A 72089-nucleotide genomic window follows, 5' to 3' on the forward strand; every position below is an offset into this window, starting at 1 on the left:
AAACAATCCAAACAACCCAAACAAAGCAAGACACCAGCACCTAGAATACCCAACCACTCCATTCACTCACCTGCAACTCGATTTCACACATATCAATAATGCAGGAAGACAGGAATATGCCCTGGTCATTGTCGACATGTTTTCTCGGTGGCCAGAAGCATATGCCACTAAATCAGAAGATGCAAAAACAGTAGCCCGCATACTCACGCGAGAAATCATTCCGCGCTGGGGATGCCCGCTTCAAATTAATAGTGATAAAGGTTCAGCCTTCACAGCCAAGGTCACAGCAGAACTAGTCAAAGCACTGCAAATAGAATGGAAGTTTCACATTCCATATCATCCACAGAGTTCCGGTATCGTGGAACGCATGAACCGTACTCTTAAAGATAGACTACGTAAAGCGACAGGAGGTACATTTGCAAAATGGAAACAAGTCCTTCCTATCGTATTGGCTGAAATTAGAATGACACCACAAAAGACTCTAGGCTACTCCCCCTTTGAAATACTAATGGGCAGACCTTTTCCCACGCCCTGGGCAAAGAAACCACTAGTTACAACTGAGGGAGATCTAGACATAATCAGAGAAGAGTACGTCAGATCCCTAATACAGAAACTTAATGAAGTTGAACAAAATGTTATCTTTAAGAATCCTTCTCATCCACAGATACCCACTCACCCATTCAGGGTTGGAGACAAGGTCGTAGTGAAAGTGTTGCCGAGAAACAAGCACCCCGGAGACTTCACCTACGGACCAGAGACAGAAGTGGTCGCAGTCACCAGGACGGCTGTCCTCACCGACGAAGGACCAACGTGGATCCATGCATCCAGAGTGAAGAAAATTCCACCTCCACCACACGTCAACACAGAGGTCGACACCGATCCCGAGACTGACACAGACGGGACGAGAGAGGTAATAACGAGGGCCAGTGGCTCTGACCTCCAACCTGGAGAAGACCTGCCGGCTGGAGGTGACGAGGAATCAGGGGTACAACATTCTGAAGCCAAGGACGACGCTACAGGATATGACTCCCCCCACCTTAGCCCTAGTGATTTTATTCGGGCTTGTTCTTTATAACTGTTTTGCTGAAGTTGATATTACTCAAAATGATGGACGCTTTACCTTCTGGTATAATTCTTCTAGCACGACTGTCGCTACTTTTATATTTTCTTATTGTGATATTGTATCTTGTTCAAACAATCAAGGCGGGAATCGAGGAGAACCACCGCTACCATGGCTGTGTAACATCCACCACACACCACACGCTGTAAGTCACGTATATATCTGTATCACTAGTACTTACTGGGGAGATTCTTGCAACTCATGGGGGGCTGTTGGGTGGAACACTAGAGCAGATACCACTGCCTTTGATATCAGCCAAGACTGGGGATATTACCCCGATGTTGGCATCCATAAATGGTCCAATGGTCGATCCTTACTAGCCCGTATGTCCCTACAAAAAAAGGGCACTTGCAATAGCCAATTTATCATTAACCTAGAAAACCCGGCCCCCGGCGATGCCGGACTATATGTCATGGGTAAATATCAATCAGGAGAAAGCGGGGGCCCAAGGGGAAGATTTCATTTAAAAGACATGTATGATAACCCAGAATACACCGCCCTCAAAACCACTGTAAAACCTAAAACACCATCATCATTCTTTAAACCACATGTCACTACTTTTAATGAAATGTTAGCCATTAACAACCCCACTTACGAAGACACTATATCCATAGAAACTGGATTATCTGACGTAAATTATTGGCTAGAATGGATGAAATATAATGCACGTAAAGTTAATCAAACTGATTGTTATGTGTGTGGAAAATCCAGACCCCACTTGGGTACGGTGCCCATACACATACCTTCAGACCAAGATAAATGTTTCTTTAGCCTGTATACTGATACTATTGTAGAAGAAACCAAATGTGAACAATGGAAGAAAGAATATCCCATAATGGTAAAGAATACCAATCCTGGTAGTACCATAACCATTTATCCTGGTAATTATACATGTTATTACTCAAACAGCACTGCACAAAACACTGTAGATCTGAAATTGTTTCCTGATGGGTATTGTGCTGAACGAAGACATATCAGTATACCCACCATGAAAAAATCATTAGGAGACATTTATTTTATTTGTGGAGACATGAGACTCAGGACAAAGCTGGACAATCCTTGGAAAGGAGAGTGTGCCCTGGCAAAGATCATTATGCCCATACACATTCTCCCAGCCGATTTGTCTGAGCCTCCTCCCACAAATAAACCTAACACAAACTCCAGAAACAAAAGAGAAGCTCCAAAGGAAAGCTTCGATCCACACATATACATAGACACTATTGGTGTTCCCCGGGGAGTTCCTAAAGAATTTAAGGCTCGTGATGAGGTCGCTGCCGGCTTCGAGTCCCTGTTTCCCCAGGTAACCATCAATAAAAATGTGAACTGGATAAATTACATATATTATAATCAACAGCGTTTTGTTAATGATACTAGAGATGCTTTAAAAGGTATTGCTGAACAGTTGGAAGCTACATCACAAATGACATTTCAGAATCGTATGGCTTTAGATATGATGCTTGCCGAGAAAGGAGGAACCTGCGTGTACATAGGTAAGGTTGATGGATGCTGTACTTATATCCCAGACAACACAGGTCCTAATGGGAAAACTACCCTAGCTATTAAACATCTAGAAGATTTATCCATCGAACTCAAGAAGAACTCAGGTGTCACGAACCCCTGGAGTAGTTGGTTTGGTTGGTTAGACGATTGGAAACACGCACTAACACAAATAGGCATATTTATCCTCATTGTAATTATTGTACTTATGATAGTAGGATATTGTGTTTTTCCCATATGCAAGAAGATTGGTTCCAAGTACCTGGATAATGTAACACCTGCTATGTACACTGATCTCGCCAAAAGCCCTCCCTCACCAGAAGATTATGGTGAATATGTCAAAGTTTACCGTACCAAACAAGATGCCATCTACAAGAATCAAATTGTCTAAAAAGGACATTGATTCTAAGAGGGGACTGAAGGGTTAATCAGCCATCTTGTTTCTGTGTCTTATAATTTCTGTGCCTGCTTATCTATGTTCTGGCTTGTTTCCAGTACTCGCTCGCTATCCCGTACTCTGTAACTTTCCTCAGAAACTGAACATTCTGTGAGTTCTCATAACTTTGCTACATACTCCCCTACAAGGCGACGTATAAGCCACCCCACAATAGACGCTGTTATTTTCCTACCTCTGCACCAAATATTAACCAATCATGTAATTGAACCAAGCGCCATATGTTGTGTATAAATATGTTGTTTTGTCATAATTAAATCAGAGTTAACCTTGTGTCTGTGGTCATCGTTACTGGTCATATCATATGAGGTTACACTCTCACGGAGCTCTAAGGGGTCTTCACACTGAGGTCAAATAAGGTAATTAATAGATCAGACAATCGATACATCGGCGTATGATCGATTCTCTTCAGTATGTATGTATGTATGTATGCATGAGGGTGAAGTGTATGTATGTATGTATGTATGTAGGAGGCAGTGTGTGTGTGTTTGTGTGTGTGTATGTATGTATGTATGTATGCATAAGGAAGTCAGTGTATGTATGTATGTATGTATGTATGTATGCATGCATGAGGTAGGTAGTGTATGGATGGTTGTATGTATGTATGTATGTATGTATGAGGGAGTCAGTGTATGTATGTATGTATGCATGCATTTGGAAGTCAGTGTATGTATGTATGTATGTATGTATGTATGAGGGAGGCAGTGTATGTATGTATGTATCTATGCATAAGGAAGTCAGTGTATGTATGTATGTATGTATGTATGCATGCATGCATGAGGTAGGTAGTGTATGGATGGTTGTATGTATGTATGTATGTATGAGGGAGGCAGTGTATGTATTTATGTATGCATAAGGAAGTCAGTGTGTGTGTGTGTGTGTATGTATGTATGTATGTATGTATGTATGTATGAGGTAGGCAGTGTATGGATGTGCTTTATGTATCAGGGAGGCAGTGTATGTATGTATGTATGTATGAGGTAGGCAGTGTATGTATGTATGCATTAGGAAGTCAGTGTATGTATGTATGTATGTATGTATGTATGAGGGAGGCAGTGTATGTATGTATGTATGAGGTAGGCAGTGTATGGATGTTCTGTATGTATCAGGGAGGCAGTGTATGTATGTATGTATGTATGTATGTATGTATGAGGTAGGCAGTGTATGTATGTATGTATGCATTAGGAAGTCAGTGTATGTATGTATGTATGTATGTATGTATGTATGTATGTATGTATGTATGTATGAGGGAGGCAGTGTATGTATGAGGTAGGCAGTATATGGATGTGCTGTATGTATCAGGGAGGCAGTGTATGTATGTATGAGGTAGTCCGTCTATGCCCGCCCCTCAGTCCTGCGTTCCATCCCAGTGCCTACCCCACTCCCTGCCCAATATCTGTCCCCACTCTACCTGCCCAGTATCTGCCCACCGACTCACTGGATATCCTCTCTCTCCCCCCTATGCCTGCCCAGCATCTGCCCCCCTCCTCTCCCTGCCAACCATCCATACCCCTTCTCCCTGTCCACCATCCGGCCTCTGTCTGCCCACCATCCATCTCCTCTCTCTGCCCACCATCCGTTCCCCCTCTCCCTGTCAATCATCCCTGCAAACCACCCCCTCTCTCTGCCCACCATTCATCCCCCCTCCCTCTTCCCAGCACCTGTCTTCCTCTCTCTGTCTAATGTCTGTCCCCGTCCATCCCCAGCATCTCTCCCCTCTCTCTGTCCAGCATCTGTACCACCTCCCTGCCCATCACCTGTCCCCCTCTTCCTGCCCGACATCTGTACCACCCTCTCTCTACCCAGCATCTGCCCCATGCGCACTCCTCAGCATCTATCTCCCCTCTCTCCACATCTGTCTCCCTCTCTCTGCCCAGCATATACCCATCTGTCCCCAGCTAGAACTGTATCCCATGCACACGGAATGATGAAAATGAATTTGTGGCTCCTGGGAACAGTATTTCCTTGGAGTCCACAACCCGTTGTATTAGACCATACACACTTTTCTAGGAACCTGCACGAAACTGCCCCTCCCCCCCCCATTTATTTATTTATTGTAGTGCCCCCACTGTCATTTTTTCTGGATCCCTGTGTGTGTGTATATGTATGTATGTGTATGTATGTATATATGTATGTATGTATATGTGTATATATATATATATATATATATATATATATATATATATATATATATATATATATAGTTAGTGGGGGGGGCGCCACCACTTTTTTGGCTTGGGGGAGCAAAATTTATAGTTACGCCACTGAGTGCAGAAGTAGAGGGTGCGCCACAAAGCTCCATTGGAAGAGCAGTGGTCACACTTGGACCCTACTGTGAACCAGCAGGTGCCCCTTTATGGCTTGGAGCCCGGATGCAGGAGTGTCCATTCCCTCTGGGAGTTACACCCCTGCCTTGGCTCAAGCACAATTACCTACTAAAATAATGCAGCAGTTTTTTTTTTTTAATGATGAACAAAAAATACAGAGAGGAGGCCCATGTGCAGCCATGGACATCGGGGGATGAGGTAAGTATGAAGGGGACGCGGTTTGCGAGACCCTCCCGGCCATTCCCGGAGGGTAGGCAAGTATGATAATAACTATGCCCTTGGGTACTGTACTAGCCTGTTAATGCTGAGGTTACATGAAAGATTGAGCTACAAGTGGTTGAAAGCTCTATGGCAGGCATGTCAAAACTATGGCCCTCCAGCTGTTGTGAAACAACTACAAGTCCCATCATGCCTTGCCACAGTTTTGCTTCTGGAAATTGCTAAAACTATGGCAAGGCATGCTGGGATGTGTAGTTTCACAACAGCTGGAGGGCCATAGTTAGGACATGCCTGCTCTATGGTATAATTACTGTAGGAGCATGATCCAGCGAACGGTGAGTAAGACATGAAGGTCTGACATGTAATAGTTCATCTGGAGTATCAATAATAAGCAATAGACAGAAACCCTCATTGACTTCTTTAGTGGCAGTTCTGCCCCCAGGTGCGAGTGTATAACCACTTGCCGAAAAAAGAGGAATCCGCTAATGTGCAACAAAATGGAAATCTTAGATTGGAAACTGTTTATATAAAAAAAAACCTGATTAGACAACCAATGACTAATATTATTTTTGTTCTCTCGTTAAAGTGTATATCAGTTTTATTTATTTTGATACCTTAAAAGGTGCTGAAACTTCCATCTTAACATCATTTTACTTTACAAGAAATTATTATTAAATGTAATTTACTCAAATATTAGCAATTAAAATCCCTATTTCATACAAACACAATAGCAAAACTATTAAAATGATACAGTAGTAATAAGTGATAGTCCTTATAAACGCTGCGTGATAGATTATAAAAACATCAACCTAATAGATTGTTGTTTCGCCTTGCATTGTTCTTACTATCTTAATCTCAAATATTTTAAATGAGATTGAGCTTCATTTCCAGTGTTCACAAACTGCAAAAGAATAATTCTAATTTGCTTTAGAACACAGGGAGATCATGTTTATGTAATGCCTGCGCTGTAATGTGTCCTCATACAGGGTGGGATGCACTAAAGTGAAAATGGGGTAAAATACCGTTTTAGACTAACGTCTTTTTTCAACCTTAGTTACTGTGGGCCTTACTCTAGTTCACTTTTTCTGACAAAATCCTTCTTAGATGGACAAAACCATGTGCACTGCAGGTGGGGCAGATGTTACTTGTGCAGAGAGAATTAGATTTGGGTGGGGTTTTACTTCAAAGTGAGATCTATATTGCAGTGTAAAAATAAAGCAGCCAGTATTTACCCTGCACAGAAACTAAATAACTCACCCAAATCTAATTCTCTCTGCACATTTTACATCTGCCCCCCTGCAGTGCACATGGTTTTGTCCATCTAAAAAGGATTTTGTCAGACAGAGTGAATTAGAATAAGGCCCTATGTTACTACTGTGGCAGACTAGGTACTTTGCCACCTGGAAACAACCCTAGGGACTTAATAGCAGCTTGTGCCACCAATAGAGTGGCGGGTGGAAGCTACACACAGGATCCCAGGGGTAGATGGGAAGTGTGCATGGACCGGGTTCCCATTCATTGGACCCAGACGAGGTCTTATAAGCTTCTTAGCCCAAGAAGCTGCTTCAATCAGCTAGCACCTGGCTGCTGGGTTTAAAGAAGAGTGTAATTAGTCAGGGCTCCTGATTGCAGTTAGTGTCCAGGTGATAGGTCTGCTTGGGACAGTGGGATCCAGAAGACTGGGCACTAGTGTCAGGACGCCAGGACCTGGGGGGGTTCCTGATTTGGTGAAACCGCCCTGTTTGTTAATTTATATCTTTGTTTTTGAGTACCCTGAATAAAAGGTATTTGTGTTTGCACAAGCCTGGAGTCGGTTGCTGGTGGAAGTTTTGTAGCAGAGCGCACTCTACCAAAAAACCTGTTACACTATGTTACGAAATTAAGGGGCTTGTCATTGAATAGCTCAAGGCTAAAGTCTGAGGCTGCTAGTCCTTTTCCTCCCGCTGTAGGTATTGAGGCTGATTCAATTTTGCCATGGGTGTTATAACTAGCCCAATTGTTCCTCATCTGTTTTTCAGGGTAGAGTACAAAATCCTAGCAGTCATCATCCTGAAAGTCACAATAATGGCAACGAGATCCCAGTGAATTAATGGTGAGTATTCTAGCCGTAACCCATCAACTTCGGCAGCCTAACCCTCCACCTGGTGCCTAACTCCACCCCTAATACTCACCCTTGGGATTCCTCCGTAGTTTGACCTTCGGGATTCCACACCACAGACATTATTGTGACCGCGGTGGTTCTGACTACACATCAAAATGTCATTCAGGAGGATTTATGAACAGAAATTGGTCTGGTGATGTCAGCCACCCGCCCACGGAAGCCAGGTAGCTGCCCCGTTTCTCATGGGGATGCCCAGCGGTTTTCTGGTCGCACCCAGCATTTTTATGGGTGTGTCCAGGAAATGCAGTAACCGAGCATTGAATGATTTCACTCCCCTTCGAAAAAAAAGTCAGTATGAACTACCTTTTATTTCTGTCTGTGTCCACCGAAGTGACGTCATGTGACGTCAACAGCCCACCCTGGCAGGCAACGGCCCACCCACCTTCCCGGGGAAATGCCTAGCATTTTCATGGTAATACTTATAAAGCCGGAGCAGTCCCTATGCTCCGGCCTCTGCCCGCTCCCCCCCCCCCTACCAGTACGAATGCCTCTGTGACTATGACAGTCGCTGAAGGCATTCGTACAGTCGCCCAGCACAGAGCTGCACCATCGATATTCACGGTGGGGACCAATCAGTATTGAATCACACCCATAGTGTGCATATGCAGCTTTCTTTTTCCTGTATGGAAACCCAGTCCTGCAGGAGCAGGTGAGTGATAAACAGTAATAAGCGGAAGCGCTTGGTACATACCACCTCAGAAGTTTATGTCTACATTCACGAGGTCTGCATAGTAACAGAACTTCCCTAAGCGGCTTACTGATTGCCAAACATACCCAAAGCGCATCTGACCAGATAGAGGTGCAATATGCTATTATACATTTTAATATGATTTTATTATTTGCATGCTATTAATTAAACAGGGGATATTTTATCTCTATATACTTTGATAAATATTTATATTCGTTTTTACATTTAGCAAATTTGCAAGTCATTTGTGTATATATTCCCCATAGATGCACTGGTTTATTTATTTATTTATTACCAATTTCTTATATAGCGCACACATATTCCACAGCTCTTTACAGAGACTATTTAAACATTCACATCAGTCCCTGCCCCAGTGGTGCTTACAATCTATATTCCCTACCATATGTACACGCACACACAGGCATTCTAGGGTTAATTTTTGTTGGAAGCCAATTGACTTACCTGTATATTTTTGGAATGTGGGAGGAAACCGGAGTACCCGGAGTAAACCCATGCAAACACGGGGAGAATATCCAAACTTTAACAAAGGTTAGGGCCAGGGGTGGATTGGGATAGAAAGCCGGGCCGGGAACGGGAGGGGGGGTGCTAACGCTACAGCCCGGGGGGCTGACGCTACAGCCCAGGGGGGGGGGGGGGGGTGTCTGCCGATACAGCCCGGGGGGTGCGGACTCTACTCACCAGGCACCGCCGTCGTCATCAGACAGCGACCAGCGGCAACTGCTGGTCACAAAGTGCAACATCGCCTAGAACAAATATGTCCATCGCATATGTGCTTTTAATATAGGCATATATGCGGCGGCCATATTTGTTTTTGGCATTGCTGCCATTTGTGACCATGCTGCGGCTGCTTGGTTCCGGCAGCCCTGGAACCAAGGTAGGCAGCCCAGCCAGAGGGACATCCCGGTTTCCCGTGGGCCAATCCGCCTCTGGTTAGGGCCATGGTGGGGATCTAACCCATGACCTCAGTGCTGTGAGGCAGTAATGCTAACAATTACAGTATTCGTGATGCCCTACTGGTTTTAACTTTTACCATGTTCTAATTGCGCCCCTGCAAAATCCTGGGTTTTTGGCAGGGCACAGATAATCTCATCTCATAGACCCCCTTTACTGCACCTTGGACCTGGGAAATTGCCGGGTCTGCCCCATTCACACTGGTTCCCAGGTCTGCCCTGCCAACAAGTGTGAGGAATCTAATAGCAGCTAATATTGGCTGTTGAAAGAGCAGCTTTGATTGTCCACCATTCTTCCTCCAGTTAAGATCATGCACCCTGGAGTACTGCTTATGAAGTGCTTTAAGTTTGTTCACAACCTGTTGCTGGGTTTTATGGATGCCACAGGGCAGACAGTATTTTTGATTTGTTGTAGTACAAATGCCAGTTACTTGCTTCTTTATATCCTCCTTCCCTCTCACAGCCAGCAGCTTCAGCACCTCCTCATCTCTCCAGTGAGCCATGTCTCTTCTCCTCTCTGCAGCATGAAATAGATGTCACATTTCACCTTATGTCATTCCCCAATCAGCTTGACGTGAAAAAACGTCCTGTGTGGAAAAACCCGGGTCGCGCCTGTTCACCAGGGCCGGATTAAAGGGGGGAAAGGGGGTCAGTACCACTAGCCCTCCTCTAGCTAGGGGCCCACTGTGGTTGACATGTATTTTTAAAATTTGGTGCTTAAGGTTTGGTGCATGGGAGTGGGGTAGTGCTGCAGCTTCACCTATCTGCCAATGTGACAATGATTAATGGTGCTGAGCATTGGGAGCCAAGGCACACTGACTGTACAAGTGTGCAGTACATTACTGGGAGTTGACTAAGTCTCATGACACTTTGCACAAGAGGTCAGAGGCTGAGAGGTTTGTGCTGAGCTCTGATTGGTGGAGCTCATTACATGCTTCGCAGGCCCATAGAGGACAGCAGCAGCAGCCTAGTCATGGGAGGGTTTTCAATCAGAGGCTGCACTGAGCATGTGAGGTCTCCTACAGTACTACAGAGTAAGGTGCAGAGGGACAAACACAGGCTCTTGTGTGTGTGTGTGTATATATATATATATATATATATATATATGTGTGTGTGTATATATCCCCCTGCAATTACCCATTGACCAAGTTTATACTTCCTTTACTCTGTACTTTGACAGTGTAATATTCTCCCATGCAGTTTGTTGCCAGTAATGACAAGTACAAGGGGACCCCCCTGTCTAAAGTACAACGACAGGGTCTGTCACCCACCGCCTGTATCCCCTCGGTATGCTGGGAGTGGATGTGTACGCATTCACCCACACGGTTACTCAGTCTAATGAATTTTCCTTCGCAGATAAAAGTAAGCCAGGACATACTTTTAAGATCAACGGTTTTTGTGAATTGGGGTGGGCGCTAACTCCTGCATTCTGTGGGGTCCGCTCAGCGTTCCAATGGGCGCGACCACTGTTTTTGTGGGAATGCCCATGAATTGCCAGGTGCCCACCCCAGACTGCCCCCTGCCTGTCAATCAGGCAGCGAGTGCCTGGAGAATGCAAAATTCACCAGAGGTATTTGATGCGGGGGTTTTGCACATGCGCATAAACAGAACCCCACCATCGGAGACAGGGCTGAACTTAGACCTGTACGAACAGGTCTGAATCAGCTCCTTAAGGTGCGTACACACAGGGGAGATATATTTCTCAATCTCTCCCTTTCATCAGCGACCAGAGATGGTCGCTGATGAAAAGAAACCTCTGCCGGGGAGAGCCACAGAGGTAATCAGCTGGTCGCAGGAGAAAGCTCCTGCGACCAGCGATCATAAGGGGGCTAAAAACGGGAGCGCGCACCCGGCGATTTATCACCGGGGCACACTCCCATCACTGTCAATATGGTCGCCAGCGACCATATTCCCAGCGATTTCCGCAAACATCGCTGCCGTGTGTACACAGCTTTAGATCACTTCACACAACTTATTGTCTTATAGCTTATAGTAGCACAGTATATTACTGCAATAAGTATAACTCTTCTACTTTATTACCGATCAGTTCCCTGAGGATTACAAATTATTGCTAACAACTCATTTAAGTGCTGAAATCCCCACCATGACTTTATACAATGTCAGATAAATGTCACAAGTGCAAAATTGCTGGATGCACGCGTTACTCTATGCGCAAGAGAAAAGCTGAATTTGTTGGTGTTTAATTAATCCCCAGGTGCTGAGTCGCTGCGTCAGTGCACATTAGCATGTTGTTATATTATTTCTATTTTGTGCAATGTCCAAGATATCTGTTGGATTTATTTATTTCACCAAATGGCATATATTAATAGCACAGACATCTGATAATAACCCATGCATAAATTTGTACTCTTTGAGCGCCAACATCTCTATGAAGGGTGTGCAAAATATCCGCTATAAATGCCAGCAGCGCTCACATTTGTTATATACATTCAAATACAAATTGTTACGTAAAAAGAATATTATATTTTCGATATAAGGGAACATTACAGGTCATTAGGATGGAATGTTTTCTTGGCAATTTTCACACAGATTTTGACAGTCACTTCGCAAAGGGTTAAGGGTTGCCTTTTGAAGATTTCTGTTACTGCCTGCGTGCTTTTAAAGGGGCAATCAATTAAAAGGCAAAACCAGACCTTGCCTTTTAAATGATTGCATCTTTGAAAAATATTGGCAAACTCAGTTGAACTCCCACAGAGCATGCTGCACTTACATAATTACATACTATTACATAAGCCTTCTGATGTGTTTGTTCCATTCTCCTCCTGCCACTACCTATGTCACATACAGTACTGCTCTTACTTATTGTATCGCACACGTGGACAGTTTACAATAACGTCCTACACATCTCCTGAAATACTCTGCAGTGCTATGGAGATTTGCATAATATGATTGATTTTAAGGTATTCTGTTTCCACCCCTTCAAAATGGTGGACATAAATATAAACAGTATATAGATTTGTAACAAATTACGTTCTGACCTACATTCATGCTAATAACAAGCAAAAATGGCTTTGCAATAAAATCTTTTGGAACGCAAGCAATCCCGTTTCTTACAGTGGTTCAGTGGCGGAACTCCGGGAGGCAATGGAGTCATTTGCCACCAGGCTCCTGGCCTAAAGGGGCACTGACCCCCATTAACTATCCATGCTGTTGTCATCAGAGCAGAGCGCTGAGTGAGCTTGTGTCTGTCACGCTTTTAGAAGCACCAGCTGCAGAATAACGTAGGCTGGGTGCTTTAACGTATGGGGGTTGCATCCACGACAGAATGGAGTGAAACAAGTAATATAAAATGAAATTGATTTAATAAAGGTATTGCAAGACCATGATACTGATGGGATAAAATATATATGGCAGATATGAAAATATAAAGTCAATAGTCCAATATATTATTGCAGAAGATGATGATGCTTGGTCTTGAAAGAATATTGCAATATTGTTTGAAGAGTTGTAGGAAATAAAGAATCGGATTTGAAAATGAAGGATTGGTTGAAGATTGGATGATTGTGTTGAAGATTGGATAATAGGATTGATAATTAGATGATTAGATTGATGATTGGATGATTGGTTTGAGGATTGGATTATTGGATTGAGAATTGGATGATTGGTTTGAAGATTGGATGGAGAATTGGATGACTGGATGGAGGATTGGATGGAGGATTGGATGATTGGATGGAGGATTGGATGAGCGAATGAAGATTGAAGGTAAATGGATGAAGAAATAAAATGAAGAAGACTGATCCTTGCTGAGTATGGTCGTGGCTGCAGACAGAGGTGACCGTGGAAGTAACCATCGGGAATAGGACAAGGTGAGACCCCTTGGAAGGGCTAACCTTGCTGGATCCTCTTTGGTGGTAGTGAGTCCTTGGTACTTGGAGCAGTAGACGACCAGCAGGGAAGCTTCAGTAAGACGCTCAGGATGGTAGCGGATAGCTACAGAGCCAGGCTGGAGCAATGATGCTGAGGGATCGACATCATTGTACTGACTGCCGGTCTAACCCGGCCAGTCAGTACTTAACAGGTGGACTGTGCAGCGATTGGTCAGTCAATCTGACAGGGGAGGCGGAGCTGCACAGGAGAGGCTGAGGTAACCAACAAGATGGCGCCCGCCAGTGAGGGCGACAGATTTCAGCCGACCTGGATGTACGCAGCTGCGCAATGCCGGCATTCAGTCAGAGAGCTAACCAGGCACAAACACACATGGGGGCACGCCACTCATACCCTGCATAGGAGCAGAGCACATAGCACCAGTGTCACCACGCGATGACAAAGCGACCACATGTACCCCACCGGAGCCAGGGGCATAAGCAGAGGTGAGCGCCATGGTTTTATAAGTGCGGCTAGAGAGCCTAGGGCTGAGTACAGCACAGGAGTTTTGGGTAAACGCCATGGTGGATGTGACAGTGTCCCTGCCAGGCATCGGCTCTGCCCTGCTTTCTCCGGAACCTCGCCGGGTGTTCACATCATAGGTGCCGATTTATGTTTTTGCTGGTGGATGCTCAAGCCAAAAATATAGCGTTATGGCTTCATGGGGAAGGGGTGCGGCCTCAAAATAATACCAATTTATATTACGGAGCACACTTGTCTCCAATATTCAAATTACGGCAACAGAGTTCCACATACATAAATGCCCCCACAGTGCAGGTACATAAATGCCCCCACGGTGCAGGTACTCCGCGGACAGAATACACTCTTCCCGGCATACTGTTTCCCAGGTGGCGGGTCCGGCGATGTGGGTGCTGCAACCGCAAATTAGCAAGTTAATATGGCGGCCCAGCAACGGGACTCACGCCCATGGGTGCTCATCAATTTCCGTGGGTGCTCGGGCCCTTGAGCACCCACAGAATCGGCACCTATGGTCCACATATAGTGCGCCTGGCTCTCCCCTGCTACCGTAGGGTCCACTCCTGGTGTTGATTCTCCCCCTACTGCCGGATCCTTGCCGGGTGTCCGGAGGCAAGATGAATGCTGGTCCATCCCTATGTATATAGATAAATGGAGGGTTGGGGGGGGGGGGGGGCACCAGCATTCATCTTGCCTCCGGGCACCTGAGACGAACTTACGCCACTGCAGTGGTTCGTGGTGCATATGGTAATGTCATTAAGCATTACACCATTTATGTTTCTAGGGCAAGTTGGTGGTTCTGTTTTTTTTTTTTAATTATTTATATTAAAGAGAACAAAGGCTAATTTCCTTTAAAGCCTTTATCTGTACGGACTTCTTGTGATGCAGAGTAATAAAAGTGGACCTAATAAATATTAACAAAATGTTTTAGCACATCTGCTTCTATTTGTATGAAAAGTTCTAAAAGCTTTCCCCTGTGACAAAGGAATACGGTAATATGAGCACCACTGATGACTGTAATGATTATTCTAGATTTACACAACAAAACACCTGAGAGATGAAGAGAACGGCCAAGGCAATCAATTCAGGCGCTGAAGACAACCGGAGACTTTCGTGTAAGCACTTCAATCAAAGCCTTGATCTATAACACTGCAGAAGGGTCTACAAATTTTACAGGAACAGCAATACAAATAATTCAATATTGTAAGCAATCCAGGCATTCAAGGACACTGCTGTATTCAGCGTTTTATATATATATATATATATATATATATATATATATATATATATATATATACTCATCGTAGTGTGACCACAAATCTACCAGGGCTGTTATCAGGGTTTCAACTGTTGTGAAACTACAAGTCCCATCATGCCTTGCCACGATTTTGCTGGAGGGTCACAGTTTGGCCATGCCTGGTCTAGTTCCTACTGGGCATGTTTTTCATCTCCGGAACACTCCTGAGTTTAGTAAGCAGGAATATGGCCACGCCGATATACAGTACGCTTAGAGCACCTTGAGATATGCTCTATGCACCTGATGCTGAATTTGACATATATTAGATAGTAAGATGCACAAAATAAAGAAGCAGTAAGTAAAAAGGCTTATTTACGTCCATATGCTCACACACATTTATCGCTATGAACTCTCCGTACAATTTACAGAAACCTCTCCAAGGCAGCATGTTCAACTGTAGACCTCATGCCTAGAAAGACAATGTTAAAAGATGCATTAAAAATTATAATGTATGCTCAAGCAATGAAAGCAGCACCTATCAGCTTCAACGATGATGCACAATCAGCCAATCAGAAGTAGTTGGCTAGTGCTGGTGAGGAGGTGCAGTGACTGGGGTGATGCACCTGTCAAACTGTAACACCCTTGTTCTATGGCAAGCTCTGGGAGGTCAGAAGCGTCCAATGGAGCAGAAGGGTCAAACTCCCCACCTTCTGCTGTATTATCATTATAATCAATGTGTACTTGTCTCGGCATCTGTTATGTGATTAGGCTTTTACATAATGCAAAAAGGGCACAAGCATTGCTGTAACAAAACAAATATGACCTCTGTGCCACCCCTGAATATGTGATGTCATGACATTAAAAAAAAAGAGTGCGAGTATCTCTGCACCACTTGTACAGCGCTTTATATGACCCTGGGCCATTTCCAAGAGTCCCTGTAGGAAATCCTGGGAACTCATCATATTCCACTCCTTGGGCTAGCTGTCCTCAACCAATGTGGGGGGCCACATCTGAGACCATGTGGGAGCCCCCATATAAGACAATGTAATGGCTCTATCTGAGACCTCATGTATCTGCTCACGATAAAGGGACAGATACATTCTATCAGTTGTACCCACCATATACAGATTATTTCCCCTTTAGACCTTTTCTACCCAGATATTCTGGTATACTGTAACACCGCCACCAGAGTTTATACTTCCACAACAATCATGACGGACACATCACTGTCATTGCATGTGACAGGCTGTCGTAGTGCGTAAAGAATGAAATTCTAATGAGTCCTTGGCCATCCTACCTGTCTCTACTGATTATATTAATATGTCAAAGGCCACGGAAAAAACCCCCTTAAGAATGGGTTTGGCTGGTCTTCATACTAATCATTTCTCATTGCACTACTTGTCTATCACCTGTGAGTACTATAAGGAGGACAGAAAATACCAGTGCCACAAATAAATCGGAAAGACACTGGTCATACTGTTTGCAGAAAATGATTTATAGACACCCGCATGTGCATACCAATAGTGGGTGCAAGGGGTGTTACTGCTATGGGGCCCAGATGCTTAGGGGGCCTGGGCCTAGGTTATAAAGTTGCATACTAATGTCACATATTTTCCTGCTAAACAATTGGGTCTGATACATTGCCCAGCCTCAATTGTCCTAAAGTACATTTTCAGTGGGAGGGCCTTGTTATATGGCATAATCTGAAAGTTACTCTAATGTGGTATAATATAAACTGGAGGGCACTGTAAGGTGTAATAATCTGATCTCATAATGTGGAGGGCACTATAGTGTTACATAATAAGGAACAATATGTATATGACTCATTATATTGTGGCAAAGTAAGAACTATAGCACTGTAACGTGACATAAATTGTACTGTATGGCATTATAATGTGGCACCCCACTAAGGTCTGGTTACGCCCCTGGGGATAGAGTTCTCATGACAAATTTGGGTGTGAGATTCAGAAAGTGAGAGATTTTGGGAGAGTTTTCCCATTTTGTTTTAAAGAGGCAATCATTTTGACATCAAAACCAGGTTAATTTTGCCATGTAATTGATTGCCGCTTCCAAAAAAAAAAAAGGGAATCTCTTCCAACATCGTGGCACTTTCCAACTGCTAAAACAGTTTGTGCTATCGTCTTCCATAATTGTTCATTGCATTCAAAAGTATAGTTTTGCCTTGTTATATTTACAGACAATGGGCCAGATGCACTAAGCTTCAAAAGTGATAAACAACCAACCAATCAGCTCCTGCCTGACATTTTTCAAACACAGTTTGTGACATGGCAGGTAGCAGCTGATTGGCTGGCTGTTTATCACTCTCCATTTTATCAATTTTGAAGCTTAGTGCATCTGGCCCCATATCTTGTGATTTTTAATAACACCATCAATCAAGTTATTGCTTTCCTCATTGCTAAAATGTAGTGCTATTTTCTTAATATCTTTTTTTTGGGGGGATGAGATTGTTCAATATCTAGCTCATCTTTATCCAGCGATAATTCTTTGGGTTGATAATCAGATGTACAGTAGGTACTTATGAGTTATCTGGGCGCCCGATTTTTTGATTGTATGCCTTAAGTTAAGGCATACAATCAGATGCGATGCGATGCGATATCGCATCGCATCGCATGCGACCATCGGATGCGATGACCCGATTTTTCCATAGGAATCAATGTTAAAATGGACTGAGTCCATTTTAACATGGAATTCAATGGGAAAAAGGGGTCCATTTCATACCCCTACTATCCAAGTGGGCATGGAGTTGGATATAAACCTGTGGCGAGCGTAGCGAGCCACCGAGCCCGAAGCGTGGCGAGCGAAGCGTGGCGAGCGAAGCGAGCCCCGCGAGGGGACGGTATTCTATGTCCCCTCGCGGGGCTCGCTACGCTCGCCACGCTTCGGGCTCGGTGGCTCGCTACGCTCGCCACAGGTTTATATCCAACTCCATGCCCACTTGGATAGTAGGGGTATGAAATGGACCCCTTTTTCCCATTGAATTCCATGTTAAAATGGACTCAGTCCATTTTAACATTGATTCCTATGGAAAAATCGGGTCATCGCATCGCATCGCATCGCATCCGATGGTCGCATGCGATGCGATGCGATGTGCCCGATCCGACCCGATTTAGAAATCGGGCGCCCGGATAACTCATAAGTACCGTACAGTATTATTTGAATACGCTTTATCATTGGATGATGAATCTGAAATCTGTGCAAAAAAAATTGAAAATAGGTAAATAAAAAACAAAACAAAGGTGAATAAGCATGTGAATGGAAAAATTGTGGAGTGAAAAGAGGAAAGAGGAGGTGAGAAGGGATTAAGGGGAAATAGAAAGCATAATTGAAGATGCAAAAGAATAAAGGGTTACTGTATGTGCAGGGAAAGAGGGAAGGTTAATAAACCATAAAAGGGGGGCAAAGAAGAGGGCAAGAAAAAGGTAAGAAAGGTGAGAAGGCATTAAAAGGGGATCTGAGGGGTGAAGATGGGGCCGAGAAGAGGTAAGAAGGCTTAACACGGGGTGATTCTAGTTTATATCGCGGGGGATATGGTCGTTAAGCAACCATATCCCCGTGTGTACGGGGCGACTGTTGCCTGGAGCGCGCTCCCACGACCAGCCCTGGGGTGGTTGCTGGTCGGAGGAGCATGCTCCTGCAATTAGCTGTTTCCCCCGTCAGACCATCTCTGGTTGCTGATGAAAACGGGACACTGAGCAATATATTGCTCCGTGTTTACGGAGCTTAACCCTCTCCACTAGTGCCTAAACCTAACCCTGTACCCCACTGTCTTAACTGCCCCTCCCCACAACCTATCTTTCCTTCCCTCACCACAGCCAAGCCCTATGTTACACCACTAGTGGCTAAACCTAACCTCCCCGCTTCTCTGGCCTGACCCACGCTGGCATACTTACGATCGGGACGCCAACTGACGTTATTCGGTTGTCGGCATCCTGATTTTTTAAAAGTTTCAGCACCGGTGTTCTGATGACAGTCAGGACGCCAGTGGTGGTATACTGAACTGACCACATCCCAATGACAGTGAGATATATCAATTGAACCACTAACAACATAAAAAAAATAATTGTTTGCCAGAGTCAACAAGCACACTATTTGGACCCCTTCTTCTCTTATGTCCTATTGTGTCTAATAAATGTACGTATGTGACATGGCATTGCGGCAGCCACCACATTGACTTTACCCTACCTACTGTACTGTGAATGTAATGGAGTTTAGAAAGACTACGGCAGGCAGTAATTACATACAGCAGAGCCATCCGGACAGTCTGAAGAGCCAATTGCCAGCTATTAGGTCAACGTTATTATGCACAGAGTGTGGCTACTACCATCTTTGCTGCACTGCACTCCAATGTGTGGCTCCCATCTTGTGATGCTGCACACGTACCAGCTGATACTGCAAAAACTGCGTCCCAACCAAGCTTCAATACGGTACAGTGACCTGGAAGTTGCAATGCGCATGTCAGGATGTTAAAATAAGTAAAGACGCGGAAATAATGCTGCATACAAGTCAATAATCTATATAAATATAGCCAAAAATATAAAATTTTTATAAAATGCGAAACTGCATCAAAAACTAAACAAAGTCAGCCTCTGACTTTTACAACTCGTTAACGTACGTGGGGAATGTTGCTCAACTACAGAGAGAAAAAGTCTATTTAATGATGCAGATTTTGTCTGTAATATAATCCAATCTCACTGCACTAGGCTCTTTAAGTGCGGATAAGAGGGTGGTTGACTGGGTTACTATGGCAACATCCAAATCTTTGACAGATAACTTCCCTGGTGGATAAATAATGGATACAGCTAGTACATGCTCAATACTATGTACTTAAAACTATCACTTTCCTTCTGGAACTGTGTGCTGGTGCTAATATACTGCAGCACAGGATATGTGGAAAGCAAGTTGCAACAAACACGGACAAGTACAGACTGATACGAAGGTCAACAGACTCCAAGGAAATATAAGAAATATAATTACTAGCTCAGGGCCCACAGCACCTGCTTTATATGGTGGAGGCAATTTATTAGGAGCAGAGGGGAAGTGAAAATAAAATGTGTATTTGGACGGTGTAGGAGCACAAATTACATGGCATACTGTACATCAGGCATGTGCAAAACTATGGCCCTCCAGCTGTTGTGAAACTACACATCCCAGCATGCCTTGCCTCAGTTTTAGCATTCCCTAAGAGCAAAACTGTTGCAAGTCATGATGGGACTTGTAGTTTCACAACAGCATACCTCCCAACTTCTTTATCTGTCGAAGATGGACACTCATGCGGGCAGGGCGTGCGTGCCCAAAAAGGGGCATGGCCTATGTAAATGAGGGAGTGGACTATGCAAATTAGGGTGACATCAGTCCCCACCCCCATTTTTTGCCCTCTGCAGCGATGAATAGCCCTCTGCATGCGCACAGCGTCTATTCTGCTAATTTTAGCAACTGAAGCTGCCGCTCGGCAAAGGTAATAGGTGCAAACTCAGTGGCAACTGCTTACACAGGAGGAGGCAGATACACAACGTGAAAAAGGCCTGATACACCTGCAGTGTTGCCCAGTAACTCCCTTCAAAGGGTCCCATCCTGTCAATCACTGTGCAATGTAAATCTCAGTGTAAAGGTTCCCAAACACGGTGCATTTTGCGGGAGCGATGAGATGTGCGCTCCCACGCACATCCCATTGCACAGTTCAAAAAGAATGTGCTGCACATACTTTTTGAACTAGCTTTGGATCGCATCGCATGCAAATTGCATGCAAATCATATGCGATGCTATCGTATTCAAGACACTTGCAATGATCGCACCGTGTATGGGCACCTTGAGAGCGATCACAAAGGCACCTTGACACAAATGCGCAGTCTGCTGGTAATTGTTAATTGTGCGAACATCAGACAGTGTATACAAACATTAATGATGCCTGTAGGGTGGTATCCGGCGGATAGGTTGCAACTCAATAGGTCAACACCATATATTCAACATGCACAAGATCAACATAAACAAAATGTTGACCAAAGCAAACAATGAAAAAGGTCCATATGGTTTTTTTTGCAAATTTTTTTTTATTTGGGACTTTTTCATACTTTACCATCCATGTGTACGCCGACTAGGAAAAGTAAAGGGTTCTGAGAGCAAATAAGCACCTGGCCTGAAGTATGGCGAGCGAAATGAGCCATTAGAGGGGACGTGCTATACTAATTTCTATGTGCTCAGGCATCAATATTGACATCATGTGTGGAACTTTTGTCTATGTCTACTTTGTGCATTTTCGATCTTGTGCAGTAAACTAGGCAGTAGTAATTACCCGGGCCTAGGACTGATTGAGAGGCCCGGTGGGGCCCCTATTACCTGGCAGCTGCAGCAGTTTTTCTCAACCCAGAAAATGCTGCTGTATGCTGGGCTGCAGTAAGGCCGAGGAGGTGCTAAAAGTGCTATTTTAGTCTGTAATGGTACATGGCCACGCCTCCTGTGATTAGTTCATGCCCCATGAAAATATCTGGTGTGGCATTGCAGACTTTAGCTGAGCTGCGGACACTGCAGGGGTTAATATATTGTCAAGTTTTACAAAAGCTATGCAGCCTTATCAGTGAGTTTATGACCCATACCAGTTGTACCAGTTCTTCCAGATTCTGCCACATGTAGGGGTGGTAGGACAGGAAGTGAGAACAAAGAACACAGGACAGGGGTAGTGCAGTGTGAGCTGAGAAGTGAGAATGCAAGACACAGGCTAGTGTCCAGCAATGAGAGCCCAGCCTGGGGCTGTGCAGAACAGGCAGACTGATATTCCACATCCCCTGGTCTTGTGGAAAGTAGAGCAGTGTGTAAGGGCAGCAGGATAGATCAGTGGAAGGAACAAGGGGGATCCCCACCTTCAGAGGCACCCTAGTAGCAGGAAGGGAGGTGTTAGTCTCGGGAAGGACGGTCTGGGTGAGTGGTAGGAAACCACGTGAGGTGTGAAAGGCTCCCAGTGATTAATCCAGGTGATTTCCCACTTAGGTAGACTGCAGAGATCCCCCAGCGAATAGGGGAAGAAAGCACCGCAAAAAATCTCAGTTTGCCGCCGCCACACTACTGATTCCCAGAGAGTGCTCTGGTATGTAATATAAAGCTGTCCCATCATTGTTTATGCTGCTGGTGCCATTGAAGAAAATGAAAGGAAATGCTTACATGATGATAATCTATATGAATATTGTGCTGGAGAGAGAAGGGAAAGGAAAAATATGTTATTGCCACGATAACCCTGTCTGAACTGTGAATAAACAGCTTGTTGTTTTTGATGAGATAGGCTGGTGTACCATTCTTGCCTCCACTCCCAGAACCAGTGATGCCCGGGTATCACATTGGGCCTGGCCATGCTCTCTACTGCTCTTAAACTACAACAACAATAGTGTCTCCAGCACCCTAGGAATGTAATGTCTTCTAAAATCAATAAGTATAAAATAAATACACTTGTAGCTTATTTTTTTTGAAGAGTATTTTTATTTTTATTTTCGGAGAGCTGCCCTTGAATATTGATTGCAGCTCTCTGAAAATGAAAATAAAAATACTCTTCAAAAAAAGAAGCTACAAGTGTATTTATTTTATACTTATTGATTTTAGAAGACATTTCTTTCCTAGGGCGCTGGAGACACTATTGTTGTTGTAGTTTTATGTTGGTTCTTACTAGTAGGGAACTAAGGGGGTTATTTTGGTTCACTCTTTCTGACAAATTCCTTCTTAGATGGATAGAACCATGTGCACTGCAGGTGGGGCAGATGTTACTTGTGCAGAGAGAATTAAATTTGTGTGGGGTTTTACTTCAAAGTGAGATCTATATTGCAGTGTAAAAATAAAACAGCCAGTATTTACCCTGCACAGAAACAAAATAACTCACCCAAATCTAAATCTCTCTGCACATTTTACATCTGCCCCCATGCAGTGCACATGGGCCCTTATTCTGATCGGTGCGTACTTTCCCGAATTCTTACGTAGCGGGCCGCACACCACGCTGTGCGGACAACGTCCGTAGAAACGCCCACCGAGCCTCCGCATTTGGACGGACTCACTGTTTAAGAAGAGGGCGTGTGTCCGGACGACATACAAACCTTGCGTGTGCGGTGGACACGTACAGATTCTGCACGGCCTTACCGCGTAAGCACGGTCTTACCGCGTCAGAACAGACGGGAACCTGGCCATACGCACCGATGCGGTGTATTTACGCACAAATCACCACTATTATCAGAACACCCAAATCTGTAACATGACCCGCTTATGCAATTAGGCAACCTCATTAAAAAGGGATTGTTTTTAATGGTCATCTATTATTTATCTAATTGATAATTAAACACTTTAATACCACTTTAGATTAACCCTTTCATCATGCTAAGTTCACAACATTCTTTCTTGCCCCTTTACGCCCATGTGTTATGTCTGCATATGTATATATCTTTTGCACCTTACATAAATAAACAGCATTATTTATACTTATATACTTATAGTTATACTTATACTGTAAAATAAAACAATAACACACACACCACTTCTAACTTTTATGACAAAAATTTATTACTATACAACAAACTATTAACCAAAAAAAAAAATCAAAGCAGGAGGTCACAAACGGTCTGCACCTCTGCGGCCATGTCCAGAAGGTGCTGCCGCAGCCTGAGGAGGGCCCCTCTCAACCCCTCGCCTTCTTGCCTCTGGTGATCTGTGGGCATGTTAAAGGGGGATCAACATTAATTATGCTATTCAGGTTTACCTTGTACAGTCAATCCTAAGTACCTACAGCATGATAATTCATACATACAAACAATTACATAGGCAATACTGTTTGTAATGGAAAAAAAAAAAATGGGCACACACACACACACACACACAGTAGCTTACACTACTGAATATGTGAGTGATAAAATTGGCAATGTATGTATCAAAATCATAACAACACTTGAGCCTCACTCACAATTCTCCTGCCTTAACACTCACCAAACTACTAGAAAGCTACATCCAATACAACATGCCACATTTTGCCATACATATATACCTGCATGTCACTGCTTAATAGCTAAACTGCATGATAGATAGATACATAGATGGATACATAGATACATAGATGGATACATAGATACATGGATGGATGGATACATGGATGGATGGATACATGGATGGATACCACATTTAAAGGCTAGCCTAGTCCCTCTACCCCTTACTTCCTGAATCATTGTCACATTGCCAGATAGGTGAAACTGCAGCACTAATCCGCTTCCATACACCAAACAATTTCTAAAGTCAATCCATCCTACAAAATAGCTTTGCAAAATACATGGCAACAACACGGGCCAACTGTCTAGAGGGGGGCCCAGGGGAACTAGCCACTTCTGACTCAATTATAAATCACGCCTGACCATACTCCATTGATGTTTTATTTGTGCTTGTATAGAAAGGCCCTCCATAAATAAACACTCCTCACCTACGTGAGCCTCCAGATTCCACGTTTTCAGCTTGGGCCTATAACCCCTAAGTGTGTCTGTTGTAACCCACTTTTGTTTATTAATTAATAATAGAGTAAAACACACTAGATTCAGCAGTGGTACCTAACAAATAGTAGTACCACCAATTATTAATGATGCCTTATGTTTACCTACCAATTCCTTCTACCTCCACCACCTCACATGCCTCCTCCTCGTCCACGACCTCCGAGGCCACCTCCTCCTGGCCCATCTCCTCTGAGGCCACCTCCTCCTGGGCCACCTCCTCCTGGCCCATCTCCTCTGAGGCCACCTCCTCCTGGGCCACTTCCTCTGCGGCCACCTCCTCCTGGGCCACTTCCTCTGAGGCCACCTCCTCCTGGCCCATCTCCTCTGAGGCCACCTCCTCCTTGGCCACTTCCTCTGAGGCCACCTCCTCCTGGGCCACTTCCTCAGAGGCCACCTCCTCCTGGCCCTGCTCACGGGCCTGTCTTGCAAGTTCACGTGCTGTAAGAAAAATCAAAATGCAGAGTGTTAAATAAGGCACATGATTTGTTCATTTATCATGCAGCAAAAACAATGACATATTAGACCCACATTACAGCATGTCAAACATGAAGTACCACACATATAGTGTATGCCATGTTTAACTCATGATCAACCAGGTTACCTTATTGGCTAAAAAAAGGTCATGGACGCATTAATGTACAATTGGCCATTTAATGTGTAAACACTTACATCGTGCAATGCTGGCCCTTATTTGCTGGAGCAATTCGGGCTGGCGGCGCCTCAGATCAGACCATCACCGCTCCAGCTGGGCGATGGTCCTGCGCACCTGGGTGCGCGCGAATATGCGCCTGCGGGCAGCGGCATACGCATGGCGCTTCTGCCGGTTCGTGATGAACGGGCCCGCACAGCCCAGCCTGGTCTCCATAACGGAGACCAGTGCCCTCAGCTCCACGGGAGAGAAGGGTGCTGCTCTACCATAGGCCGCCATCTTAGCAATGGCACAATTCAAGCAATCATGTCCTGTAATTGGTTGTTCAGAGTGATATTTGGTATTAACTTTATTGTTTATTTTGTCATTAACAGCGTGTATGCGCCACAACAGACGGCTAACCCATTGCATCGCCAAACCACACTTGCTGTACCTTTGCATAGTTGAGCAGACCATGCCATTACTTAGTATCTCCAAAACAGACAGGGTGAAAGAATTTTGCAACCCATTATATATAAAATCTATTACATTCACCAAACATGGGTGAAAACAACAGGTGAAATAGTGTGCATCACTAGCTAGTTACACCTAACTCTACAAGGTACTAAACTAGACAGCTTTATTATAGTGAAAGCTATACACCAGAAACATGCAAGGCCATTTCCAAATATTAGGCCATGGTGCCATGCAGGGCCGGCGCTACCCACTCAGCAGCTCCTGCAAAACAGGGAGGCGCCATATGAAAAGGCGCTGTCTCCCTCCCTGTTCTGCTAAAGCTGCATCAGCCCTCACTGTCACTACATCCTGCACACCGCCCGCAGCACCTGTCTGACAGCGGGCAGCAGTATGGAGAGGCTGAGCAGCTCCCTGCACCGCGCACACACTGTCCTTCTCCTGCGACCTGCCCCCTCTTCCTCACTTCCTCACGGACACTTGTGCTGAGGCATGTAGCGCTGTCTGTGAATGCCTGGATGACATGTCATGTCCGGATCCGCCCCCTACCCATTGCTCCCTGCGCCTGTCAGCTGTCAATCAAATGACTAACAGGCAGCAGCGCTGCCTCCCCTTCCTTTCCTCTTCTCAGTGTGCTGTGCAAGTGCCGCTGCCAGTCCTCAATACTCCGCCCCCTCTATCTCCTCCCCTCTTCTTCCATCTCCTCCTTCTCTCCCCTCCTTTCCCCCTCAGTCACGAGTGCTGCACATACTTTTTGTACTGCTTTCGGATCGCATCGCACACACATTGCATGCATGCCGTGCGATGGGATGCGATATAGCTCATAACGTATGCGATTCTCGCAGCGTGTATGGGCACCTTTAGTGCCTGCAACATTTTGAGGACACAGCACTGAAATGGTGTATGCATACATGTACATGCATGTACAAGGGTGGTGTGTGATTTGTCTAGTGCACCCTTTCCCCAGCAGCCCGAATATGTTCCCCAGCCGGTTCAATCAGCCGACACGGCACATATATGAAAGGATAGGGGTTTGAGGAACACTACAGCTCAGGCGCTTGGAGTAAGATGTTTCAAAAAAACAGTAACTTAATTGCAGAAATTTTAATTAAAAAGGTACTTGTTTCCTAGCACGGCCACACCGATTTACATCGGGGTGGTCGTGTCGGAAAAATCGGGTCGATCGCATCGCATGCGATTTGGTCGCATGCGATGCGATCGACGCGACCGACCGATTTTGGACCCGATTTTTTTTTTTAATGAAATGTAAATCGGGTCCCTGGGACCCGATTTTACATTGGATTCAATGTAAAATATTCCCAACCCCCCCAAATTTAACGGCGTACACCGCACCCCACGATAGACGCCAACCCGAAGCGTGGCGAGCGCAGCGAGCCCGCGAGGGGCGGCGGTGCGCGTCCTCCGACCTTTTCATTCCCCTACTATCCACGTCGGCGTGGAGTTGAGAATAGAATAGTGTGGCGAGCGCAGCGAGCCACCGAGCCCGAAGCGTGGCGAGCGTAGCGAGCCCCGCGAGGGGACGCGTATACCTGTGAAGTTATACGCGTCCCCTCGCGGGGCTCGGTGGCTCGCTGCGCTCGCCACACTATTCTATTCTCACCTCCACGCCGACGTGGATAGTAGGGGAATGAAAAGGTCGGAGGACGCGCACCGCCGCCCCTCGCGGGCTCGCTGCGCTCGCCACGCTTCCGGTTGGCGTCTATCGTGGGGTGACGACGGGGACATCTATAATGTGAAATGGGTCATATTGGCCCATTTCACATTTTTCACATTTTCACACTATTTCAATGTTAAAAAATATTTTAACATTGAAGCCTATGGAAAAATCGGGGGCATCGCGTCGGGACCATTGTTAATGGTCCCGACCGACGCGATGCCCCCGATATTTTACCTTTCCCGACACGATTTCAATGTTAAAATATTTTTTAACATTGAAGCCTATGGGGAAATCGGGGGCATCGCGTCGGTCGCGTCGTGACCATTGTTAATGGTCCCGACCGACGCGATGCCCCCGATATTTTGTCCTAGCCGGCCAAATGGACCTGATTTCAAAGGAAATCGGGTCCATCGTATAGATCGTGTACCTTAACTTAAAGGTACACGATCCATACGATTGTGGCCGTGCTAGGAAACAAGTACCATTAAAAATGTATAAAATGTTGGAAAAAAACTCACAGAAAAATTCCAGTGGATCGCACAAGGTCGGATCAGTCCCGTATCTTGTTCCAGGATATGAAGGGTGTTCTTACACCTCCTTTTGTCCAGGCTTAATTTGTAATCCAGAGGTTGTATAACTCCGTCCCGGCACTGGTATAGGTGATAGAAAGGACCACGTCCACCTGCCGCCAACGCGTTTCGATCCACGGCGGGATCTTTGTCAAGGGTACATGTACATGCACCCGAGATCCTCCAAAGGATCGCATGTTGCATACACTCTCACAATCGGGCTGCAGCTTGTTGCAATGGCAATGTGAAAGGGCGCAAAATGTATGGTTTGCAGGAGGGCGCCGGACACCCTAGCACCGGCCCTGGCCAAAAGGTTGCACAGAAGTAGTTGGATAACTATGATAAGTGACACAAGTGGGCGGCACAAACACTAGACTGGTACAGCACACTTAATAGCACCCCTGGACTGATACGGCACACTTAGCATCACCCCTGGACTGATATGGCACCCTTAGCATCACCCCTGGACTAATACAGCACACTTGGCAGCACCCCATGAATTATACGGCAGACTTGGCTCACCCCAGGAATTATTTTGCAGACTTGGCTCACCCTGGACTGATAAGGCACACTTAGCATCACCCCTGGACTGATATGGCACACTTAGCATCATCCCTGGACTAATACAGCACACTTGGCAGCACCCCATGAATTATACGGCAGACTTGGCTTACCAGGAATTATATGGCACAGATGGTGGCACCCAGGGGAGCCGAGAGAGGAGGGGAGCGGGTACTAATTACCCGGGCCCACGCTTGCTGAAGGGGCCCCGCAGGGGCCCTGGTCTGACCCCTCCCTTCCCCCTCCATCCCTCCCGGGTAGCAACAGTAGCACACACTTCTACAGCATGTGCTGTGCTGACAGCAGGCTCAGCATGAGTGTCTCATTGACAGCGTGAGAGGTCATGCTGAGCCTGCAGTCAGCACAGCACATGCTGTAGGTGTGTGCTACTTCTGAGATTACAGTTTTTAGAGTTTTCTTTCACCCTCCTCTAAACATTTTGGGGACGTGGCCTGAGTGTGGGAGGTTCCCACCACACACACACACTTAGGCCACGCCCCCAAAATTTTACCGGGGCCCGGCATTCCTCTCGGCTGCCCTGGTGGCACCCCTAACCTGATACAGCACACATGACAGCACACATGGTATTATACGGCACAGATGGTGGAACCCCTGGACTGACACAGCACACATGGAATTATACGGCACACATAGTGACACTCCTGCAGTAAAAAGAGTTATTCTTTTAATAAAAAATGGCAGCACCCCTGGATTGATACAGCAGACTTAGCAGCACCCCATAAATTATACAGCACACATGGCTCATCCCTGGACTGATACTGCACACTTAGCATCACCCCAGGACTGTGACAGCACACTTAGCAGCCCCCTTATGAATTATACAGCAGACTTTGCAGCAACCCATGAATTATATGACACACTTGGCTCACCCCAGGAATTATGCGTCACACATGTGGGCATCCCTGACCTGATACAGCACACATGGAATTATAGGGCACAGATGGCGGCACCCCTGGACTGATACGGCACACATGGCGGCAGGCATGGAATTATACGGCAGACAAATTCCTGCAGTAAAAATAAAAATTTGTATTGTTTTAATTATAAAAAAGAGCAGCACACCTGGAATTATACGGCAGACTTAGCAACACCCCATGAATTATACAGCACTCTTGGCTCTCCCCTGGACTACAGCACATTTAACAGCCCTTGCAGTAAAAAAAACACCTTGGGTGAAATGTAATAGGGTGCGATTTTTTTCGTAAGAAAAAAATCGCACCAAATCGCACCTTTAAAAAACGCGGTTTTTGCCGCGAATTCGCATATGTAATGAGATGCGAATTTGCGGCAAAAAAGTGCGATATGGTGCGATTTCGGGCGATTTTTAAGTCCTGAAAATGTGCGATTTTCAGTCATGAAAATGTGCACATTTTCAGTACTGTGTGTTGTGTTGAAAAAAGAAAAAAAACGGCATGCGGTCCCCCTCCTAAGCATAACCAGCCCTGGGCTCAAAAAGCCGGTGCTGGTATCATAAAATCAGAGAGACAAACAAATAGGGGTTCCCTTGATTTAATGAAACCAGCACCAGGCTCAAGGTCCAGCGCTGGTTCCCAAAATACAGGGGACAAAATGACTAGGGGTCCCCCGTATTTTAAGAACCAGCACCAGACCCAACCAGCCAGCAGGGTAATGCCACAGCCGGGGGACACTTATTATATAAGGTTTAAGCATTATCCCCGTGGCTGGTCAGCATGGGCAGGGGTCCTGGGGAAGTGGGGACCCCCCCAATGAAGGGGTCCCCCCCCCCTCCAGGACTTACCAGCCCGTGCTGAAAGTCCGGGGCTGTCCCCGATGCCCCTGGGCGGTGGGCATCGGGCTGATGAAAAGTGTAAAAAAAAGAATAAAAACTATTGTCTTATACTGTAGAACTATGAGTCCCAGCAAGCCTACCCCGCATGCTGGGACTTGGAGAACCACAAGTCCCAGCATGCGAGGCATTAAAGGGCCCGCTGGCACTTGTAGTTCTGCTTTGGCCGCGGGACCTTATATAATAAGTGTCCCCCGGCTGTGGCATTACCCTGCTGGCTGGTTGGGTCTGGTGCTGGTTCTTAAAATACGGGGGACCCCTAGTCATTTTGTCCCCCGTATTTTGGGAACCAGCGCTGGACCTTAAGCCTGGTGCTGGTTTCATTAAATCAAGGGAACCCCTATTTGTTTGTCCCTCTGATTTTATGATACCAGCACTTTTTGAGCCCGGGGCTGGTTATGCTTAGGAGGGGGACCGCACGCCGTTTTTTTTTGTTTTAACTATTTTTTTACAACAGAACCATGCACAGATCTCAATGATCTGTGCATGTTTCTGATAAAATCGCCAGGCAGAACCTGGTCAATTTTTTTTGCGATTTTTAGTAACCTTTAAAAAAAACCCCACCCATTAAATATGCGAGTTCTATACTTTTTAATGGGAAAACATCTGGATGCGATTTTTAGTCTAACTAAAAATCGCACCTTTAAAAAATGCGATTTTTGCCGCAAATCGCACCCTATAAAATATGCGATTTTCGGGAAATGCCCGAAAACGGCATTTTTGCGGAAAAAAACGAAAAAAAAAAAACGCCTCCCATTACATTTCGCCCCCCATTTTTAATTTTCATTTAAAAAAAGGGCAGTGCCCCTGGTCTGATACGGGACACATGGGGGCACCCCTGGAATTATACGGCACACATGCGGGCACCCCAGGACTGATACAGGACACATGGGAGCACCCATGGAATTATATGGCACACATGCGGGCACCCCTGGACTGATACGGGACACATGAGAGCACCCATAGAATTATACGGCACACATGCGGGCACACCGGGACTGATACAGCACACATGTGGGCACCCCTGGACAAATACAGCACACATGTGAGCACCCCTGGATGGATACAGTACACATGCGGGCACCCCTGGACTGATACAGCACACATGTGGGCACCCCTGGACAAATACAACACACATGTGGGCAAATGTGGGCACCCCTGGACAAATACAGCACAGATGTGGGCACCCCTGGATGGATACAGTACACATGTGGGCACCCCTGGACTGATGCAGCACACATGCGGGCACCCTGGGCACTGGCAGCAGTAATTGAAAAAAAAATTACTTTGAATTTTTTTTTTTTATTAAACTAATGAAGCCCCCTCTATGCATTAATCACCCCCCCCCCCCCCCCCAGCAGGTTTCCCCCTCACACCCCTCAGCAGACAGCACGGACACATCCGTGCTGTCTGAAATCACCAGCCTGTTTGAAAATGGCCCCGACCGCCGGGAACTATATATATCCCCAGGTCTCGCGAGAATCCAATGCGGGATGATGACGGTTTAACTTTTTGCACTAGATAGCATTGCCTCTATTTTAAAATACACGCTTTAGTAGCGTATCACCCTGCCACCAACACAAAGCCTTGGTGAGATGTCCCTAAATACTGCCTGGGCAGGTTATTATGAAGCTACATCTGTTCTATTGCTCAGGAGCCTAATTTGTAACATTGTAAAAGCCACCACGAAGGTGTCCAACCTGCTTTACTGTCTCAGAGGTAGTAAATTGAGACCTCAGGTTGCAGACAACAGATAAGGTGCGTACACACAGGGGAGATATATTGCTCAGCGACCAGAGATGGTGCCGCAGAGGTAATCATCTGGTCGCAGGAGCAAGCAATTAGAACAGGGCTGAAAACGGGAGTGCTCACCCAGTTATTTATCGCTGGGGCACACTCCCATCACTGGCAATATCATACCTCCCAACTGTCCCGCTTATCGCGGGAACGTCCCGATATTTTGGGACATTCCCACGTCCCTCCCGCCACCGGCAGTGTCTATTCTTGCGGGCAGAGGGGCTGTGGGCATGCCCCCACCGCAGCGGAAAACGGGTGCGTGGCCTTGCGATAGCGCCGCAAGTATAGGTCACGCCCCCTTTCCGGAAGGCGACGCCCCAAAAATATTCGCCACGCGCATTAGGCACACACCGTCCCAGATGTTGGGAGGTATGCAATATGGTCGCCAGCGACCATATTCCCAACTATATCAGCCCCTATCGCAGCCATGTGTACACGGCTTTAGTTTGTGACAAGTAGAAAGAATTGGTGTCTGGCCATGGCTGTTATCTATATACAACCAGAGAAGAACCTTTCTACACACCAGACCTTGGCCCTTATTCAGATCTGATCGCAGTACAAATTTGTTCTCAAAATGGGCAAAACCATGTGCACTGCAGGTATGGCAGATGTAACATGTATAGAAAGAATTCGATTTGGGGGAGTTATTTTGTTTCTGTGCAGGGTAAATACTGACTGCATTATTTTTACACTGCAACTTCGATTTCAGTTTGAACACACCCGCCCAAATTAAACTCTCTCTGCACATGTTACATCTGCCCCACCTGCAGTGCACATGGTTTTGCCCATTTTGAGAACAAATTTGTACTGTTATCAGATCTGAATAAGGGCCCTAATTTGCTTTCATTCTCTATGGCATTGTCAGGACCACAGCTGTGATCATTAGGAACTGTTCAGTGTGTCCATATAAGTCTATATAAGGCTTGAGGAATGTCTTATTGCATGTTTACATCACCTATTTACCTTCTTTAATATGATATATTTTGCACAATTGTTTAGGTTTGTCAGTGGGGGTGCAGTTCATCGTATATTAACAATGTTACTGTTGTGTACAAGGGTGGTTCAATAAATAAGGTAATAAAGGGCCCCTTACATTATAACGATATATCTGGTGCTGAAATTGGATGCAATTTCCCTTGAACTTCTCCTGGACCTTCCTGGGGGTGATTGCATCCAATTTGGTACTTTGGTGTCATTTTGCATGCAATTTGGTCCAATAAATTGTATGAGAATTATCGGTACTGTGTAGTTTCACAGCGCCCGATATATCGGTTGCGATATTGGCCGATATATCAGATGCGATATTGGCCAATTTATTGATGCGATCCTATGCGATTTTTTTGCCTGTTCATAACCCCACTATCCACTACGCATGGAGTTGATTTTATACAGTGTGGCAAGTGCAGCGAGCCACCGAGCCCGAAGCGTGGCGAGCGGGCGCGGATTACTGCGCTCGCCACACTATATAAAATCAACTCCATGCGTAGTGGATAGTGGGGTTATGAACAGGTAAAAAAATAGATTTGGATTGCATCGATATATCGGCTGATATCACATCTGATATATCGGCCGATAGCGCATCCGATATATCGGGCGCGGTGAAACTACACACGCACCGAATTATCTGCCCAAATTGCATGTGTACTATACTTTCTACAATATATCGCATACGATATATCGCATGCGCCAAAAGCACTCCTTTTTCCATCCGATTACGACAAATTGTAGGTGCAGTCCGACCAACCTAGAGGCTCCCATTCGACTCTCACAAGACCGCGCATCGGATAGGATCGAAAACACAAATGATGATGCACTTTTCAGGCGATATATCGGCCCAAAACATCAAAATTGGCCCAAATCGGCCAAAATCGTTCTACAGTAAGGGGGCCTTAAGACCTCTCAATTTGTAAAAATTATTCAACTCATACTCAATAGAATGGTCTTGGTACATTTTATACACACCCTGTTTTTGGTAATTTCCCATGGGTTTCCCATAAGTGGGTTTATAAGTGGGTAATATAAGTGAGAAGAGAATAATGTGGGGTATACTGTAGATGTGATGTGCCGCATGACCATCACCAACTGCCGCCCGCATGCCACATTGCAATCCTCAGTGCACAGCAATATCACTGGCATTTCCTGGGCAGCAGCTGATGTGGACGCAGGAGAAAAGGCCTCTCAGGTGAGAACAATTTGCAGGCGATTATTTGCTACCAGAGATTCTCCTAGTGAGTTATCAGTGAGTGGAGCTCAGCGCACAATTACATCTGTGCTTTTTCTTTCTCTTTTCTCCCCCATTTTTTTATTTTTTTTATTTGATCACCTTCTGCCTCCGGCTACAATGAGCCGACGAGAGTTGTCCCAGCTGATTGGAAATGAAGGTCAGTAAAATGTTTGTTCAGTAAATTAAATTTTAGACCAATGTCTCTTCTGTAGCAGTTGGCCTTTGTAGTGGGAGGGATTATAGCAGTGGTGGCAGGCCAGTGTCCCTGTGTTACTGGCTGGCACCTCCCATGCTGTCAGTTACAGATCAGGAACCGCTAAGCATCGGGGCCTGCATCCATACACTCATACTGTTACAGCTCTGTTTTTCAGTTGTATAGTAATATAATATATAAATCATGTTACTGCTGGAAGTCTTATTGTACACCAGCAATATCTGATCTTTACATGTCACATATGGCTATTTGTTATATCTACAATATATGAAATATCGTTTTAGATGGACCCAGCCCGAACATCAGAGGGACATGGCTGAGGTCAGGACGCCGCAGACCATCCCGTGGGAGTCGGTCAGCAAGAAGATCAGGACCATCATCGGGAAGAGGAAGGTCTGGACGAAGAGGAAGAGACCATCAGGCAGTTGCAGAGAGAGTAGAACACCTCCTGCTGGACAGCATAATGCGGCTCGTCCTGTCCCATCTCCCAACCTACAGCAGGCGCACCATTGCAGACGGAGAGGAACCAGAGTACTGCTCCATCTGTATCTCTGACATTGAGGTAGGTACAGAAATGGCTGTATCGTACTGTCACCACACCTTCCATGTTCCCTGTCTGACAGAATGGCTGCAGGTCAACAACATCTGCCCTCTGTGCCGCGTGAGACTCTTGAGCCCGGATCATTTCTCCCACCTTTACTGACGGCTCCCCATCAAAGCAGAACAACCAAATATAAGATCATGGTCTAAAGCGGTGAGTTCCTGTTTTAAAGTTCAAAAGTTTTTACACTTTTACAGTGTTTTTTTCAATTTAGTTTTTGTATTTTTCAAATTAATAAAACACTTGTCACTGATCCCTCCAGTTCCAACAATCGTTGTTACACATTTAGTGTTTTTCTATTTTACTTAAATTTTCTGTTTTGAAACTGGAGGGAATTGACGTGAACAAGCTGGGGATTAGGGCTACTGGCGACACCCCAAAAAAAAAACGACATTGAGCAGCCACCTCGTGGGTGTGTTGGAAGTGCTGCTAAGCTGCTTATTATTTTTAAAGTGTTGTTAATTAAACCCAACTCATTGATAATTTAATAATTTGAACATTTAGACTCTGGTAAACTTCAGCTATTAATTAGTAAACCTGACCCTTGTCATCACCAATATGTCTCCAAGTCATTATTTTACATAGGATTAATATTGTTTTACATGTGTATAAATGTGGGCTTACATTAGCTGCTGCAGGGTAACAATCATTTTATCATGATTTATAGAGCTCCTGAATATTACATGATATTGTGGGTCAGTGTCACAGGTCTTGCGATACATCTTGGAATTAACACCACATGATTCTTAGAAAAACAGTGTAGGCCGAATTTCCCAAATTCTGCAATTACTGTCCAGGGTTTAAGGATGTCCATGTGAGAGCACAGGTGACTTAATTACATCAGTCTATTGAATTTGAGCCTGGATATCCTTAAAACCTGGACTGTGAAGGTGCCCATATACAGTGTTGTTTTTAGGGATGTGCACCGCCCACTTTTCGCGTTTTGAGTTATGATTACCTTCAGGTTTTGGGTTCTACTAGGTTTTGCCAAAACACCCCCTTAAAGTTTTGGTTTTTGGGTTTTGGGTTCTGATTTATTTATTTTTTTAAAGCATAAAAAACACTAAACAGAATTTAGGTGTTTTTTTTTTCTCCTACGCTATTATTAACCTCAAGAGCATTGATCTCCACTCATTTCCAGTCTATTCTGAACACCTCACACCTCACAATATTGTTTTTAGGGCAGGGCCGGCGCTACCCACTCAGCAGCTCCTGCAAAGCAGGGAGGCGCCATATGAAAAGGCGCTGTCTCCCTCCCTGCTCTGCTAAAGCTGAATCAGCCCTCACTGTAAATGCATCCTGCACACCGCCCGCAGCACCTGTCTGACAGCGGGCAGCAGTATGCAGGGCCGCCGAGAGGCAGGGGGGGCGGGTACATTTTACCTGGGCCCGGGCCTGCCAGGGGGGCCCGGGTCCCGACACACAAAAAAAAAAAACGGGTTTTTTTTAAAGGGGGCGTGGCCACGGGGCGCGATTAGGCCACGCCCCCGAATTTGCCTAAGCCCGGTCAGCGATGGCTGTCCTGCTCCTGCTCCAAGTTCCTGTTCCAAAAGGTAATGCCGCCCGCAATGCATGGCTATGGACAGGGGGAACAGACAAAAAGCGTGTGTGTGTGTGTGTGTGTGTGTGTATGTATGTAACAGGCTGTGTATGTATGGATATATGTGTGTGTAACAGGCTGTGTGTGTGTGTGTGTGTGTGTAACAGGCTGTGTGTGTGTGTGTGTGTGTGTGTGTGTGTGTAACAGGCTTTGTATATATGTATATATGTGTGTGTGTGTGTGTGTGTGTGTGTGTGTGTGTAACAGGCTGTGTATGTATATATGTGTGTGTGACAGGCTATGTGTGTGTAACAGGCTATGTATGTATGTCTATATGTGTGTGTGTGTGTGTGTGTGTGTGTGTGTGTAACAGGCTTTGTATGTATGTATATATATGTGTGTGTGTAAAAGGCTATGTGTGTGTGTGTGTGTGTGTGTGTGTGTGTAACAGGCTTTGTATGTATGTATATGTGTGTGTGTAACAGGCTGTGTATGTATATATGTGTGTGTAACAGGCGTAGGGCGGGATGTACTAAATTTCGCAATTTATTATAATTTTTTCGCCTACCTAACGTTTGTTGTATGCTGCGTTATGTTTGCCTGGTGCATCTTCGTCCGCCTCATGCTCTAAACTTCAGACTTCCCTGCTGGAGTTGCGGACAGTGCGTCCGTCATGGTGTGTTTTTTTTTGTACTGCGCATGTGCAGGTTTATTTCCTTGCCGTCATGCGCAGTGCGCACTTGTTGATGGTCACGGTACCTTAAGGGATTTGCAAAATGTCAAAGGGTTCTGTATAACCCAATATGAAAGAATACTTAATTACATCCTTACATACTCCTATCCATCCACCAAGTACCAGTGCTGGCAATATATATATATATATATATATATATATATATATATATATATATATATATATATATATATACAAATAAATGTGCTGTAGACAAATAATACAAGAAAATAATGAGGAAATTCGCCAGCTTATTGTGGCGTTAATGCCCACTGCTTTAATCGCTTTTAGCAAACAGTGCAGCTGTTAGTGCATGTGAGCCGTGACAATTCTACTCAGCCGTCTATGAGGAGGAAGTCTCGTCGTGGGTGTCCCGCGATACTCCCCGACGGGCTACTGAAGAGCAGAACAAAACCACCGCTACTTTAGTGCATTCGAGAACGCAGGAACGCGGAGATAAAAGACAACTTCCGCGGCGGCAAGCATTAGTACATCCCGCCCTATGTGTGTGTGTGTGTGTGTGTGTGTGTAACAGGCTATGTATGTATGTATGTCTATATGTGTGTGTGTGTGTGTAACAGGCTATGTGTGTGTGTGTGTAACAGGCTTTGTATATATATATATATATATATATATATATATATATATGTGTGTGTGTGTGTGTGTGTGTGTGTGTGTGTGTGTGTAACACAGGCTATGTTCTGTATGTGTGAAGGAACAGGCTGTGTATGTATATATGTGTGTGTGTGTGTGTGTGTGTGTAACAGGCTATGTGTGTGTGTGTGTGTGTGTGTGTGTGTGTGTGTAACAGGCTATGTATGTATATGTGTGTGTGTGTGTAACAGGCTATGTACTGTATGTGTGAAGGAACAGGCTATGTGTGTGTGTAACAGGCTATGGCCCTCATTCAGGTTGGTTCGCTCCCCCGCACGGTCACACAGGGGAGCGATGTTGTGCATGTGCAGCCACTTTGTGTGAGCGAGCAAACCGATTATTTGCCGCCCCGATCGCATGCAGCAGTGTGGACGGAAGCGTGGGGTGGTGGATATGGTTTGCGCCCATGGGAACTCCCATGACGTGGGTGCCGGGGGAGGGCAGCTGATGTCACCGGATGTCAGCTGCCCACCTCTTCTCGTACAGGAGCGCCACAGATCTAAGACAGCAGAGACTGACTTAGATCTGCGAGCGCTTGAGAAATCATTTGATGGTCGGCGACCGCACTGCCCTGCACACAAGCTGCAAATCGATGATGATGTAAAACATCCGTTCGCATGCGTGAAATCTGAGGTATTTAGATGACCCGCAAAGCTGCAAATTTTGCAGCTTTGTGGTCAATCAGAATGACCTCCAATGTGTGTGAAGGGAACAGGCTACATGGGGCCCATTTATGACGGATCATATATGGAATGCGATCTGGGTGGGACCATGCTGCCAAGGATCACATGAGATTAAAGAGGTTTAATGGACACAATCCCCCCTCTCCCTCCAGGTGCACATACCGCTGGCCATCACAATGCAGCTGCTCTTGGCGCCGGATCTGTAGCTTTGGGGGACACAGCAGATACCGGCAGCTCAGCTCGGCGATACTGCAAGTAGTGGCATCTGCTGCTTCTTGCCAGAACTGTTGCCGCTTTCCCTGCTGCGTGTGTAAGCTTGGGATCCTTATACTGCAGAGGCGGCGCTTCAAATGGGGATGATCGTGCCAGTCACAGATCTTGGGGAGAGGAGCCGTGGGCTGGCCACCCCTGCTGTATGGCATAGGGGTCTGGGCAGCGCAGGGGGGCAGAGGGTCCCTGTGACGGATGGGCAGACAGCAGTGGGGTCCTTGCGGAGGATGGGAGCTATTACCTAGTTCCCATCCTCCGTAGGGACCCTGCCGCTATCTGCCCATCCATGGCCACGACCCCTTACTCCCATGGGCGCAACCCATATCCACCACCCCACGCTTTTATCCACACTGCTGCATACGAACGGGGCAGGAAGTAATCGATTTGAATTTTGTGTAGCATAATGTGTAAGGGGCAAGTATAAGGGGTCTACTATTGTGTTGCATAAAGGGTATATGGTGTGGTACACACCCCTATATCCTTTAATGGCCACACCTCTTTTCTGTTGCTCGCCACTCCAGGGGGGCCCCGTGACGCTGTTGTACCGGGGCCCAGGATTTCTCTTGGCAGCCCTGGCAGTATGGAGAGGCTGAGCAGCTCCCTGCACCGCGCACACACTGTCCTCCTCCTGCGACCTGCCCCCTCTTCCTCACTTCCTCACGGACACTTGTGCTGAGGCATGTAGCGCTGTCTGTAAATGCCCCCTACCCATTGCTTCCTGCGCCTGTCAGCTGTCAATCAAATAACTAACAGGCAGCAGCACTGCCTCCCCTTCCTTTCCTCTTCTCAGTGTGCTGTGCCAGTGCCACTGCCAGTCCTCAATACTCCGCCCCCTCTATCTCCTCCCCTCTTCTTCCATCTCCTTCTTCTCTCCTTTCCCCCTAAGTCACGAGTGCTGCACATACTTTTTGTACTGCTTTCGGATCGCATCGCACACACATTGCATGCATGCCGTGCTATGGGATGCGATATAGCTCATAACGTATGCGATTCTCGCAGCGTGTATGGGCACCTTTAGTGCCTGCAACATTTTGCGGACAGAGCACTGAAATGGTGTATGCATACATGTACATGCATGTACAAGGGTGGTGTGTGATTTGTCTAGTGCGCCCTTTCCCCAGCAGCCCGAATATGTTCCCCAGCCAGTTCAATCAGCCGACACGGCACATATATGAAAGGATAGGGGTTTGAGGAACACTACAGCTCAGGCGCTTGGAGTAAGATGTTTCAAAAAAACAGTAACTTAGGGGGACATTTACCAAAATGGATTCGTAGAAAAAAGGTGTATTCGTAGGGAGAAATACACCTTTTTTTTACGAATTTGTATTTTCGGGATTTACAATCCCAAAAATACAACAATTCGTAGTCCTAAAGATGGAACATTCGTATTTGTAGTTACAAATACGAATGCCCTACACCAGGGGTGTCAAACTCAAATTCATCGGGGGCCGCATCAGCAGTTTGGTCACCCTCAAAGGGCCGGTTGTATAGGACTATGCGTCCACTCTTTATTATCGTAATAAATTATTGTCACTGCATTCAATTATTACTGTTTTGTAAGTAATAACTAGGTCTTAAAGCAGAAAGTGCTGCAGCTTACAGCAGGTGTGTCACTGCATAGCCAGCATCATTCATATATTTATTAATATATAACACACCTACTGCAAGCTGCAGCACAGAGTCTTGTCACATGGTGGCTTGGTGGGCTGTATTGCTGGTGGCATATTGAAATAAGCATATTTCAAATACTTATTTATTAAATAAGTACATTAAATATACTTATTTCAATATGCCACCAGCAGCCCACCAAGCCACCATGTGACAAGACTCTGTGCTGCAGCTTACAGCAGGTGTGTCACTGCATAGCCAGCATCATTCATATATTTATTAATATATAACACACCTACTGCAAGCTGCAGCACAGAGTCTTGTCACATGGTGGCTTGGTGGGCTGTATTGCTGGTGGCATATTGAAATAAGCATATTTCAAATACTTATTTATTAAATAAGTACATTAAATATACTTATTTCAATATGCCACCAGCAGCCCACCAAGCCACCATGTGACAAGACTCTGTGCTGCAGCTTACAGCAGGTGTGTCACTGCATAGCCAGCATCATTCATATATTTATTAATATATAACACACCTACTGCAAGCTGCAGCACAGAGTCTTGTCACATGGTGGCTTGGTGGGCTGTATTGCTGGTGGCATATTGAAATAAGCATATTTCAAATACTTATTTATTAAATAAGTACATTAAATATACTTATTTCAATATGCCACCAGCAGCCCACCAAGCCACCATGTGACAAGTCTCTGTGCTGCAGCGTGCAGCAGGTGAGTCACACCATAGCCAGCATTCGTGCATTTTTATTATATATTTTTTTTTTTGAGGGAGAGCCACTTACTGCAATGATGTGGCAGCAGGCAAAAAGATCCCCCCTCCGTCGCGCGCCAGGGCAGGGCAGGGCAGGACAGGACAGCCGTCACCGCAGCCGCACCCCACGCTCCTTTGCCAGAGGCAAAGCATACTGCGCGGGCATGACGGCATGACGGCATGACACGCACGTCGCCGGGCAGCGCAATGGACTCCTGGGAACGCTCAGCACCACAGCGTTCTCAGGAGGCAGCCGTCTTTATAGACTGGCAGCGCAGCGCAGGCCAATAGACTTGGTCTGGCGGCGCGGGCCAGTAGAGTTGGTCTGGCGGGCCGGATTCGGCCCGCGGGCCTTGAGTTTGACACCTATGCCCTACACCATCGATAGGATACGACAGAAATCACCATTCAAAAGAATGGTGGTTTCTGATTTACTAAGCAGCCGTACTGACAATACGGCTGCTTAGTGGTGTGAAACACCCACGCAAATACGACAGGAAAATAGAACACCATTTTCCTGTTCTATTTGCGTTTTTGCCTGCACGGATCAGTCAGATCCGTGCAGGCTACAGTGTAAAAAAATAGAAAAATAAATAAATAAAAAAAAAAACGGCGTGGGGTCCCCCCCACAGCCATAACCAGCACCAGGCTGAAGGAGCCGGGGCCGGTAATTAAAAATCAGGGAGCCCGACAAATAGGGGTTCCCCGATTTTTAACAACCAGCCCCAGGCTCCAGGTCCGGGGCTGGTTCCCAAAATACGGGGGACAAAATGAGTAGGGGTCCCCCGTATTTAAAGAACCAGCCCCAGGCACAACCAGCCGGCAGGGTAATGTCACAGCCGGGGGACACTTATAATATAAGGTCCCGCGGCCAAAACATTCTCCCTACCGACCAGTCAGCCTGGCCAGGGGCCCTGGGGGAGTGGGGACCCCCCCAATGAAGGGGTCCCCCCCCTCCAGGACTTACCTGACCAGGCTGAAGCCTGGTGCTGTCCTCGATGCCCCTGGGCGGTGGGCATCGAGCTGATGGTTTTGTGTAAAAAATAGAATAAAAACCATTGTTTTTTACTGTGGCACTACAAGTGCCAGCAAGCCTCCCCAGCAAGCTGGGACTTGGATAACCACAAGTCCCAGCCTGCTGGGCATTAAAGGGCCCGCTGGGTCTTGTAGTGCCACCGTAAAAAAAATAGTTAAATAAAACACACTGACACCCGTTTTAAATAAAAGTTTAATACACACATTACATACATACTGATACTTACCTTTCTTGATCCCGTAGGTAGCCCTGGTCCTGATGTCCTGTGTCGTCCTCCAGGTCCATGTCGGCTGTCTGCGTCGTCCTCCAGGTCCATGTCGACGGTCCGTGTCGTCCTCCAGGTCCATGGCGGTGTCCGGGTCCGAAGAAATCCATGTTGGAGCTGTGGAAGGAAATCCTACTCACCTGTTCCTGCGCTGAAGAAGTCTTCTCTTGATCCGACGTAGTCCAGGTAATCTTCCTGCTGTCGCCGGTCCCCGCTGTCTGCGCTGTCCGTGCATCGCGCTGAGGAGAGATGCTGAAGTTTCATATTCGGCGCCTCTCCTCAGACTGAATTCTATTGGCCGCCTAGCAGGCCAATCAGGAGCCGACTTTCTCGGCTCCTGATTGGCCTGCTAGGCGGCCAATAGAATTCAGTCTGAGGAGAGGCGCCGAATATGAAACTTCAGCATCTCTCCTCAGCGCGATGCACGGACAGCGCAGACAGCGGGGACCGGCGACAGCAGGAAGATTACCTGGACTACGTCGGATCAAGAGAAGACTTCTTCAGCGCAGGAACAGGTGAGTAGGATTTCCTTCCACAGCTCCAACATGGATTTCTTCGGACCCGGACACCGCCATGGACCTGGAGGACGACACGGACCGTCGACATGGACCTGGAGGACGACGCAGACAGCCGACATGGACCTGGAGGACGACACAGGACATCAGGACCAGGGCTACCTACGGGATCAAGAAAGGTAAGTATCAGTATGTATGTAATGTGTGTATTAAACTTTTATTTAAAACGGGTGTCAGTGTGTTTTATTTAACTATTTTTTTTACGGTGGCACTACAAGACCCAGCGGGCCCTTTAATGCCCAGCAGGCTGGGACTTGTGGTTATCCAAGTCCCAGCTTGCTGGGGAGGCTTGCTGGCACTTGTAGTGCCACAGTAAAAAACAATGGTTTTTATTCTATTTTTTACACAAAACCATCAGCTCGATGCCCACCGCCCAGGGGCATCGAGGACAGCACCAGGCTTCAGCCTGGTCAGGTAAGTCCTGGAGGGGGGGGACCCCTTTATTGGGGGGGTCCCCACTCCCCCAGGGCCCCTGGCCAGGCTGACTGGTCGGTAGGGATGAATGCTTTGGCCGGGGGGACTTGTATAAAAAGTCTCCCCCCGGCTGTGGCATTACCCTGCTGGCTGGTTTTGCCTGGGGCTGGTTCTTAAAATACGGGGGACCCCTAGTCATTTTGTCCCCCGTATTTTGGGAACCAGCCCCAGAGCAGGAGCCTGGGGCTGGTTGTTAAAAATCGGGGAAACCCTATTTGTCGGGTTCCCTGATTTTTAATTACCGGCTCCAGGCTCCGTCAGCCTGGTGCTGGTTATGGCTGTGGGGGGGACCCCACGCCGATTTTTTTTTAAATTTATTTTTTTTTTCTATTTTTTTTACACCATGCAGCCTGCACGGATCTGACTGATCCGTGCAGACTGCTAGAAATAATTCGTATTAGCAGCCGTATATACGGCCGCTAATACGAATCATTACACCATCGGAGGGTTACAAAGCAGTCGTATATGACTGCTTTGTAACTGATCCTCCGGAACACGACTTTGCATACGACTTAAACAGTCGTATGCAGTCGTAGGGAAAATACCAATACGAAAAACTAGGTTTTTCATATTGGTAAATTTCCCCCTTAATTGCAGAAATTTTATTTAAAAATGTATAAAATGTTGGAAAAAAACTAACAGAAAAGTTCCAGTGGATCGCACAAGGTCTGATCAGTCCCGTATCTTGTTCCAGGATATGAAGGGTGTTCTTACACCTCCTTTTGTCCGGGCTTAATTTGTAATCCAGAGGTTTTATAACTCCGTCCCGGCACTGGTATAGGTGATAGAAAGGACCACGTCCACCTGCCTCCAACGCGTTTCGATCCACGGCGGGATCTTTGTCAAGGGTACATGTACAGTACATGCACCCGAGATCCTCCAAAGGATCGCATGTTGCATACACTCTCACAATCGGGCTGCAGCTTGTTGCAATGGCAATGTGAAAGGGCGCAAAATGTATGGTTTGCAGGAGGGCGCCGGACACCCTAGCACCGGCCCTGGCCAAAAGGTTGCACAGAAGTAGTTGGATAACTATGATAAGCGACACAAGTGGGCGGCACAAACACTAGACTGATACAGCACACTTAATAGCACCCCTGGACTGATACGGCACACTTAGCATCACCCCTGGACTGATATGGCACCCTTAGCATCACCCCTGGACTAATACAGCACACTTGGCAGCACCCCATGAATTATACGGCAGACTTGGCTCACCCCAGGAATTATTTTGCAGACTTGGCTCACCCTGGACTGATAAGGCACACTTAGCAACACCCCTGGACTGATCTGGCACACTTAGCATCATCCCTGGACTAATACAGCACACTTGGCAGCACCCCATGAATTATACGGCAGACTTGGCTTACCCCAGGAATTATATGGCACAGAAGGTGGCACCCCTGACCTGATACAGCACACATGACAGCACACATGGTATTATACGGCACAGATGGTGGAACCCCTGGACTGACACAGCACACATGGAATTATACGGCACACATAGTGACACTCCTGCAGTAAAAAGAGTTATTATTTTAATAAAAAAATGGCAGCACCCCTGGATTGATACAGCAGACTTAGCAGCACCCCATAAATTATACAGCACACATGGCTCATCCCTGGACTGATACTGCACACTTAGCATCACCCCAGGGGGCCAGGACTGTGACAGCACACTTAGCAGCACCCCATGAATTATACAGCAGACTTTGCAGCAACCTATGAATTATATGACACACTTGGCTCACCCCAGGAATTATGCGTCACACATGTGGGCATCCCTGACCTGATACAGCACACATGGAATTATAGGGCACAGATGGCGGCACCCCTGGACTGATACGGCACACATGGCGGCAGGCATGGAATTATACGGCAGACAAATTCCTGCAGTAAAAATAAAAATTTGTATTGTTTTAATTATAAAAAAGAGCAGCACACCTGGAATTATACGGCAGACTTAGCAACACCCCATGAATTATACAGCACTCTTGGCTCTCCCCTGGACTACAGCGCATTTAACAGCCCTTGCAGTAAAAAAAACACCTTGGGCGAAATGTAATAGGGTGCGATTTTTTCGTAAGAAAAAAATCGCACCAAATCGCACCTTTAAAAAACGCGTTTTTTGCCGCGAATTCGCATATGTAATGAGATGAGACACTTATTATATAAGGTCCCGCGGCCAAAGCATTATCCCCGTGGCTGGTCAGCATGGGCAGGGGTCCTGGGGAAGTGGGGACCCCCCCAATGAAGGGGTCCACCCCCTCCAGGACTTACCAGCCCATGCTGAAAGTCCGGGGCTGTCCCCGATGCCCCTGGGCGGTGGGCATCGGGCTGATGAAAAGTGTAAAAAAAAGAATAAAAACTATTGTCTTATACTGTAGAACTATGAGTCCCAGCAAGCCTTCCCCGCATGCTGGGACTTGGAGAACCACAAGTCCCAGCATGCGGGGCATTAAAGGGCCCGCTGGCACTTGTAGTTCTACAGTACAAAAAATAGTTAAATAAAACACACTGACACCCTGAAAAATAAAAGTTTAATACATACATAACACACACATACTGATACTTACATACCTTGAGCCCGTAGGTCGGTCCCTGGATCCTGGGTCCGGGGCTCCAGGGCTGAAGAGTTTCCGGTTCTGGGGCCTTGGTCCTGGTTCCGGGGCTGGTCCGGGGTCCTGGGCTCCAAGGCTGATGTCTCCGGGGTCCAGGATCCGAAGTAATCCAAAAGGGGTACCTAAGGAAGCAAATCCTACTCACCTGGTCCCCAACGATCCCGGCATCTTCTCCGGCAGACGCGCTGCTCCCGGCTGGTACCTGCTCATGGACTGGAGAGGCGCAGAGATGTTTCATCTTCCGCGCCTTTCCTCCAGATGATTCTATTGGCCGGCCAATAGAATCATTCGGATGATCTCTGCGACTCTCCAGTCCATTAGCGTTTACCAGCCAGGAGCAGCGCGTCTGCCGGAGAAGATGCCGGGGTTGTCGCCGGGGACCAGGTGAGTAGGATTTGCTTCCTTAGGTACCCCTTTTGGATTACTTCGGATCCTGGACCCCGGAGACATCAGCCCTGGAGCCCCGGACCCAGGGACCGACCTACAGGCTCAAGGTAGGTAAGTATCAGTATGTGTGTGTTATGTATGTATTAAACTTTTATTTTTCAGGGTGTCAGTGTGTTTTATTGACTATTTTTTGTACTGTAGAACTACAAGTGCCAGCGGGCCCTTTAATGCCCCGCATGCTGGGACTTGTGGTTCTCCAAGTCCCAGCATGCGGGGTAGGCTTGCTGAGACTCATAGTTCTACAGTATAAGACAATAGTTTTTATTTATTTTTTTACACTTTTCATCAGCCCGATGCCCACCGCCCAGGGGCATCGGGGACACCCCCGGACTTTCAGCATGGGCTGGTAAGTCCTGGAGGGGGGGGACCGCTTCATTGGGGGGGAGTCCCCACTTCCCCAGGACCCCTGCCCATGCTGACCAGCCACGGGGATAATGCTTTGGCCGCGGGACCTTATATAATAAGTGTCCCCCGGCTGTGGCATTACCCTGCTGGCTGGTTGGGTCTTGTGCAGGTTCTTAAAATACGGGGGACCCCTAGTCATTTTGTCCCCCGTATTTTGGGAACCAGCACTGGACCTTGAGCCTGGTGCTGGTTTCATTAAATCAAGAGAACCCCTATTTGTTTGTCCCTCTGATTTTATGATACCAGCACCGGCTTTTTGAGCCCGGGGCTGGTTATGCTTAGGAGGGGGACCGCACGCCGTTTTTTTTTTGTTTTAACTATTTTTTTACAACAGAACCATGCACAGATCTCAATGATCTGTGCATGTTTCTGATAAAATCGCCAGGCAGAACCTGGTCAATTTTTTTGCGATTTTTAGTAACCTTTACTAAAAATTGCAACCCATTAAATATGCGAGTTCTATACTTTTTAATGGGAAAACATCTGGATGCAATTTTTAGTCTAACTAAAAATCGCACCTTTAAAAAATGCGATTTTTGCCGCAAATCGCACCCTATAAAATATGCGATTTTCGTGAAATGCCCGAAAACGGCATATTTTGCGGAAAAAAACGCAAAAAAAAAAAATCGCCTCCCATTACATTTCGCCCCCCATTTTTAATTTTCATTTAAAAAAAGGGCAGCGCCCCTGGTCTGATACGGGACACATGGGGGCACCCCTGGAATTATACGGCACACATGCGGGCACCCCAGGACTGATACAGGACACATGGGAGCACCCATGGAACTATATGGCACACATGCGGGCACCCCTGGACTGATACGGGACACATGAGGGCACCCATAGAATTATACGGCACACATGCGGGCACACCTGGACTGATACAGCACACATGTGGGCACCCCTGGACAAATACAGCACACATGTGAGCACCCCTGGATGGATACAGTACACATGCGGGCACCCCTGGACTGATACAGCACACATGTGGGCACCCCTGGACAAATACAACACACATGTTGGCAAATGTGGGCACCCCTGGACAAATACAGCACAGATGTGGGCACCCCTGGATGGATACAGTACACATGTGGGCACCCCTGGACTGATGCAGCACACATGCGGGCACCCTGGGCACTGGCAGCAGTAATTGAAAAAAAAATTACTTTGAATTTTTTTTTTATTAAAATAATGAAGCCCCCTCTATGCATTAATCATCCCCCCCCCCAGCAGGTTTCCCCCTCACACCCCTCAGCAGACAGCACGGACACATCCGTGCTGTCTGAAATCACCAGCCTGTTTGAAAATGGCGCCGACCGCCGGGAACTATATATATCCCCAGGTCTCGCGAGAATCCGATGCGGGATGATGACGGTTTAACTTTTTGCACTAGATAGCATTGCCTCTATTTTAAAATACACGCTTTAGTAGCGTATCACCATAGGCGTAGCGAGGGCGGTGCCGGTGGAGCACCAGCTCCGGGCGCTGGAAGCTATCATGGCGCCAGAGCTGTGCCGGCACCGCCAGCTCGCCCGCTCCCCTGCACTTTCACTGAGCTGAGCATATGCTGAGCATAAAGACTTCCAAAATCTTGCTACGAATTGTACCCCTCTATCAGAGATTATTTCTACAGGCAGACCATGGAGTCAGAATATTTCTTTGATAAAAAGCTGGGCTAGCTTGGGAGCCGAAGGTAACCCCTTAAGGGGAACAAAGTGTGCCATTTTAGAAAAACGGTCCACCACGACCCAGATGGTATTGAATCCTTGGGAAGCGGGCAAATCAGTGATGAAGTCCATCGAAAGAGGAGTCCAGGGCTGTTCTGGAATGGACAAGGGCTGAAGAAGGCCGGACGGTTTCTGACAAGACGTTTTGTGTCGTGCACACACAGGACAGGAGGAAATGAAGGACGTGACATCGGCCTTCATGGAGGGCCACCAGTAGGACCTTTTAATGAACTCAAGGTTTTTTTTAATACCGGAATGGCCAGTGAGCCCAGAGAAGCAGAGTGGGATGTAATCTTGTATTCATAAATGTTTTCCCTGGAGGAATTGAAATCAGTTTATTCTTGGCAAATCTGGTAGCTGGGAGCACTGGACCGGGAGCTTGGTCCTCTATCAAAGAAGAAAAAGATCGGGACAAAGCATCAGCCTTGCCATTTTGAGATCCAGGCCGAAAGGTTAAAAAGAAATTGACTCTTGTAAAAAATAGTGCCCAAAGGGCTAATCTGGGATTCAGGCATTGGGCTTTTCGCAGGTAGAGGAGGTTCTTATGGTCCGTGATGATGGATACTGGAAATGTATCCCCCTCTAAAAGGTATCGCCACTCTTCCAAGGTGAGTTTGATTGCAGGGAGTTCCTGTTCACCAATGGGATAATTTTTTTCGGCTGGTAAGAACTTCTTGGAGAAAAACCCACAGGGGTGGATCTTGCCATCGGGAGTCTTCTGGGAGAGCACCGCTCTGACTCCTACTGAGGAGGTGTCCACTTCTAATATGAATGGTCGTGAGGAATCTGGCTGACAAAGTATAAGAGCTTCGTGAGGGGAATGGTTTTGGAGCCAAGGAAATCCTAGAACGATTGGGTGGCTGGCTTTAGGAATTACTAGGAAGGGAAGTAATTTGTGGTGCAGCAGGCCGACTTGAACTGAAAGAGGGACGGTACGGTGGGTAATTGAACCTTGTGGAATGAGGCTGCCATCCACAGCAGAAACATGATAGGCCTGATCCAATAACACTGTTTTGAGATGATGCTGGCCAACAAACTGTAAAGAAATGAAATTCTCCGCCGCCCCAGAGTCCAGGAGAACTTGTACTCTGACTGGTCCACCAGGTAACAAGAGTTGAAGAGATAAAAAAGAATCAGACTTGAGTGGAGAAATATCAGCTTGTCCTAGTCTGGTTTCTCCAGGACCAGCTAGGACCGTCGGTTTAACGGACGGCGTGGACAAGAAGCAATGAGATGCCCAGTCTCCCCACAGTACAGACAGAGATTCTGGCGTTGTCTTCGCTGTCGTTCTTCTGGAGACAAGTGGGCCCTATTGACCTGCATGGGCTCTTCGGAAGAGGAGGAACAAACTGAGGATGCTAACCTGGGAGTGGGTGTAGATCGAACCCGCTCTTGCTGGGACCTCTCGACCTGTCTCTCGGTAATGGAGGTCTAGCTTATTGCAGAGGGAGATGATGGCAGTGAGTGTACTGGGAAAGTCACGTGTTGCTAACTTGCCCTTGAGGCGATCGGAAAGTCCCGCCAGGAAGGTCGAAACCAAGGACAATTCAGAGTCTAAGGTCTGGAAATGTATGACATACTGAGCGACAGACCTGGTACCTTGACGTACTCGTAGGATCTCAGTGGCCGCTGAAGTAACCCAACCGGGCTCATCGAATATTCTCAGAAAATCAGCAGAGAAATTGGCATAGTTTGTGAGCAGAGGATCCGACCGCTCCCATAAGGGAGATACCCAGTCCAGGGCCGACCCAGATAGCAACGAAACCATATATGCAACCCGGGTTAAGTCCGTGGGGAAGTTCATGGGCTGGAGTGAGAAGTGTACTTCACATTGGTTAATAAACCCCCTGCAGGCTCGAGGGGTGCCATCAAATTTAGCCGGGGTTGGAAGATGCAGAGTAGAGGCACCCGGAGGTCGAACAGGGTTACTTGATTGAACCACCACAGGAGGAGGTGTTGGTGGAGCCTGAGACAGTGATGCCTGGAGAGTGTCCTGACGCTGAGAGATTCCCTGCAGGGCTTGGGCTACTTGCCGCTGACCTTCCTCGAGGGCTTGCAAGCGGCCAATTAGTTCCTGTAAGGGTTCCTGACCTGAAGCTGGGTCCATCTGGCCAGTGCTTTCTGTCAGTACCTGAGGATTCTGTGGGCCCGGATGACGATCAGGATCAATTGAAGCTCGGAAGGTATCAGGGCGTATATAGGTCCTTCTCATACGGGAACCTGGGAGGAGCTCAGAGCATGTAGACACTGGCACATAAGATTAGTCCCAGAAGTAGTCACGGTAGAGATGACAGAAAAGTGAAGATACACAGGAATCAGGAATAAGTTGTATCCGAACTGGAGGCACACAGGTGTCTGTAGTAGATTGCACCCAAGCTGGAAGTGCACAGGTGGCTGTAGCAGGTTGCACCCAAACTGGAGGTGCACAGGTGGCTGTAGCAAGTTGCACCCAAACTGGAGATGCACAGTTGGCTGTAGCACCCAAACTGGAGGTGCACAGGTGGCTGTAGCAAGTTGCACCCAAACTGGAGGTGAACAGGTGGTTGTAGCAGGTTTCACCCAAACTGGAGGTGCACAGGTGGTTGTAGCAGGTTGCACCCAAACTGGAGGTGCACAGGTGGTTGTAGCAGGTTGCACCCAAAATGGAGGTGCACAGGTAGTCATGAGAGCACTGGACACTGAGATTCCCTAAGGAGTGACAAGCGAAGCACTGGTGCCAGCTTGTTACAAACAGAAGTCTTTCATCCCACTGGAGAGTCTCTGATAGGCTGCAGACTTCAGCCCGAGTTGCTATTGGAGGACTTCAACAAAATGGCATCTTTCTGCAGACGCTGCGGCTCAGCTGGTGTTCCCTGTGTCAGTGAAGTCCCCACAGGCGGCCGGGAGAACTGCAGGCGCCGCCCCGCTGTCACTTCAGGTCCAGAGCGAGGGAACAGAGCTGGGATCCCAACCAGGACATCCCACGCCGACACAAGGCGACCAGCCAGAGCGGGCAGTGCAACCCACGCACAATGGTGGCTGCCCAGGCCCTCCTGCCACCCTGCTCAAGTGCCTGGAACCACGCACCTTTACCAGATCCAGTTAATTTTTGTAAAAGTAATTGTTGAAAAGTTAGTTAATTGTCTTTTTGTCATTTTCATGTTCCCAATGACCTCTCCAATGTAATGAATTATATAACTATTCTGATGATCTGTGGTGGGTTTTGCTGGGGCAGGACAAACCTGCCCTGGTAGGTTTGTCCTGCCCCAGCAAAACCCACCACTCAAGGAGTTATTAATTAACAAATACTGCTGCATATAAATACATTAAAGATCATTAAATCACTAATACAGGATTACCAACTACATAACAATTAAATTAAAACTTGTTACTGAAAGGTGCGTCATACAAAAAAACACCCAAACAAATCCTAATAGTAAATACAACAAATCTCTTGCAGAATTATGTTATTACAGGACAGATGTTCAGAACTGCGGGCAATGTCCTGCAAAGAGCGCCAGTGGTGGAGGACGGTGCATGTGCCCTGTAGTGCCCAGGGAAGCGCTCTGTGTAGGAGGGGCTGTGCTGGCATACCCTGCCCTCCATCCCTGGGTCTGCTGGTGGGTGGTGGAAGATGTTGATGCACAATGCAGGAGGTACCATAGACTATAATCAGATTGCTATGTACCAAACTTACAAAGCTTTTCTGGAGTTTGGCCCCAAGATGGGGGTTGAGCATCTATTTCTATAATGGGTGCATTGTATGCAGTTTCCACAGGTCCCCGGGGTCCAGGGGGACCTACACTGCACACCCATATATTATACTAACAGCTATGGCGTCTTTCAGACACAAATCACTTGAAAAATCGCTACTGCTGCCATTTCTGTGTGATTTGCATATGCACACTGGAGGTGTCCCCAGGAATAAGGAGCGGGTGCCATGTTTCCAAAGACCTGCACATGCACAGTAGACTCTAGTCTACTCACTGTCAGACAGGAGGGGGCCAACAGCAGAGGCTGCTTATGGGTCTTATCCTCACTAAAATTGCCCTCACATCTTTGATATAGGGGAAATTGAAGAGATAAAATGAAAGGTGATAAAGCAAAAGCCAATCATCTCCAAACCGACGTGGATGGTGGGGGTATGAAAAGGTCGGAGGACGCTGCGCTCGCCATGCTTCGGGTTGGCGTTGATAGTGGGGGTGGCGTGGGGGTGCTTTTAACATTGTAAGCACCCATTAGAGTGCTTATACAATTAATAATCTTATAGGGGGGCCATTTAACATTGAAAGCACCCATTAGGGTGCTTATACAATTTAAAATGGTATCGCCGCATGCATGCGATGCGATACAATGCATAAGATGCCATACGATTGAAAATTGTGGGCGCCGTGCTAGGAAACAAGTACCCCCCAAAAATATAAAAGTTATATTCACACTGGCCTACCCTCCCGGAATGGCTCGGAGCAGTGGCAGCTCAGCACATACATCTGTGGTGAAGGAGGGCTGCTGCAATGCCGGCCCTCCCACCTCCACGGCCAGCGCGGCTGGACCCCAATCCCCCCCAACGTTGGCCTCAAGCCTCGGCAATCCACTTTTTATGAACCCATTTTCAGCAGCCCGTAGAGGCGTCCCAGAGGGAGGGAACACCTCCCAATGGGACTGCCTTGGGTGACTGGAAGGTCGGACTTCCAATAAGAAGCTACTGCCAGTCACAATGAAGCCAGTGCGGTATCACAGACTGCATTTGGCTTCACACAGTGGCAGCCCATAGGTAAAAACCGCCACTGGTGCACAGACATTTTGGCCATTTAAAAATAATTTGATAAGAAGCAGACAGTATACATACAAACTCCCCTTTTCTCCATGAGGAACCACTGAAACACTTCCTTTCTGACCAAGACTAGGCAGTGGCGTAGCGAGGGTGGAGTCGGTGGAGCACTTGCTCGGGCGCTGAAATATCACAGGGAGCGGGAGCCGTGCACTCTGCCGCTGGCTCCCCCACCCTGCTCGCCCGCTTCCCCCAGCTCTCCCTGCTGTCTGCCGCTATTTACAATTAAAGTCTGGCAGGGTGTAAGTTGGAACTACACTCTGCCGGTGAGTTACAGGTCACTGCTCCCGCCGGAACGCAGACGGCAGACCAGTGACGATTGCAAGAGGGGTGCCATCCTGGACAGCCGGCAGCAGCAGCGGAGTGTTCAGCAAGCACACTCCTACAGTGTTTACCAGCCACAGCCAACACAGCAGAGCAGAGGTCAGGAGTGAGCCTCTGCCTTGTTTTATCATCACAGGAGGCAGGAAGAGTCGCAACAGATTTAGGGGGAGGGCACCAAGACATGTGCCTCTCCGACCCTGAGCTGCGGAGCATGGAGCAAGGAAGGAGCCATCGGGTGGAGGGGGTATGGAGCCACCGCCGGGTGCCAAGTGGAGCGGAGCGGGACCCTCAGCTGCTTCCCTGAGCAAGGTGAAGGAGGGATGAAGGCTGCCACCATAGGGAGCCGGGTACAGGAGGACAGATCTGCTGAAACCTGTGTAGGTATGTGGGAAGAGATGGGTACAGAGATGGGGAGCCCAGGACCTGAAAAACTAGAGGCCTGTGAGGAAGCCTGACACTCTGAGGAGAACCAGGTCCCTGCGCAGCACTGACAGATTATAGTCTACTGTTACTGACCCCCCTCCCCATCCCATTCACAATGTCCCAGTGTCTCCCTGTCTTCCCTAACCAACCAGCCCACTACACCCATTTCACCGCCCCTGCAACTAGAAACCACCAACTTGCCTGTCACAGTAATACCCCCCTCCCATCCTGCCTAGAGTCCCCTATTCACTCAGTGCCCTCCATTCCAGCCTAGCGTTCGCCACCATCTCACCGACTCCCCTAGCCCAGTATCCCCTTTTTCCCTCACAATTCCTCTCCCTGCAACGCTGTGCTACTCCATCCTACACTGCATCTACCCACTATTGTGTGTGTGTGCTTGTTAACGTTCGCTCCGTTAAAATGTGCAATGGGCATTATGGTGTGTGGTATAATGTTAGGCCACGCCCCCTCTTTTAGCTGTGCAAGAGCCCAGCTTACTAGAAATCAGGGGGGGGCAAAACATGCCTCTGCACCGGGCACCGTGGCACCTAGCTACACCACTGGGACCCGGCCACCAACACAAAGCCTTGGTGAGATGTCCCTAAATACTGCCTGGGCAGGTTATTATGAAGCTACATCTGTTCTATTGCTCAGGAGCTTAATTTGTAATATTGTAAAAGCCACCACGAAGGTGTCCAACCTGCTTTACCGTCTCAGAGGTAGTAAATTGAGACCTCAGGTTGCAGACAACAGATAAGGTGCGTACACACAGGGGAGATATATTGCTCAGCGACCAGAGATGGTGCCGCAGAGGTAATCATCTGGTCGCAGGACCAAGAAATTAGAACAGGGCTGAAAACAGGAGTGCTCACCCGGTTATTTATCGCTGGGGCACACTCCCATCACTGGCAATATCATACCTCCCAACTGTCCCGCTTATCGTGGGAACGTCCCGATATTTTGGGACATTCCCATGTCCCTCCCGCCGCCGGCAGTGTCTATTCTTGCGGGCAGAGGGGCTGGGGGCATGCCCCCACCGCGGCAGAAAACGGGGCGTGGCCTCGCTATAGCGCCGCAAGTATAGGTCACACCCCCTTTCCGGAAGGCGACGCCCCAAAATTATTCGCCACGCGCATTCGGCACACACCGTCCCAGATGTTGGGAGGTATGCAATATGGTCGCCAGCGACCATATTCCCAACTATATCAGCCCCTATCGCAGCCATGTGTAACGGCTTTAGTTTGTGACAAGTAGAAAGAATGGGTGTCTGGCCATGGCTGTTATCTATATACAACCGGAGAAGAACCTTTCTACACACCAGACCTTGGCCCTTATTCAGATCTGATCGCAGTACAAATTTGTTCTCAAAATGGGCAAAACCATGTGCAATGCAGGTATGGCAGATGTAACATGTATAGAAAGATATTTTGTTTCTGTGCAGGGTAAATACTGACTGCATTATTTTTACACTGCAACTTAGATTTCAGTTTAAACACACCCGCCCAAATTAAACTCTCTCTGCACATGTTACATCTGCCCCACCTGCAGTGCACATGGTTTTGCCCATTTTGAGAACAAATTTGTACTGTTATCAGATCTGAATAAGGGCCTAGTAGTTTGCTTTCATTCTCTAAGGCAGGCATGTCCAACGTTGGCCCTCCAGATGTTTTGAAACTGCACATCCCAGCATGCTTTGCAATAGTTTTAGCATTGTCTAATAGCAAAACTGTGGCAAAGCATGCTGGGATGTGTAGTTTCACAACATCTGGAGGGCCAACGTTGGACATGCCTGCTCTAAGGCATTGTCAGGACCACAGCTGTGATCATTAGGAACTGTTCAGTATGTCCATATAAGTCTATATAAGGCTTGAGGAATGTCTTATTGCATGTTTACATCACCTATTTACTTTCTTTAATATGATATATTTTTGCACAATTGTTTAGGTTTGCCAGTGGGGGTGCAGTTCATCGTATATTAACAATGTTACTGTTGTGTACAAGGGTGGTTCAATAAATAAGGTAATAAAGGGCCCCTTACATTATAACGATATATCTGGTGCTGAAATTGGATGCAATTTCTCTTGAACTCCCCCTGGACCTTCCTGGGGGTGATTGCATCCAATTTGGTACTTTGGTGTCATTTTGCATGCAATTTGGTCCAATAAATTGTATGAGAATTATCGGTACTTGTGTAGTTTCACAGCGCACGATATATCGGTTGCGATATATCGGTTGCGATATTGGCCGATATATATTAGATGCGATATTAACCGATTTATCGATGCGATCCTATGCGATTTTTTTACCTGTTCATAACCCCACTATCCACTACGCATGGAGTTGATTTTATACAGTGTGGCGAGTGCAGCGAGCCACCGAGCCCGAAGCGTGGCGAGGGGGCGCGGATTACTGCGCTCGCCACACTATATAAAATCAACTCCATGCGTAGTGGATAGTGGGGTTATGAACTGGTAAAATAATCGATTTGGATCGCATCGATATATATCGGCTGATATCACATCTGATATATCGGCCGATAGCGCATCCGATATATCGGGCGCGGTGAAACTACACACGCACCGAATTATCTGCCCAAATTGCATGTGTACTATACTTTCTACAATATAGCGCATCCGATATATCGGGCGCCGTGAAACTACACACGCACCGAATTATCTGCCCAAATTGCATGTGTACTATACTTTCTACAATATATCGCATACGATATATCGCATGCGCCAAAAGCACTCCTTTTTCCATCCGATTACGACAAATTGTAGGTGCAGTCCGACCAACCTAGAGGCTCCCATTCGACTCTCACAAGACCGTGCATCGGATAGGATCGAAAACACAAACGATGATGCACTTTTCAGGCGATATATCGGCCCAAAACATCAAAATTGGCCCAAATCGGCCAAAATCGTTCTACAGTAAGGGGGCCTTAAGACCTCTCAATTTGTAAAAATTATTCAACTCATACTCAATAGAATGGTCTTGGTACATTTTATACACACCCTGTTTTTGGTAATTTCCCATGGGTTTCCCATAAGTGGGAATATAAGTGGGTAATATAAGTGAGAAGAGAATAATGTGGGGTATACTGTAGATGTGATGTGCCGCATGACCATCACCAACTGCCGCCCGCATGCCACATTGCAATCCTCAGTGCACAGCAATATCACTGGCATTTCCTGGGCAGCAGCTGATGTGGACGCAGGAGAAAAGGCCTCTCAGGTGAGAACAATTTGCAGGCGATTATTTGCTACCAGAGATTCTCCTAGTGAGTTATCAGTGAGTGGAGCTCAGCGCACAATTACATCTGTGCTTTTTCTTTCTCTTTTCTCCCCCATTTTTTTATTTTTTTTATTTGATCACCTTCTGCCTCCGGCTACAATGAGCCGACGAGAGTTGTCCCAGCTGATTGGAAATGAAGGTCAGTAAAATGTTTGTTCAGTAAATTAAATTTTAGACCAATGTCTCTTCTGTAGCAGTTGTCCTTTGTAGTGGGAGGGATTATAGCAGTGGTGGCAGGCCAGTGTCCCTGTGTTACTGGCTGGCACCTCCCATGCTGTCAGTTACAGATCAGAAGCCGCTAAGCATTGGGGCCTGCATCCATACACTCATACTGTTACAGCTCTGTTTTTCAGTTGTATAGTAATATAATATATAAATCATGTTACTGCTGGAAGTCTTATTGTACACCAGCAATATCTGATCTTTACATGTCACATATGGCTATTTGTTATATCTACAATATATGAAATATCCTTTTAGATGGACCCAGCCCGAACATCAGAGGGACATGGCTGAGGTCAGGACGCCGCAGACCATCCCGTGGGAGTCGGTCAGCAAGAAGATCAGGACCATCATCGGGAAGAGGAAGGTCTGGACGAAGAGGAAGAGACCATCAGGCAGTTGCAGAGAGAGTAGAACACCTCCTGCTTGACAGCATCATGCGGCTCGTCCTGTCCCATCTCCCAACCTACAGCAGGCGCACCATTGCAGACGGAGAGGAACCAGAGTACTGCTCCATCTGTATCTCTGACATTGAGGTAGGTACAGAAATGGCTGTATCGTACTGTCACCACACCTTCCATGTTCCCTGTCTGACAGAATGGCTGCAGGTCAACCACATCTGCCCTCTGTGCCGCGTGAGACTCTTGAACCCGGATCATTTCTCCCACCTTTACTGACGGCTCCCCAGCAAAGCAGAACAACCAACTATAAGATCATGGTCTAAAGCGGTGAGTTCCTGTTTTAAAGTTCAAACGTTTTTACACTTTTACAGTGTTTTTTTCAATTTAGTTTTTGTATTTTTCAAATTAATAAAACACTTGTCACTGATCCCTCCAGTTCCAACAATCGTTGTTACACATTTAGTGTTTTTCTATTTTACTTAAATGTTCTGTTTTGAAACTGGAGGGAATTGACGTGAACAAGCTGGGGATTAGGGCTACTGGCGACACCCCAAAAAAAAAAAACGACATTGAGCAGCCACCTCGTGGGTGTGTTGGAAGAGCTGCTAAGCTGCTAATTATTTTTAAGGTGTTGTTAATTAAACCCAACTCATTGATAATTTAATAATTTGAACATTTAAACTCTGGTAAACTTCAGCTATTAATTAGTAAACCTGACCCTTGTCATCACCAATATGTCTCCAAGTCATTATTTTACAGAGGATTAATATTGTTTTACATGTGTATAAATGTGGGCTAACATTAGCTGCTGCAGGGTAACAATCATTTTATCATGATTTATAGAGCTCCAGAATATTACATGATATTGTGGGTCAGTGTCACAGGTCTTGCGATACATCTTGGAATTAACACCACATGATCCTTAGAAAAACAGTGTAGGCCGAATTTCCCAAATTCTGCAATTACTGTCCAGGGTTTAAGGATGTCCATGTGAGAGCACAGGTGACTTAATTGCATCAGTCTATTGAATTTGAGCCTGGATATCCTTAAAACCTGGACTGTGAAGGTGCCCATATACAGTGTTTTTTTAGGGATGTGCACCGGCCACTTTTCGCGTTTTGGGTTATGATTACCTTCAGGTTTTGGGTTCTACTAGGTTTTGCCAAAACACCCCCTCAACGTTTTGGGTTTTGGGTTCTGATTTTTTTTTTTTTTTTTTAAAGCATAAAAAACACTAAACAGAATTTAGGTGTTTTTTGTTTTCTCCTACGCTATTATTAACCTCAAGATCATTGATCTCCACTCATTTCCAGTCTATTCTGAACACCTCACACCTCACAATATTGTTTTTAGGGCAGGGCCAGCGCTACCCACTCAGCAGCTCCTGCAAAGCAGGGAGGCGCCATATGAAAAGGTGCTGTCTCCCTCCCTGCTCTGCTAAAGCTGCATCAGCCCTCACTGTCACTGCATCCTGCACACCGCCCGCAGCACCTGTCTGACAGCGGGCAGCAGTATGGAGAGGCTGAGCAGCTCCCTGCACCACGCACACACTGTCCTCCTCCTGCGACCTGCCCCCTCTTCCTCACTTCCTCACGGACACTTGTGCTGAGGCATGTAGCGTTGTCTGTGAATGCCTGGATGACATGTCATGTCCGGATCCGCCCCCTACCCATTGCTCCCTGCGCCTGTCAGCTGTCAATCAAATGACTAACAGGCAGCAGCGCTGCCTCCCCTTCCTTTCCTCTTCTCAGTGTGCTGTGCCAGTGCCACTGCCAGTCCTCAATACTCCACCCCCTCTATCTCCTCCCCTCTTCTTCCATCCCCTCCTTCTCTCCCCTCCTTTCCCCCTCAGTCACGAGTGCTGCACATACTTTTTGTACTGCTTTCGGATCGCATCGCACACACATTGCATGCATGCTGTGCGATGGGATGCGATATAGCTCCTAACTTATGCGATTCTCGCAGCGTGTATGGGCACCTTTAGTGCCTGCAACAAAACGCAAAAAAATAAAAAAAGAGCCTCCCATTACATTTCGGCCCCCATTTTTATTTTCATTTAAAAAAAGGGCAGCGCCCCTGGTCTGATACGGGACACATGGGGGCACCCATGGAATTATATGGCACACATGCGGGCACCCCTGGACTGATATGGGACACATGAGGGCACCCATAGAATTATACGACACACATGCGGGCACACCGGGACTGATACAGCACACATGTGGGCACCCCTGGACAAATACAGCACACATGTGGGCACCCCTGGATGGATACAGTACACATGCGGGCACCCTTGGACTGATACAGCACACATGTGGGCACCCCTGGACAAATACAACACACACGTGGGCAAATTTGGGCACCCCTGGACAAATACAGCACAGATGTGGGCACCCCTGGATGGATACAGTACACATGTGGGCACCCCTGGACTAATGCAGCACACATGCGGGCACCCTGGGCACTGGCAGCAGTAATTGAAGAAAAAAAAATTACTTTGAATTTTTTTTTTATTAAAATAATGAAGCCCCCTCTATGCATTAATCATCCCCCCCCCCAGCAGGTTTCCCCCTCACACCCCTCAGCAGACAGCACGGACACATCCGTGCTGTCTGAAATCACCAGCCTGTTTGAAAATGGCGCCGACCGCCGGGAACTATATATATCCCCAGGATGATGACGGTTTAACTTTTTGCACTAGATAGCATTGCCTCTATTTTAAAATACACGCTTTAGTAGCGTATCACCAGAGGCGTAGCGAGGGCGGTGGGGGTGGCGTGGGGGTGCATTTAACATTGTAAGCACCCATTAGGGTGCTTATGCAATTAAAAATCGTATAGGGGGCCATTTAACATTGAAAGCACCCATTAGGGTGCTTATACAATTTAAAATGGTATCGCATCGCATGCGGCTATATGGCATGCGATGCGATACAATGCATAAGATGCCATACGATTGAAAATCGTGGGCGCCGTGCTAGGAAACAAGTACCCAAAAAAATATAAAAGTTATATTCACACTGGCCTACCCTCCCGGAATGGCCCGGAGCAGTGGCAGCTCAGCACATACATCTGTGGCGAAGGCGGGCTGCTGCAATGCCGGCCCTCCCACCTCCACGGCCAGCGCGGCTGGACCCCAATCCCCCCAACGTTGGCCTCAAGCCTCTATGGGCTGCTTCGGCAAATCCCGTTTTTATGAACCCATTTTCAGCAGCCCGTAGAGGCGTCCCAGAGGGAGGGAACACCTCCCAATGGGACTGCCTTGGGTGACTGGAAGGTCGGACTTCCAATAAGAAGCTACTGCCAGTCACAAGGAAGCCAGTGCGGTATCACAGACTGCATTTGGCTTCACACAGTGGCAGCCCATAGGTAAAAACCGCCACTGGTGCACAGACATTTTGGCCATTTAAAAATAATTTTATAGGATGCAGACAGTATACATACAATCTCCCCGTTTCCCCATGAGGAACCACTGAAACACTTCCTTTCTGACCACGACTAGGCAGCAGCGTAGCGAGGGCGGAGTCAGTGGAGCACTTGCTCGGGCGCTGAAATATCACAGGGCGTGGGAGCCGTGCACTCTGCCGCCGGCTCCCACGCCCTGCTCGCCCGCTTCCGCCAGCTCGCCCGCTCCCTGCTGTCTGCCGCTATTTACAATTAAAGTCTGGCAGGGTGGAAGTTGGAACTACATTCTGCCGGTGAGTTACAGGTCACTGCTCCCGCCGGACTGCAGACGGCAGACCAGTGACGGCAGCAGCAGCAGGGTGTTTAGCAAGCACACTCCTTGCTGCGCCCTAGAGTGTTTACCAGCCACAGCCAACACAGCAGAGCAGAGGTCAGGAGTGAGCCTCTGCCTTGTTGTATCATCACAGGAGGCAGGGAGAGTCGCAACAGATTTAGGGGGAGGGCATCAAGACATGTGCCTCTCCGACCCTGAGCTGCGGAGCATGGAGCAAGGAAGGAGCCATCGGGTGGAGGGGGTATGGAGCCACCGCCGGGTGCCAAGTGGAGCGGAGCGGGACCCTCAGCTGCTTCCCTGAGCAAGGTGAAGGAGGGATGAAGGCTGCCACCATAGGGAGCTGGGTACAGGAGGACAGATCTGCTGAAACCTGTGTAGGTATGTGGGGAGAGATGGGTACAGAGATGGGGAGCCCAGGACCTGAAAAACACCCATTTCACCGCCCCTGCAACTAGAAACCACCAACTTGCCTGTCACAGTAATACCCCCCTCCCATCCTACCTAGAGTCCCCTATTCACTCAGTGCCCTCCATTCCAGCCTAGCGTTCGCCACCCTCTCACCGACTCCCCTAGCCCAGTATCCCCTTTTTCCCTCACAATTCCTCTCCCTGTAACGCTGTGCTTCTCCATCCTACACTGCATCTACCCACTATTGTGTGTGTGTGCTTGTTAACGTTCGCTCCGTTAAAATGTGCAATGGGCATTATGGTGTGTGGTATAATGTTAGGTCGCGCCCCCTTTTAGCTGTGCAAGAGCCCAGCTTACTAGAAATCAGGGGGGGCAAAACATGCCTCTGCACCGGGCACCGTGGCACCTAGCTACACCACTGGGACCCGGCCACCAACACAAAGCCTTGGTGAGATGTCCCTAAATACTGCCTGGGCAGGTTATTATGAAGCTACATCTGTTCTTTTGCTCAGGAGCCTAATTTGTAATAGGTAAAAGCCACCACGAAGGTGTCCAACCTGCTTTACTGTCTCAGAGGTAGTAAATTGAGACCTCAGGTTGCAGACAACAGATAAGGTGCGTACACACAGGGGAGATATATTGCTCAGCGACCAGAGATGGTGCCGCAGAGGTAATCATCTGGTCGCAGGAGCAAGCAATTAGAACAGGGCTGAAAATGGGAGTGCTCATCTGGTTATTTATCGCTGGGGCACACTCCCATCACTGGCAATATCATACCTCCCAACTGTCCCGCTTATCGCGGGAACGTCCCGATATTTTGGGACATTCCCACGTCCTTCCCGCCGCCGGCAGTGTCTATTCTTGCGGGCAGAGGGGCTGGGGGCATGCCCCCACCGCGGCGGAAAACGGGGGCGTGGCCTTGCGATAGCACCGCAAGTATAGGTCACGCCCCCTTTCCGGAAGGTGACGCCCCAAAATTATTCGCCACGCGCATTCGGCACACACCGTCCCAGATGTTGGGAGGTATGCAATATGGTCACCAGCGACCATATTCCCAACTATATCAGCCCCTATCGCAGCCATGTGTAACGGCTTTAGTTTGTGACAAGTAGAAAGAATGGGTGTCTGGCCATGGCTGTTATCTATATACAACCGGAGAAGAACCTTTCTACACACCAGACCTTGGCCCTTATTCAGATCTGATCGCAGTACAAATTTGTTCTCAAAATGGGCAAAACCATGTGCACTGCAGGTATGGCAGATGTAAGATGTATAGAAAGAATTCGATTTGGGGGAGTTATTTTGTTTCTGTGCAGGGTAAATACTGACTGCATTATTTTTACACTGCAACTTATATTTTAGTTTAAACACACCCGCCCAAATTAAACTCTCTCTGCACATGTTACATCTGCCCCACCTGCAGTGCACATGGTTTTGCCCATTTTGAGAACAAGTTTGGTACTTATGTAATATCTGGGCTCCTGTTTTTCTTACGAGACCGCGTCCGCTCGCCACGCTTCGGGCACGGTGGCTCGCTGCGCTCGCCACACTATATAAAATCAACTCCATGTGTAGTTGGATAGTAGGGGTATGGAAAAATGGGGTGCATTTAACATGGGAGCCCATATAATACATAAGTACCCAAATTTGTACTGTTATCAGATCTGAATAAGGGCCCTAGTTTGCTTTCATTTTCTATGGCATTGTCAGGACCACAGCTGTGATCTGTTCAGTGTGTCCATATAAGTCTATATAAGGCTTGAGGAATGTCTTATTGCATGTTTACATCACCTATTTACCTTTTTTAATATGATATATTTTGCACAATTGTTTAGGTTTGCCAGTGGGGGTGCAGTTCATCGTATATTAACAATGTTACTGTTGTGTACAAGGGTGGTTTAATAAATAAGGTAATAAAGGGCCCCTTACATTATAACGATATATCTGGTGCTGAAATTGGATGCAATTTCCCTTGAACTCCCCCTGGACCTTCCTGGGGGTGATTGCATCCAATTTGGTACTTTGGTGTCATTTTGCATGCAATTTGGTCCAATAAATTGTATGAGAATTATCGGTTCTTGTGTAGTTTCACAGCGCCTGATATATCGGTTGCGATATATCGGTTGCGATATTGGCCGATATATATTAGATGCGATATTGGCTGATTTATCGATGCGATCCTATGCGATTTTTTTACCTGTTCATAACCCCACTATCCACTACGCATGGAGTTGATTTTATACAGTGTGGCAAGTGCAGCGAGCCACCGAGCCCGAAGCGCGGCGAGCGTAGCGAGTCCCGCGAGGGGGCGCGGATTACTGCGCTCGCCACACTATATAAAATCAACTCCATGCGTAGTGGATAGTGGGGTTATGAACAGGTAAAATAATCGATTTGGATCGCATCGATATATATCGGCTGATATCACATCTGATATATCGGCCGATAGCGCATCCGATATATCGGGCGCCGTGAAACTACACACGCACCGAATTATCTGCCCAAATTGCATGTGTACTATACTTTCTACAATATATCGCATACGATATATCGCATGCGCCAAAAGCACTCCTTTTTCCATCCGATTACGACAAATTGTAGGTGCAGTCCGACCAACCTAGAGGCTCCCATTCGACTCTCACAAGACCGTGCATCGGATAGGATCGAAAACACAAACGATGATGCACTTTTCAGGCGATATATCGGCCCAAAACATCAAAATTGGCCCAAATCGGCCAAAATCGTTCTACAGTAAGGGGGCCTTAAGACCTCTCAATTTGTAAAAATTATTCAACTCATACTCAATAGAATGGTCTTGGTACATTTTATACACACCCTGTTTTTGGTAATTTCCCATGGGTTTCCCATAAGTGGGAATATAAGTGGGTAATATAAGTGAGAAGAGAATAATGTGGGGTATACTGTAGATGTGATGTGCCGCATGACCATCACCAACTGCCGCCCGCATGCCACATTGCAATCCTCAGTGCACAGCAATATCACTGGCATTTCCTGGGCAGCAGCTGATGTGGACGCAGGAGAAAAGGCCTCTCAGGTGAGAACAATTTGCAGGCGATTATTTGCTACCAGAGATTCTCCTAGTGAGTTATCAGTGAGTGGAGCTCAGCGCACAATTACATCTGTGCTTTTTCTTTCTCTTTTCTCCCCCATTTTTTTATTTTTTTTATTTGATCACCTTCTGCCTCCGGCTACAATGAGCCGACGAGAGTTGTCCCAGCTGATTGGAAATGAAGGTCAGTAAAATGTTTGTTCAGTAAATTAAATTTTAGACCAATGTCTCTTCTGTAGCAGTTGGCCTTTGTAGTGGGAGGGATTATAGCAGTGGTGGCTGGCCAGTGTCCCTGTGTTACTGGCTGGCACCTCCCATGCTGTCAGTTACAGATCAGAAGCCGCTAAGCATTGGGGCCTGCATCCATACACTCATACTGTTACAGCTCTGTTTTTCAGTTGTATAGTAATATAATATATAAATCATGTTACTGCTGGAAGTCTTATTGTACACCAGCAATATCTGATCTTTACATGTCACATATGGCTATTTGTTATATCTACAATATATGAAATATCCTTTTAGTTGGACCCAGCCCGAACATCAGAGGGACATGGCTGAGGTCAGGACGCCGCAGACCATCCCGTGGGAGTCGGTCAGCAAGAAGATCAGGACCATCATCGGGAAGAGGAAGGTCTGGACGAAGAGGAAGAGACCATCAGGCAGTTGCAGAGAGAGTAGAACACCTCCTGCTGGACAGCATCATGCGGCTCGTCCTGTCCCATCTCCCAACCTACAGCAGGCGCACCATTGCAGTCGGAGAGGAACCAGAGTACTGCTCCATCTGTATATCTGACATTGAGGTAGGTACAGAAATGGCTGTATCGTACTGTCACCACACCTTCCATGTTCCCTGTCTGACAGAATGGCTGCAGGTCAACAACATCTGCCCTCTGTGCCGCGTGAGACTCTTGAACCCGGATCATTTCTCCCACCTTTACTGACGGCTCCCCAGCAAAGCAGAACAACCAAATATAAGATCATGGTCTGAAGCGGTGAGTTCCTGTTTTAAAGTTCAAAAGTTTTTACACTTTTACAGTGTTTTTTTCAATTTAGTTTTTGTATTTTTCAAATTAATAAAACACTTGTCACTGATCCCTCCAGTTCCAACAATCGTTGTTACACATTTAGTGTTTTTCTATTTTACTTAAATGTTCTGTTTTGAAACTGGAGGGAATTGACGTGAACAAGCTGGGGATTAGGGCTACTGGCGACACCCCAAAAAAAAAAACGACATTGAGCAGCCACCTCATGGGTGTGTTGGAAGAGCTGCTAAGCTGCTAATTATTTTTAAAGTGTTGTTAATTAAACCCAACTCATTGATAATTTAATAACTTGAACATTTAAACTCTGGTAAACTTCAGCTATTAATTAGTAAACCTGACCCTTGTCATCACCAATATGTCTCCAAGTCATTATTTTACATAGGCTTAATATTGTTTTACATGTGTATAAATGTGGGCTTACATTAGCTGCTGCAGGGTAACAATCATTTTATCATGATTTATAGAGCTCCAGAATATTACATGATATTGTGGGTCAGTGTCACAGGTCTTGCGATACATCTTGGAATTAACACCACATGATCCTTAGAAAAACAGTGTAAGCCGAATTTCCCAAATTCTGCAATTACTGTCCAGGGTTTAAGGATGTCCATGTAAGAGCACAGGTGACTTAATTACATCAGTCTATTGAATTTGAGCCTGGATATCCTTAAAACCTGGACTGTGAAGGTGCCCATATACAGTGTTTTTTTAAGGGATGTGCACCGGCCACTTTTCGCGTTTTGGGTTATGATCACCTTCAGGTTTTGGGTTCTACTAGGCTTTGCCAAAACACCCCCTCAACGTTTTGGTTTTTGGGTTCTGATTTATTTATTTTTTTAAAGCATAAAAAACACTAAACAGAATTTAGGTGTTTTTTTTTTCTCCTACGCTATTATTAACCTCAAGAGCATTGATCTCCACTCATTTCCAGTCTATTCTGAACACCTCACACCTCACAATATTGTTTTTAGGGCAGGGCTGGCGCTACCCACTCAGCAGCTCCTGCAAAGCAGGGAGGCGCCATATGAAAAGGCGCTGTCTCCCACCCTGCTCTGCTAAAGCTGCATCAGCCCTCACTGTCACTGCATCCTGCACACCGCCCGCAGCACCTGTCTGACAGCGGGCAGCAGTATGGAGAGGCTGAGCAGCTCCCTGCACCGCGCACACACTGTCCTCCTCCTGCGACCTGCCCCCTCTTCCTCACGGACACTTGTGCTGAGGCATGTAGCGCTGTCTGTGAATGCCTGGATGACATGTCATGTCCGGATCCGCCCCCTATCCATTGCTCCCTGCGCCTGTCAGCTGTCAATCAAATGACTAACAGGCAGCAGCACTGCCTCCCCTTCCTTTCCTCTTCTCAGTGTGCTGTGCCAGTGCCACTGCCAGTCCTCAATACTCCGCCCCCTCTATCTCCTCCCCTCTTCTTCCATCTCCTCCTTCTTTCCCCTCCTTTCCCCCTCAGTCACGAGTGCTGCACATACTTTTTGTACTGCTTTCGGATCGCATCGCACACACATTGCATGCATGCCGTGCGATGGGATGCGATATAGCTCATAACGTATGCGATTCTCGCAGCGTGTATGGGCACCTTTAGTGCCTGCAACATTTTGCGGACAGAGCACTGAAATGGTGTATGCATACATGTGCATGCATGTACAAGGGTGGTGTGTGATTTGTCTAGTGCGCCCTTTCCCCAGCAGCCCGAATACGTTCCCCAGCCAGTTCAATCAGCCGACGCAGCACATATATGAAAGGATAGGGGTTTGAGGAACACTACAGCTCAGGCGCTTGGAGTAAGATGTTTCAAAAAAACAGTAACTTAATTGCAGAAATTTTATTTAAAAATGTATAAAATGTTGGAAAAAAACTCACAGAAAAGTTCCAGTGGATCGCACAAGGTCGGATCAGTCCCGTATCTTGTTCCAGTATATGAAGGGTGTTCTTACACCTCCTTTTGTCCGGGCTTAATTTGTAATCCAGAGGTTGTATAACTCCGTCCCGGCACTGGTATAGGTGATAGAAAGGACCACGTCCACCTGCCTCCAACGCGTTTCGATCCACGGCGGGATCTTTGTCAAGGGTACATGTACATGCACCCGAGATCCTCCAAAGGATCGCATGTTGCATACACTCTCACAATTGGGCTGCAGCTTGTTGCAATGGCAATGTGAAAGGGCGCAAAATGTATGGTTTGCAGGAGGGCGCCGGACACCCTAGCACCGGCACTGGTGCCATGTGAACACTTACCTTCTACCGGCCCACACTAGAGATGTGGAATGAAATGTACCTAGCATCAAGCCAGTATTTGGACACCTTTCACATGTGATTTGGATGCAAGCACTGATTACTATTGCCTGAGTGGTGGACTGGATTTACATATGGAATGGGTTAGTGTCATTTGTAGTACATACCAAACAAGTGCACAGTACAAATGTACATTCACATATACATTTCATGTCTGGCCACAGTTTGAGGTGTTTATTGGTGTTCAAATCTGCAAATAGCTACTAAATCAGACTTAGCAAGTTTGCCTGTTTTTTTTTTTTTCCGCTGGTATGGTCGTGGCCTATGCGCCGCACTGTCTACGCTGCCGTACGGAACACTGCCGCACGGAACGCAGGGTGTCGCTGATGTACGCCAATTACAGAAATAGGATATAAAGGTGTGCTGGAAAACCAAAATGTTGTTGCAAACATGGCTGGATCACAATCTGATGGAGACCAGGAGTGCCAGGAACTTTTCCAACGCATGGACTCCAGCACCTCCTATGTGCCCCTCAGCACAGACCAGCCAGGGGCAGATGAGCAGGCTGCTGGCCCATCCACATCAGCCCAAGCAGCAGCTGGCCCATCTTCTGCCTCAGCAGAATCATTGGGAACACAACAGGTGGCTTCCCAACAGAGTAGCCTGGCCAGCACTTCAAGTACAGCGACAGGCGGCCGTGGCCGTGGGCGTGGCCGAAATAGGCCAACGGAGGAACCAAGCAGCAGAAACATGGCATACGAACCGCAGGAGCTTGCCATCCTGGTACCCCGCGCATGGGATTGGATCGAGTGTCCACAGGACAGGTTGACACACACAAGGAGATGGAAGATTTGGGAGGACATAACTGCGGAGATTAATGCGGTAGCTCCACAAGTTCGTGAGGCGGAGCCCGTTAAGAAGAGGCAAGTTCATGTGTGTTACATTTGACCAGTACAAGACCAGTAATTTGTAAAATAGATGTTAGATGGAGTTGGGAAATGGCCGGTCACGTTGCTTGGAGCCACAGACATGTTTGCCATGTCATTTAATAGATAGTTATTGTAGGGTGAGTGTGAATGTATCTTCTAAGGGTTGTTTTTATATTTTCATTGAATGTAAGTTGTGTGTAATGAAGCACATGTTGTAATCTGTTGCAGATTGCAATGGTTGCTACAGCAAACATCAGGAGTGACATGTAGTAATATGTAAACTTTGATTGCAGGTGGCACGACTTCAAAACCAACCTCAAGAAGAAATTGACCAAGCGGTGGGAACACAGCCACACCTCTGGGGCTGGCCCCATGCCAGGCCGGCTGAAGCTCACCCCCCTGGAGGAGATGGCAGAGTGCTGCATTGCAGTAGAGGAGGTCCGGGGGGTGAGCAACATGAATAGCGAGGCCCCAGCGGAAGTCTTTGCTGCTTTTGTTGAAGGTAATTATTTGCCATGGCATAAGTAATTGGTACTAATTTGCTTGGAATGTGTTGTAATTGTAATTTTCTCTTTCATCAGCATCCCCACCGCTTGGTCAAGAATCTCTTGAGGAGGTGGCGGAGTCTGTGCCACCTGCCACCAGTGCCAGGCATGTGCAGCACCAGCAGCCACCGGCCGACCCCGAATACGACAGGTGGGTGCAGGTGCTTGGGCAGATTCACCAGCAGGGAGACTTAGCATCAGAGCGGATGCGTAGGACCGAGGAGGTCATGCAGGGTTTGGTCAGCACCCAGCAGACTATAGCTGGGAGCCTGCAGGCTATGGCTGAGGCCCAACAGGCCATGGGTGCCACCCAGCACTCAATTGCTGCAAGCCTGCAGGTGCTGGCAGATCAAGCCCTGCGCCAAAATGACCTCCTCCTCCACCATAATGAGCTTATGGTGGAGCTATTTTCCAGCAATAGGGTCCTATTGTCATCCGTTTCTGGTGCATTTCCACCAGCAGCACTCCCTGCTGGCAGAGGGGGAACACCATCCCCCCCCTCCCCAGCATCTGCTCCACCTGGGCCACCATCAGAACGTGGCCGTGGGCGAAGAGCTGCTGCACGTGAAATGAACTTGTGTCCGCATTAATCTCCACCCTTATGTCTTCCCAAATCTTTCATTGAGCTGTGTGTGTCAGCTTCCTGTGTCCAATCCCGTGCAGAGGGTACCCACATTTGCCCTCGGTTCGAATTTCTTGTTTGGTTCCCCTGTTGCCCTCTTTTGGCTACCATTACTGTCTGCTGTACTTGAAGTGTTGGTGCTATACTTTTGTTGTGAAGCCACCTGATGTGTTCCTAATGATTCTGCTGTGGCTATGTATGTCATAAATATTTTATTTTAACATTTATTTATTTTCATGACATTGGTTGAGGTGCGCCCATCCTGATTAGGCATTCCGATTGCCTAGCGCATGAACGAGTGGTGTCCGCAAAGCAATACTTGCTTATGAACACCGCATATTTCTTGCCTTTTTGTTCGCGTGCATTCGGTGTGCTGTCCGAATGCACGCCTACCAGAATGAGTGCACTCCCTCGTGTCCGCCCATGTTTACGCCCAGTTTAGCCCACTTTGAAACTACGCCCCTGTGTATTTCCGAATGACGCCCATAATACGCCCATATTTCCCGAGTGATTGCGGTGCACATTTCTGTACGGTATTAGTGAGAACAAGTACGTAGACCATGCGTGGCACATGCGCATAGCGTTCCCCACGCATGCGCAGACGGCTAAAAAACGCCATTCGGGAATTTACGCATCGACCAGAATAAGGCCCATGGTTTTGTCCATCTAAGAAGGATTTTGTCAGAAAGAGTGAACTAGAATAAGGCCCTAAGTGTCAACAACGACCACCTTATCTAAAACTAGCGCAATTTCGGCGATTGTGTTATATATAATTTGTGTATATATATATATATATATATATATCCAGGGTTCTCTTGTCAGAGAAATGAGCACTCTCCGCAATAATCAAAGTCAGTGAACTTTTGATAAAATCATATTTGGGATATTTATTTTTTATAAGTTCATCATAGTAGTGTATCAACAGAAAAAGCCCCGACATTTCGGTCCAACAGCAGGACCTTTATCAAGGAGCGTAATGGAGTAATGTCAGGTCAACAAAAAGTACAGCTGGGTAATACGGATCAGCATGGTGCAGGTACCCGTATTGATACACTACTATGATGAACTTATA

At 47.0% G+C, this 72089-nt stretch overlaps 1 long non-coding RNA gene across 2 annotated transcripts; it reads left to right on the top strand.

Annotated features, from left to right (window-relative positions):
- The first annotated feature begins 594 nt into the window (after window positions 1-594).
- LOC146025940 (uncharacterized) lies at window positions 595-15019 on the top strand. 2 transcript variants are annotated; one of them, XR_014454322.1, is made up of 4 exons: window positions 595-3430; window positions 7636-7709; window positions 7808-7942; window positions 14832-15019. It is a non-coding gene; the product is annotated as an uncharacterized LOC146025940 (long non-coding RNA). The 2 variants fall into 2 exon arrangements; XR_014454323.1 differs by lacking the exon at window positions 7808-7942.
- The last annotated feature ends 57070 nt before the right edge of the window (window positions 15020-72089 follow it).

The sequence above is a fragment of the Crinia signifera genome, chromosome 8 (genome assembly GCF_055691185.1).
Source record: "Crinia signifera chromosome 8, ASM5569118v1, whole genome shotgun sequence".
Taxonomy (NCBI): domain Eukaryota; kingdom Metazoa; phylum Chordata; class Amphibia; order Anura; family Myobatrachidae; genus Crinia; species Crinia signifera.